General features: G+C 39.0%; 1 protein-coding gene across 3 annotated transcripts; it reads left to right on the top strand.

Annotated features, from left to right (window-relative positions):
* The first annotated feature begins 14,257 nt into the window (after positions 1 to 14,257).
* Positions 14,258 to 64,302, top strand: STAM2 (signal transducing adaptor molecule 2). Of its 3 annotated transcripts, none has more exons than XM_070390374.1 (14): positions 14,258 to 14,592; positions 36,913 to 36,997; positions 38,048 to 38,123; positions 38,236 to 38,334; positions 39,231 to 39,377; positions 41,338 to 41,407; positions 42,013 to 42,199; positions 48,137 to 48,231; positions 50,454 to 50,536; positions 50,671 to 50,758; positions 52,554 to 52,608; positions 56,210 to 56,363; positions 59,053 to 59,222; positions 59,323 to 61,094. In XM_070390374.1, exons 1-14 carry the CDS (start codon positions 14,553 to 14,555, stop codon positions 59,339 to 59,341), a joined length of 1,368 nt encoding a protein of 455 aa, XP_070246475.1. In that variant the 5' UTR covers positions 14,258 to 14,552; the 3' UTR covers positions 59,342 to 61,094. The 3 variants fall into 3 exon arrangements, with proteins under 3 accessions (XP_070246475.1, XP_005894841.1, XP_005894840.1); XM_005894779.2 differs by lacking the exon at positions 59,323 to 61,094 and adding an exon at positions 61,104 to 64,302 and having other exon boundaries at positions 14,265 to 14,592; positions 50,457 to 50,536; XM_005894778.2 differs by lacking the exon at positions 59,323 to 61,094 and adding an exon at positions 61,104 to 64,302 and having other exon boundaries at positions 14,269 to 14,592.
* The last annotated feature ends 7,787 nt before the right edge of the window (positions 64,303 to 72,089 follow it).

Here is a 72,089-nt window from a genome sequence, read left to right as displayed (position 1 = left end):
CTTTTGGGCCAACCCATTATAATGACTACTAAGGTGTCGCTCTTAGCACATTACGGAGGTATTATTTGATATTACTATATCTTTTTTGGTAGCAAAAAAAAGAGTGTTTTTAGGACACCTTGTCTCTATGGTTAATCTAAGATCTATAAAATATCTTTTTAAAAACATGAATATATTTGTGGACAACATGATGAATCCCTGCAACAAATGTGGTTTCTTGTTCTTTATATAAATCTTTGAAATGTCCTTGAATTGACAATTGCCCTTGACTAGAAAGAACAGATTTTGACTAAAGTAAGAACAAGATAAGACTTTTGGGAAAAAGTAACCAAGCTGCATGCACACTGAGTTAGAAGGTATGCATTAATTGTGCCCAAGAAAGGGATAGAATTTTGAGGTTGGTTTTAAGCCATAATTGTGAAGTTGGTTTCCTAAAACTATTGGTTCATGCTCAATATCCTCAAGAATTATTGAAAACCGAAAATGAAAATATAATCCTACCTGATATATCTCTGCTTGGAATATTTCACTTCAAAGACTGCAGTGTTTGTAGAAAGGATAAAAAAAGGGAACCCAAACTTGACAGGAGACAAAGGCAGTTTTATTAAAGAAAAAAATTTCTTCTTTATTTTAGAATAAGAAAGATTTAAAAATATAGGAGCTTAGGAGCATATAATAATAAATTTAGAATAAATTCTGAATACTAAAATTAGGCTGGGCTTTCGAATCTGCCTGCAATGCAGGAGCCACCGGAGATGCAGGTTCAATCCCTAGGTTGGGAAGATCCCGGGAGGAGGGCATGGCAACCCACTGCAGTATTCTTGCCTGGAGAACCCCATGGACACAGGAACCTGGCAGGCGACAGTCCATGGGACTGCAAAGAGTTGGACACTACTGAAATGACTTAGCACGCATGCATTAAAATTAGGTTGCACCCTTTAAAGCTAAAAGAGGTATATCTTAGAATAACTAAAAATGACTACTCCATAGCATGCGTAAACTGTGGCTGTATATTGCCTGAAAAAAATGTTTTAAATTTCAAATGTGTGTTGAGCTTTTATCTGTCTTTTGTGCTCAGTCCAAATAACTGCTCTTCTGACTGTACCTCTGCAGAGATTCATGGAGTTATGGTCATTGTGGGTATAACAAACATGGTTAAATGACTGGCACAAATGAAATTATGTATTAATGAATACTATCTTTACAGTAAAACTAAAATGGGGATAATTTATTGTATTCTCCTGATGAAAAATAAGTAAATAATTTTTAAAAGCATATGCTGGTTTACTGACATTCATTGGCAAAATGAATTCGTCAACAAATACTTTTTATTAAACTCAATGTAGGATGTATACAAATTTGGTTTATTATAATGCGGTATTATTCATATGACTTTTTAAGATAGATAGAAACGGCAATGTTTGATTGGCCAACTGAGTCCCTGAAATTGGTTTCAACATTAGCTTCTGTATTTTGTAGTTAAGGCCAGTCCTGTTGCTAGGAAGTGAAGCAATGCTGCCACCTACTGTGCAGGGCTTGGTAACGACGATGATTAAGGGAAAAATAAATAATTCTCAAAGAGGGGAGACAGAGGAGCCTGGTAGGCTGCAGTCCATGGGGTTGCGAAGAGTCGGACACGACTGAGTGACTTCACTTTCACTTTTCACTTTCATGCATTGGAGAAGGAAATGGCAACCCACTCCAGTGTTCTTGCCTGGAGAATCCCAGGGACGGGGGAGCCTGGTGGACTGCCATCTGTGGGGTCGCACAGAGTCGGACACGACTGAAGCAACTTAGTAGTAGTAGTAGTAGTAGTAGTAGTAGTAGTAGTAGTAGTAAGTGAATTATGAAGTAGAAATTAAGCTAATTTTTGGTGTAATTACATTATGTTGTTGTTTAGTTGCTAAGTCGTGTCTGACTCTTGCGACCTATGGGCTATATCCCACCAGGCTCCTCTGTCTGTGGGATTTCCCAGGCAAGAATGCTGGAGTGGGTTACCATTTCCTTCTTTCCAACCCAGGGATTGAACTGGTGTCTCCTACATTGGCAGGTGGATTATTTACCACTGAGCCACCAGGGAAGCACATAATTACATTATCAGCTCAGTTCAGTTCAGTCTCTCAGTCGTGTCCAACTCTTTGCGACCCCATGAATCGCAGCAGGCCAGGCCTCCCTGTCCATCACAAACTCCCGGAGTTCACTCAGACTCATGTCCATCGAGTCAGTGATGCCATCCAGCCATCTCATCCTCTGTCGTCCCCTTCTCCTCCTGCCCCTAATCCCTCCCAGCATCAGAGTCTTTTCCAATGAATCAACTCTTTGCATGAGGTGGCCAAAGTACTGGAGTTTCAGCTTCAGCATCATTCCCTCCAAAGAAATCCCAGGGCTGATCTCCTTCAGAATGGACTGGTTGGATCTCCTTGCAGTCCAAGGGACTCTCAAGAGTCTTCTCCAACACCACAGTTTAAAAGCATCAATTCTTTGGTGCTCAGCCTTCTTCACAGTCCAACTCTCACATCCATACATGACCACAGGAAAAACCATAGCCTTGACTAGACAGACCTTTGTTGGCAAAGTAATGTCTCTGCTTTTCAATATGCTATCTAGGTTGGTCATAACTTTCCTTCCAAGGAGTAAGCGTCTTTTAATTTCATGGCTGCAATCATCATCTGCAGTGATTTTGGAGCCCCAAAAAATAAAGTCTGACACTGTTTCCACTGTTTCCCCATCTATTTCCCATGAAGTGATGGGACCAGATGCCATGATCTTCGTTTTCTGAATGTTGAGCTTTAAGCCAACTTTTTCACTCTTCACTTTCACTTTCATCAAGAGGCTGTTTAGTTCCTCTTCACTTTCTGCCATAAGGGTGGTATCATCTGTATAGCTGAGGTTATTGATATTTCTCCCGGCAATCTTGATTCCAGCTTGTGTTTCTTCCAGTCCAGCGTTTCTCATGATGTACTCTGCATATAGGTTAAATAAACAGGGTGACAATATACAGCCTTGATGTACTCCTTTTCCTATTTGGAACCAGTCTGTTGTTCCATGTCCAGTTCTAACTGTTGCTTCCTGACCTGCATACAGATTTCTCCTTCAATTGTATTTTCAGTAAACAGGGTTACTGAATAGAATCAACCAATTCTGCTGGGAGTCCTATGAAGCTAGGCCTTGCGGCCATGGGCTTTTAAGATAAACCTCCTCTCAGTATTTTTCTTTAAAAAACATACACATGTGCACACATAGAATTTTGTGAATTCATACATCTTTTTTCCTTCTCCAACCCTTTTAGTTGATCTTTTAAGCATGATCTTTTAGAGTATTCTTTACTTTTTCCATGTTATTTTTTTCTTTTTTTAAGCTTAACAAATTTTTCTGTGACATATTTTTTATTTTTAAATTTATTTATTTATTTATAGTTGAGCCATGTTTTATTTTTCATAAACTGATTTGCAAAATGATTTTTTTCTATACTGTCCATAAATAGTTTCCCGTTTAATTTTGCTAAGGATTCAACCTATCTGATTTGTGAAAGTTTAGCTCAAGATAAAATTTCTCAATTAGAATCAGAAGCATTCCAAACACCAAATTTGTTAGGTTGCTGCTGCTGCTGCTAAGTCACATCAGTCATGTGCGACCCCATAGACGGCAGCCCACCAGGCTCCCCCGTCCCTGGGATTCTCCAGGCAAGAACACTGGAGTGGGTCACCATTTCCTTCTCCAATGCATGAAAGTGAAAAGTGAAAGTGAAAGTGAAGTCCCTGAATCGTGTCCAACCCTCAACGACCCCATGGACTGCAGCCTACCAGGCTCCTCTGTCCATGGGATTTTCCAGGCAAGAGTACTGCAGTGGGGTGCCAGTGCCTTCTATCCTCAAGTAAGCAATTAAAATGTTTTACATAGCCATATACCAAAATACCAATGGTCTATATTCCACCATCACTTGGTATTTCCCTGCTTTTTCCAATGTATTCTCCTCCCTTAATCGATCATTTTCATAAATCACTCTCTCCTTCTGAATATAACTTATTTGAGGGCAGCTTTATATCATTTTCATGCCCCCATCATCAACTCTTGCCTGTGCCACTGGTTTTTGAAAACAGGAGACACCCAACGTTTACTAAATTAAATAGGAAAACTGTAATGTACCTGAAAAAAATGCTTTTAGTCACTGTGCAGGAGTGGGGAGGATAAAGGAACACAAACTTAGAAAAGGTTAAGTATTTTATTGGATATTTGGGCATTTCTTTCAGCCAACTTGGTGGTGGGAACTGGAATGTGAGTGGAATGAGTCCCAGAAGTAAAGGACAAGTAATCAATCAAACACAGAGTTACTCAGCGGCTCAAAGTGTCAGAGAATGCATGGCTTATAAACAACAGAATCTTATTTCTCACAGCTCAGGAGGCTGGAATTCTGACATCAGGGTGCCAGTATGGTCAGGTTCTGGGGAGGGTCTTCTGGGTTTCAGACTTCTGATTTATTATACCCTTGCATGGCACAAAGAGAGTGAGCTAGGCTCTCTGGCCTCCTATTATAATGGCACTAATCTCATTAATGACAGCCACACTCTGTTGATGTAATTACCTGCCAATGGCTCCACCTCCAAATATCATCACATTGGGGGCTAGATTTCAACAGATGAATTTGGAGGAGACATACACAGTTCACAATGCAGTGTTCACATATTTTAAGTAATGGGCATTTAATTGCTGTGAAGGGGCACAGAATCAAAAACCACACAGATCCTTATATTGTGCTCTTATGGAGTTACAACTACTACACAAGCTAGGTGAGGGGAAAATGAAGTGCAGCGTTCGCCATTAGTTCAATAAATGAACCAAGTGAAAGACATGAATTGGGACCAACTAAGGAATGCTTCTTCAGAATGTGGGTGTTGAACTGGGTCTTAAATTTCCAGATATGAAAAATGAAAAGAGGTAAAAGATGAAGATGGGTGAAAGAAAGAAGCATGTATTTTTGGAAAGAGAAGTATCATGAGACATAAATAATACATACAGAAGACACCTCTATTTCCTTCAACTGATTTTCACAATGTTGACTAGTGCTAGCTCTGTCTTAAATACTAGCCACTAGCCACATGTGGCTACTCAGTGTTAATTAGCTAAAATGAAATAAAATTTAAAATTCAGCATCTTTTCAAGAGATCAATAGCCACAGATGCCTAGTGGCTACTGTACTGAACAGTGCAATTATAAAACACATCTATCATTGCAAAAAATTCTTTTGTAAAGGTTGTAAGTGCTACTGACCACATACTATGCAAAAAGCTCTGATGATCCCATTTAATCTTCATAGCAAACTTAAGAAGCATATATTCACAAATAAGAAATCTGAGTTCCTAGAACTTAAGTATTTTCCCAAAGTCACATAGTCAGTGGCAAGGCCATGATTTGAAATTTCCTCTGACTCCAAAAACTGATGCTTTAATCCATGGAAAATAAGGTTTACTGGATAGGGGAAAATTGAGTTATTTACCAGGGACAATGACAGCCCAGAATGAACTTTCTGTGGCAGGTAAAATCCAGAGTTTCTCAAGTAAGGGAACAAAATCATAAAGCTGTTGCTTCTGGAGAATTACATTGGTTTTGGATGCAGGGTTAGGCTAGCCCATGAGATGTCTTGAGAAGAAAAAGGCTCCCACTCTGGGAGAGATGTAGCCTGTGGGTTAAAGACTCAGTTAACAGAGCATGAAGTTCATCCCAGACCCCTCCTCACTCCCCTATAATGGATGCCCTGTCTCAAAGGGAAGAATTAGAAGGCGTGGAGGAAAAGAGAGAGCCTGGGAGAGAACAGAGGTGATGTCAGGGAGAGGGAGCGAGTGGACAGCAACAATTTTTAAGAAAGAAGTGAAACAACTGTGCTTTTAAAAATTGGAAAAATAGAAGCAGAGTTAGAGCTTCTTCAAAGGTTTCTAGTATGTTGGTCCAAAATATCATGCTTGTGACAGAAAAGAGGCAGACAAAAGCCAATTTCCACTTTCTAGTCCAGAATCTAAGGAGCTTAGGAGTTGTCACCCTGGTCCACATAACAGGAAGAAAATCACTGAACTTAAAATCAACAACTCTTCTTAGGTCCATCAGAGAACTGAAGTCACAGGGCAAACTGCTGCCCTAAAGTTGGAAAGACAGGCAGACATAGAGAATCACAACTTAACTAGAGCAGAAGGCCCTGCCACAACCAGTGCTGAGGTAGGAAAACCTGAACTGTAATTGATGAACTGCTGGAGGCTTGCCGCAGACAAGCGTGAGAGTTAAACACTCCAGGAGGACCCAGTAATAGGGAGGCGCCCACATTTTTGTAACCTTTAGCCCTAGGAGCCCTATCAGATTCCCATAATGAAAATCAGAGAAAATCCCCTTTTGCTTCTGACAGAGGGAGGGGAAAAGTAACCATATTGAAGTAAGCTCAAAGCATTCTGTTCTTCTTAAGGAAGTCTGACCTCAAAAGAAACTATTTTACCAGATTCTAACCAACTAAGGGTTTATCAGAGCCTAAGAAAGCTATGACAAACCTAGACAGTGTATTAAAAAGCAGAGACATCATTTTGTCAACAAAGGTCTGTATAATGAAAGCTACAGCTTTTCCAGTAGTCATGTATGGATGTGAGAGTTGGACCATAAAGAAGGCTGAGTGCCGAAGGATTGATGCTTTTGAACTGTAGTCCTGGAGAAGACTCTTGAGAGTCCCTTGGACAACAAGGAAATCAAACCAATCAATCCTAAAGGAAATCAACGCTGAATATTCATTAGAAGGACTGATACTGAAGCTCCAATACTTTGGCCACCTGATGTGAAAAGCTGACTCATTGGAAAAGACCCTGATGCTGGGAAAGATTGAGGACACGAGGAGAACAGGGTGACAGAATGAGATGGTGGATGGCATCGCTGACTCAATGGACATGAGTTTGAGCAAACTCTGGGAGATAGTGAAAGACAGGGAAGCCTGGGATGCTGCAGTCCATGGGGTCGCAAGAGTCGGATATGATTTAGTGACTGAACAACCACCACCACCCACTTGGCAGAAGGGAACCCCCCAGCTCCAGCCCTGCCCCTAGCCTTCCTGTCTCACCTAAGAGAAGAGGTAAACCTGAGAAGCACTCTTTACCTAGTCCCAGCCCAGACACACAAGCTCAGTGAAGACTGAGACTCAATTATAGCACCTTAGAATACATCCCCTCCCCCAACACCTCACCACATCAACAGGGCTCCTGTGATGAGGACTACAAGTGAAAGCTACATATCTCAGATTGTGTTTAAGTCTCTCAGGAACCCAAAGACAACAGGACAGACAAAAACAAGAACACCAGAGGAAATTAAGTCTCTGACACCTACAGCTACAGCAAATGGTAAACACAGCCTAACATTTAGCTAGATAAACAATTGTCAGAACTAGACTCAGATCTGTCAGGGATGTCAGAATTATCACATCAGTAATTTGGATGAACTATGATTAACATGCTAAGGCACTAATGGGAAAAGTGGACAGCATACAAGAACAGGTGAGTAATTTAGGCAGAGAAATGGAAATTCTAAGAAGGAATGAAAAGGAAACACAGAAATCAAATAAAAATGTGAGTGCGTGCTCAGTCATATCTGACTCTCTGCAACTTCATGGACTGTAGCCCATCAGGCTCCTCTATCCATGGGATTGTTCAGGCAAGAATAGCCCACCAACCTTCTCTATCCATGGGATTGTTCAGGCAAGAATACTGGAGCATGTTGCCATTTTCTCCTCCAGAAGACCTTCCCAACCCAGGGAACAAGGCCCCGTCTCCTGCATTGGCAGGATTCTTTACCAGTGAGCCACCTGGGAAGCCCAGAAATCAGACATACTATAATGGAAATGAAGAATGTCTTTAATGTGCTTATAAGTAGACTGGACATGGTCAAAGAATCTGTGAGTTTGAAGAAATGTTTAACATCCGTGCCATGTCTAAGTCTAGTTCTGATGTTGTTCTTCAAACTGTTTTGTTTTGGCTTTTTGTCTTCTAATATGCCTTGTGAATTTTGGTCAAAAGCCAGACATGACATACTGGGTAAAATAAACTGAGAACAGGGCTTTTTCGTGAGGTTTTATGTTTACCTGGCTAGGGGTTAGGTTGTGCTCCACACAAGACTTACTGTATCAGAAACTCTGCAGGAGGCTCCAGAAATCTGTGTTTTTAACAAGCTCTCCAAGTAGTTCTGATGCCAAATGTTGAGAACTACTTCTGTAACTTCACAATTACGAAGATCATGGTAAACTGGATTTGGGTACAGGTAGAAGGGCATGCACTGGCTTCTAACATTTGAAAGAGGTGAAAAGTATGGAAGAAGCTCTAACATTTGAAAGAGGTGAAAAGTATGAAAGAAGCTCTAACATTTGAAAGAGATGAAAAGTATGAAAGTGTCAGTTGCTCAGTCATGTCTGAGGGTTCATGACCCTGTGGAGTGTAGTCCCTGTCCTTGGAATTCTCTAGGAAAGAATTCTCTAGGAATGGGCAGCCATTCCCTTCTCCAGGGGATCTTCCCAACTCATGATTGAACTTGGGTCTCCCACACAGCAGGCAGGTTCTTTATCATCTGAGCCAACAGGGAAGCCCTTGAGAGAGGTGAAGAGAATTATAAAAACTGTGGAACTAGCTGGCTGTTGTTAATTATTGTTACAGTGCTACAGGGAGGAAATGACAAGCTCAGGTTAGGCAGCTCTCTACTCAAGGCACATCATGAAAGCTAGGAATCTTCTATGGAAGCCTTTAGAGAGAGTGTCAGAACCAGCTTGTCTTTGAGAAATATTTGATTCTAAGACTACCGCAGAGAACATACAAGATTAGCCTAGAGCATCTTGTAGCACCAGAAAGTAAAGAAATGCTCAAAAAAAAAAAAAAATAGTGACACATCAGAGGGACATAGAAGTCAGCTGAAGGAGCTCCCAACGACCAAAGCTGGAACACTTTAAGCAAAAACAAACACAACGGCAACAAAACGTATTGCTGGATTATAACCCAAAGTATAAGATAAATATACATGAGTTCATATTGATAGAAACAATTTAATAAATAGGTAAATATGAGAGAGATGAATTTTCCTTATAGGAGAATTCCAATAATGTGCTTATTACAAGTACTCCCCTCTACAGAAGGTGAAGTTTATGGCCTTCACTTTCCCTTGAGGGTGGACTAGACTCTGTGACCTGCTTCCTAAGAACAGAGTAGGGAAAGGGAAAAATATTAACTTTGAAGTGGAGAAACTTGGCAAATGCTGCATTTACCAAGTGCTAAAAGTTGCCATCACCAGACATCATGTACTCATTACAGTAATGTGATGAGGACACTCCGCCTTTGTGATTTTCTTTCCAAAATCCCACAACACTCATCTAAGCATGAGAAAGACATTAGACAAACTTAGATTCAGGGATAGTTTACAGGATATCCGGTCAGCACTTCTCAAGACTGCTAAGGTTGTGAAAAGCAGGGAAAGACCGAGAGACTGTCAAAAATCTGAGGAGACTAGGGGAGGTATGACAACTTACATGAATTGTGAAACTCCTGTTTGCAGAAAAGGGTTAGCCTAGCAGGTCTGAGACTGCAATCCTTAGAAAGGCCTGCTTGTCAGGCCATTATATAAAGTAAATCAACAATAAGGATTTATTGTATAGTGCAAGTAACCATAATCAATATCTTGTCATAAACTATACTAACGGAAAAGAGTCTGAAGCTGTACAACCAAGACTAACACAGTATTGTAAGTCAATTAGAGTTACATTTTTAAAAAGCAACTAGAGATGATCATATTAAGTGAAATAAATCAGAAAAGAAAGGCAAATATTGATATCACTTACACGTGGAGTCTAAAATATGACATAAATGAATCTATGAAACAGAAACAGAATCAGGGACATAGAGAATAGACTGGTAGTTGCCACAGGGGAATAGAGTGGAAGTGGGTTGAATTGAGAGTTTGGGGGTAGCAGATGCAAACTGGTACATATAGAATGGATAAATAGCAAGGTCTATTGTATAGCCAGGGAACTATATTCAATATCCTGTGATAAACCACAAAGAAAAAGACTATGAAAAAGAATGTATGTGTGTGTGTATAAAACTGAGTCACTTTGCTGTACAGCAGTAACCAACATGACATTGTAATTCAACTGTAGTTCAATAAAAAATAAATTTAAAAAAGGGAAAATCCTGCTTGCAAGGTTGACCCTTGATTGGTATCTGGGAACTTAGATTTGGGGAAAGTTGCCACAATATCCCTGATAAGGATGACTCCTGGTGCCTGAAGTGTTTGTACAAACAATATGGTTTATGCTGAACATCTGCTTTCCTTCTGAGAGTCTGGAAGTATGGGTGGGTGTTAGGTAGAAGGTGACTGTGTGACTAGCCCCCAATAAAAAAACCCTGGGCATTGAATTTGCAATGAGCTTACCTGGCAGATGACATTTCACACAAGTTTTGGCTTGATTTAGGCAAGTCCTGTGTGCCGCCCCTGAGAGAGGACTCTTGGAAGCCCATACTCCAGACTTTACCCTATGTACCTTTACCCTTTGCTTATTCTGTTTTATATCCTCTAGTTGTAAAAAAAAAAAAAAAATACAGTCATGAAGGTGACTATATGCTGAATCCTATGAGTCCCAATGAATCATTAAACCTGGTGGTGATGTTGGGGACATCTGGCACACCAGAATTGGATTCTGGAAAAAAAAAAAAAAAAAAGAGGCCATTAATGTAAACGTTGGTAAAATCCCAACAAATCTGGGGTTCAGTTAATAGTAATGAGCTAATGTTAGTTTCTTAGTTTTGACAGATTTACTATGGAAATGTAAGATGTTAACCACAGGAGAAAGGAGCGAGGAATAATGAAACCTCTCTGTACTATCTTTGTAACTTTCTTGTAAATCTAAAATTATTTGAAAATAAAAATTTTATTTCAAAAATACTCAAACCCACAGATTGAACCCGCATCTCCTGCATTGGCAGGCAGGATCTTTATCACTGAGCCACCTGGGATGCAATTGTGAGAGTGTGTTTAGTTGCTCAATTTTGTCCAACTCTGCGACACCATGGGCTGTAGCCTGCCAGGTTTCTCTGTCCATGGGGATGCTCCAGGCAAGAATACTGGAATGGATTGCCATGCTCTCCATCAGCAGATCTTCCCAACCCAGGGATCAAACTGTGGTCTTCCACATTGCAGGCGGATTCTTTTCCAACTGAGCCACCAGGGAGGCCCAATTGTGAGAGTAGCAGAACTTAAAAGAAGGTTGAATTCACGACCCATAGCAGAGTGTAGACTAAAGTCAGGGCCCTGCAGGGGAAAGGATGAGACCCCGAGATCTAGGATGATGGGGATATCTAGGATGAGACCCTGAGATCTAGGATGATGGGGATATCTAGGATGAGACCCTGAGATCTAGGATGATGGGGATATCTGGGTGGATACTCTGTAAACTCTGAGCTGATAGATTACCTCAGTATCCTGGACCCACACAAGTGGTGTGCTTGACCCTTCTAGAGTACAGTGGCTTCCGTAGCCTGAAGACCATGGAGAAGCTCCATCTGAGGAAGATGCCTTCCAAGATGTGAGCTTCCCTTCTCAAGATTTCCCTTTTTGATCCAGAACCAATCAAATCCCTGCTTTCTTTGGTTACCTCAATCCTTATTTTCTGAAGTACTGAAAAGAGGTCATGTTCCTTACTCTTTTGCAAGGGAGGGAAAAAAAAAAAAAGATTTCCCACAACCCCTTTTAGTGTTTCTAGACCAATAACTAGCATCAAGTTTCAAGTGCCTCTCTTCTTCATGGCCTGACTGGGGAAGCACTGACTCTTTTGTAAAATAAAAAGAGTTATTCACCAAATTTGTACTGGCGGAGTTGGAACATACCTGGGGATAGATTTTGTTATGTTCAGAGAAAGTGGTGTGAATTAAAAATATAGATTTGTAGAGTGTAAACCTAAAATAACAGCAACAGTTAACAAAAAACCCTAGACTGAATTCATCTGAAATTGATGAGATTATTTTGTTATCAGGGAGACTAGGGCTCAAAAGAGGTTGTACTACAGAAATTTTGCACACCTGTACTTGTGGACTGCCAATGACATATCTTTTAATTCTTCATTAACTTCATTAGGTGAAGTAACAATGAGCTATCTTTGTATCTCCCTGTTTCTAATACAGGGTCTGGATCTTAGTGACTATTAGGTATTTTTTAAATTGGATTCACCAAGAGACTGGAGTTACTTGGCACAGAAAAGTAAATACCTAGAGATTCTTGAGCATATTTGCTATTAAGATGTGGAAGAGTTAAGGAATCTCTTTAAAATGTGAATACTTTCCAAAGGTGAATTCTCAGCCCTTTGCTCTTATCTCAATACAATCTCCTCTACAACATCTCTTCTTCAAGTACCTCCTAAACTAGCTGTCTGGCCTGCTTCTTAACGTATATCATGCACACTGCAGTCAGGTTAGTATCTGGAAACTTTTTGTGTACTCCTCTGCTGCTCAAAATCTTTAAACAATCGATGATCCAGTGCCTTCAGTGATAAAATTAAAAATTCTTAACTTGCTCCTTAAGGCTCTTTCCTGTTTCCTCTTATGTCTGTCTAGCCTCATTTTCCATTCCAACACTGTCTTAATCCCAAATTCACCTAGAAAATCTCCAGATATATTTTGAACATCCTAGGTTCAATGTTTTTTGAAAATCAGCTTCTCTTCACCTGAAAATGTTTCCTCCTTGTTAACCTCTTTATGATACAAAATGCAACCACTTTTCTGAACTATGCCATGTATAAAGGTTCTCTCATCTTTGTTTCAAATCTTTATACCAGAGGTTGTAAAATGGTTTTGTTTGGCCCGTTGTTAAAATGCTGAAGTCATTTTTAGGATTAAAAAAAATAATCATTGATAAATTGGAAGCTCTGGTAGGGTTCACACTTCAACTAATGGTTTAAGTTTACTGGTAGTTGCCAAGTACTGTTTAGTTGCATTTGAAAGGTATTTATTGAGCTTTATTTGAAAGGTATTTATTAGGTGCTGGACACTGTTTTAAATGCTGGGGATACAGCAGGGAACAAAATCATGGAGTTTATATTCTAAAGAGAGAGAAAACATAGTAAGTAAATTATATATTGTTATTATTGTTTAGTTTCTTGGTCCTTTCCAACTCTGAGACCCCATGGACTATAGCTTGTTAGGCTCCTCTGTTCATATCTCCCAGGATACTGAAGTGAATTGCCATTTCCTCCTCCAGAGGATTTTCCCAACCCAGGGATGGAACCCACATTTCTCCCGTATTCCAGGCGGGTTCTTAACTGCTGAGCCACTGGGGAAGTCCCAAGACATACTAGGGATTTTTTTTATATATTAAGAATTTATTGGCCCTAATATATTATGATATATATTATTTTGAACTGTGGTGTTGGAGAAGACGCTTGAGAGTCCCTTGAACTGCAAGGAGTTCCACCCAGTCCATCCTAAAGGAAATCAGTCCTGAATATTCACTGGAAGGACTGATGCTGAAGTTGAAACTCCAATACTTGACTACCTGACGCCAAGAACTGACTCATTGGAAAAGACCTTGACGCTGGGAAAGACTGAAGGCAGGAGGAGAAAGGGACGACAGAGCAAGAGATGACTGGATGGCATCACCGACTCCAAGGACATGAGTTTGAGTAAACTCCGGGAGTTGGTGATTAAGGGAAGCCTGGAGTGCTGCAGTTCATGGGGTCGCAAAGAGTCGGACACGACTGAGCGACTGATCTAAATTGAGTCCAGCAGTATTCTCATGGCGAGACCACGATGGAAAGCGAAAAGACAGGAGTCGGCACAGAGCCATTGTTACTTCGGCCGCTGCTTCTAGGGTGGTTATTCCCGCGGAGTTTAGGCGCCGGAGGAGAGTGCCACCCTGCAAGCGCCATGGGCGGAACCAAACCCTTCGCCGACTCTCTGCGCTACCAAGGCTCCTTCCGTTTCCAAGGCAACGGGACTGTGACGCGAATGCAGCCGCGGCCCCAAGGTCGTGTGGCACCACAGCTTAGAAAGGAACCAATTTGGAGAGAGCTTGGTCGTCTGAACCCGCAGCCCTAGGCGGAGAAACCCGGACGACCATACCCTCAGAAAAGCGGCCACCTGCAGTGCAACTTCCGGGCCTCTGGCTTCGCCCAGTCCCAGGCGCTACGACTTCCGGCCCCGAAGGTCCCCAGCTCCGTGGCTTGCCCGGGTCCTAGCCATGGACAGGTGGCCGCGGCAGCTGCCTGACCCTTATTGGAACTTCGGACCAGGGCTGCCGCCTCCTCCCCGCGGGCGGCGGACACAGGGGCGCTGAGAAGATGCCAGCGACTGGCGGGACCTCTCCCCGGGAGGAGAGTTGAGGGCGGAGCGCGGACCGGGAGCTGGCCCATCAGGCGGGAGCCGGGCAGATGCGGTGGCGGAAGTGCTGGGACGTGGTCGGGGCCGAGCTAGACGTCTAGAAAGCCGCGGCCGCGGGTCCTCCAGCCCCGAGCAACTGCCGAGCCTCTGCGGGATCGCAGCGAGGAAGGCTCGGGCACCGGCGAGATGCCTCTGTTCACCGCCAACCCTTTCGAGCAAGATGTGGGTAAGTGCTGGGCCCGGCCCTGGGCCGCTGTTTGTTGTGCTAGAAAGTGGGCGGTGGCGACTCTGGGAACTGGAAAGCCTAGGAAAGGGGGCGGCGCCGCCGCTCCGAGGCAGCCAGGATTTTTTTGAGAGGGTGGGCAACCTCGGCGCGTCCCCAGCGGCTTGGGGCGTGTCTCTAGCCCACCTGAGGTTGGGGACCTCGAAAAAGAACCATTCCCCTCGCCAAACTCAGGAATAGGGAGGAGCCTGGGGCTCTCTGGAGACTGCACTAATTGACCGGTGGAGGAGTTGATGACACAAACTTTCAGCTCCCACTAGAGCTGGTTGAGTCTTGTGTCCCCCGGCCCTCCAGTCCCCTGCCTCGTGCTTAGGAAATGGTGCAGCAGACGCTGTTGTGTAGGGCACTCAACACTTAGAGACTTAAACTTGTTCCTGTTCAGTAGAAGGAAGGTGTTTTACCTCGCTTATATCCAGATGCGTCCGAGCCGTGATAGCAACTATTTACGGTAGTTGGAAGTGTTACTCTACCCATGGATGGCGCAAGTGCTATAAGGTGTCTGTCTTACGTTATGAAAAGGAAAACCCCAAGATTTCAAAATAGTCCAAAACAGCTGATATTTTACTTGTTGAGGAGTCTTCAGTGATTATGGAGTGAGAAAAAGATGGACTGGGTATGAGAACTTACTTGTGGCATTAGAAAAGCAGTAACTGAAGCTGACTAAAGTAAATATTGATATTTTTGTAGCAGCAGTTAACTGTAGGTAGAGTTTTAGGATTTACTGTAATGAAATGTATGGCTGAAAATTGCCAGTCATACTGAATATTGCACATCACACAGTATTGCACCTGTTTCATAGTTACAATTTTCTCATTATGGGGAAGGTCTAGAAAGTGCCCTATTTTGGTTTGTGATTCCAAAAGTGCTTGTTCAAAAGTCTAATAAGTATTTTCTATTTCCAGAGAGCTAGACGGTTTTATATATTTTGACCCTTGTAGTTTTCAAGTATATATTTCCATAATTTCATTCAGCTTTTTTTCTTGGTAGTTGAACATTGGTGACTGGTCTAAATCTCGGAAGCATCACATTGAGGCTCACAGCCTCTGCCTTTGGAACACCTAATGATGTCTTCTTCCTTGCAGTTAGACCTACACTTTTTATTGTTGTTGTGAAGACTTTTGTTTTGTCACAGTTTTAAAAAAGAAAAAAGCAAACTAGGATAAGACAAATGATTTTCAAACTTAAAAACTGTGGAACTCTTTAAGGGAGATTTTTCCTGGAAGCCTATTGTTTTCTGATTGAAAACTTCTCTAGTGAAAGTAAGCCTAGTTGCTTTTCTAAACCTCCCCCTCAGTGGCTCCTGAGGTTCCAACATGGTTTAGTAGATCACAGTTCAGTACTGCTGTAGTAAAAGAAGCACTGCTCTTCAGACAAAAAAACAAAACAGAACAAAACCATGTATAGATTATTTAATGGGCAGTGCCATCAGCCAAAGCTTCAGGCACTTATTTGTTAACTTAAGTATGACTGACTGGAAGTCAGTATCCAAAAGACAGTTTAAAAATAAAATAGAAAGCTTGATTGTAAACTTCTTTTAGGCAAGTGGTTGGAATTAATAGAGAAAATGGTATGATTTAGGATTTCAAATTGACTTTATATCTCTATCATAGAAGGAAAATTATATATTGCTCTTTGAAAGCTTAAAGCCTTCTTTAATTTGAAATTAAATTAATATGACACGCAAGTCATTATTTAACTTGAGATGTCCACAGGAATGTTCCTTTGCAATGTCATTGTCCTTTTCACCTGTGCTGTCTTTGATTCAGTCAGATTTTTATTACCATTGTTTCTTTTTTGTCACTGCCTTGTTTACCTTTCATTTAACAAATAGGCATGAGTGGTTACTGTGCACCAGAAATTGTGTTAAGTTCTGGGGACACAAATTTAATAAACAGACTGTGTTCCCTCAAGCAACTCTCTCTCTAATGGTGGATTCATACACATATAAAAAGATAATTGTCAGGACTTCCCTGGTGGATAAGAATCTGCCTGCAATGCAGGAGACACAGGTTTGATCTCTGGTCCAGGAAGGTTCCACATGTGATGGAGAAGCTAATCCTGTGTGCCACAGCTACTGAGCCTGTGCTCTAGAGCCTGCGAGCTGCAACTACTGCAACAAGAGAAGCCAGCACAAATGAGAAGCCCGTGCACCACCAGGAAGCGCAGCCCCCACTCTCCACAGAAAGCCCACAGACAGCAACGAGAGACCAGAGCAGCGAAAAAGAAGTAAAAATTAAAAAATTGTAATACAATGTGAGAAATACAATCCTAGAAATACAGGCAATGCTTTATATTTTCCCTCTATTTACAACAGTTATTTTCCCTGAAAAGAAGACAAGGACCTTCAGGTGTACATTTTATCTGTACAGGCGTTGACAACTAGCCTCTCTCTCTCCCTGCTTTCCTGCTGCTGCTACTGCTGCTAAGTCGCTTCAGTCGTGTCTGACTCTGTGCGATCCCATAGACGGCAGCCCACCAGGCTCCCCCTGTCCCTGGGATTCTCCAGGCAAGAACACTGGAGTGGGTTGCCATTTCCTTCTCCAATGCATGAAGGTGAAAAGTGAAAGTGAAGTCGCTCAGTCGTGCCCGACTCTTAGCGACCCCATGGACTGCAGCCTACCAGGCTCCTCCATCCATGGGATTTTCCAGGCAAGAGTACTGGAGTGGGGTGCCATTGCCTTCTGCCTTCCCCTGCTTTCCTGACAGTACTTAAACCTGCAGGGAGTAACCACCTCTTACCATGTGTATGATATGGTCATTTTATTTTATTTATTTATTTTTTTTTTTTTCTTTTTTTTTTTTTAATTTAATAATTTTAAAACATGTGTTCCCCATGGTCATTTTATAATTAACTGAAAGTTGAAACTACCTTCCTTTGGTTGGTGCAGTCTCATCAGAGGGTGCACAGTCTTTCTGATATCATTCATGTGGAGAAGAAATCCTTTGCTTGAGGCAAAAGGCTGTAGTAAGTCACGATGTCCAAGAAGGCAATCGTGAGTTGATGGTATTTGACTTGTCAGATGGAAGCAGGTCAAAGTCTAGGAGGTAAAAAGCTCTGGCAAGTTCCCATTTTTATCTTGAAGTCAAAACCTATGAATCCTGAAGGATATGCTAGGTATACCATACCTAGCATTAGAGCTCTTTAAATACTTACTGGAATTCTTCTAATCTGGATTTACTGTTTGTTTTGTTGAATAAGATTTCTCTGAAGCTGTGCTGAGAAAATATCCACATGTATCCCTCCGCTGACCCCCACCCTTGAGTCTTCTCTTGAAGGGGGAGTGTAGGTTTCCTGAGGTGGAGCCTGGTTAGGGCAACCTTTTTAGGGGATTCCAAAGAGAAAGTAAAACATGAGGGACACACAGTCAACAATAGCAAGATTTAGTGATAGTGTTAAAAGGACTGATGTCATTTCCTTATATTCTTTATCAATTTTTTCCAGTCTCATGACATTGGTTCCCGAATCATGACTGTTCTGCTCCCTAACTCCAGTTCTTATTTGCATATCTTTTTTTCTCCTTACCCAAGTCAGGCAGTCTTTCTTACCAGTCTCCAACTCTATGCCTTTTACTGTTCACTGATAGATTTTTGCTTTTTCAACAACTCTTGGTATCTCCTTCCTTAAGAGATATACTTAATTGTGTTCCACAAAGCTGAGCTTAAACTCTGCCTCTATAAAAACTTTTCAGACACAGTGGATTGAAGTATGAACTGTATCTATAAGGAGACTTTTTCAAATAAAATTTGAATGTGTGTATTGCTGTCTTTGGCTTGTGTTGTGTTCAAATAACTTGACAGTGAGGTGGCTTACGATTTTCTGCATGGAATTTTTTTCTCCAATGAAATTTTATAAGAAACCCTAATATAAAAATAGATGTTGATAGCTCTCTGATAATACAAATTTACTTTATATGTTTAAATTCATTACATTTATGTAGTTAAGGCAATTCTTCAACACATGGAGTGGTTATAATCTTTGTAAAAAGTTAAAATTAAAAAAATTTTCGATTATAGGTGAGAATGGTAGCCTTAACCATCAGTTTTTTTTTCCCCTATACTTTCTTTTGCTCACGTGGTACCAAAAATCTAGTTATAAATTATAATTGATATATTTTGTAATTTTTTAAACAATAAGATATTTTTAGCATAAAGCATAGAATATAATGTAAACTTCTATTCCTGTCTATCACCTCTGTCGAATCCTAACATTTGTCACACTTTATTGTTTTCTTTGGAGAAGGCAATGGCGACCCACTCCACTACTCTTGCCTTGAAAATCCCATGGACGGAGGAGCCTGGTAGGCTGCAGTCCAGGGGGTCGTAAAGAGTCGGACACGACTGAGCGACTTCACTTTCACTTTTCACTTTCATGCATTGGAGAAGGAAATGGCAACCCCCTCCAGTGTTCTTGTCTGGAGAATCCCAGGGACGGCAGAGCCTGGTGGGCTGCCGTCTATGGGGTCGCACAGAGTCAGACACAACTGAAACGACTTAGCAGCATTGTTTTCTTAGGAAAACATTCAAGATACAATGGGAATTATTACCTGTATTTAATAACTACTTGACACTATTCTTTTTCCTGTCTTCTTACAGTAAACACTCTCTAAAAAGATTAAAAAAAACTATGTTATATACTAAACATGTAAATATATGTATTGTTTTACATGTTTTTAAACTTCATAAAAAAATACTCTTTGTAGTCATTTTCAACTTGTCATTTAGCACTTTTGGGAGAGTTATGCATATTGATGTTTGTAGCACTAGTTCATTAATTTTAAAAGCTGTGTAATAGTCCACGTTTTTTAACTCATTATCCTATTAATGAACATGAAGTTTTTTGCAGTTTTTTTTGCTGTTACAGACAACACTGCAGTGAGAATTCTTATCCATGTTTTCTTGTTCATAAGAGTGAGAGATTCTACATGGATTGTATCTTGAAGAGGAATCCTTTATTAAAAATGTATATAGTGCAAAGTTGCAAAATTTTAAATAATACTGGATTGTTCTTTCATGTATTTTGTGGAACATTTTACTCCCACCAGCAGTGGAAGTCAAGCCTCTGTTCCATATTCTCGATTAACACTGGGTATTGTCATAATTTAAAATTTATGCCAATTTGATGGGTATGAAATAGGGCATTGTTTTCATTTCAGTTACATTGCAATTGAACATCTTTTCATGTTTTTTGGTGAGTCGGTTTTCTGTTTGTAAAAATTGGGCTTCCCCGGTGACTCAGCAGTAAAGAATCCACCTGCAATGCAGGAGCCACAGAAGATAGGGTTCGATCCCTGGGTCAGGAAGATCCCTGGAGGAGGGCAGTATTCTTGTCTGGAGAATTCCATGGACAGAGAAGCCTGGCAGGCTACCGTCCATAGGATCTCAAAGAATTGGACATGACTGAAGTGACTTAGCTCACATACATGTCTGCTCATTACTTTCATATACTTATTCTGTTAGATTATTTTCTTACTGAGTTTTAGCATTCCACATGCATCCTCTACTAATCTTTCATTGTTTACATGAATTGCAAATATATATCCCAGTCTGGCGCTTCTTTTTGTTTCTGATACCCTTTACTGTTAAAAAAAAAAAAAAGTTTTTATTTAGTAATACTGTCTTTCTCCCTTGGTTTTATTTTTTTGTTGTTGTTCTAGAAAGGCTTTCTCTCTTCTCTTGAGTCTATAAGAATGTTGTCATGTTTTCTTCTGGAAGTTTTATTGGAGTTTTGATTTTTGTACTTAGGTCTTTAATCCATCTGGACTTGGTCTTTATGTAAGCTCTAAGGAGGGATCTGATGGGATAGTCAATTCACAATAGACAGTAATCAATTGTTTAATCACCATTGTTGAACAGTCTATCCTTCCCCTATTAGTTTGGTGCACTTTCTCCTACATAGTAAATCCCTTCCCCTGCATGAGGCCTGCATCTGTGCTTTCTGTTCACTGTTCTCTTTATCCTGTACCAATACCACATTCTATTCCTATGTCAGTGGCTTTTATAGGTGTGGGTCAGGGTCAGGCCTGTGTCTTGTTTTTCTTCATTTTGCTAGTCATATCTGTTTTGGGCCTTTTTTTCTTCCGTTTGGGTTTATTAGATTAGTAAAATCATAAAAGGAAATTTATGTTCTTTTAAGATTTGAGAAGACATTGTAGTTTATAGTTTACTTATTTATAGTTTAAGTGGCCACAGGACTGGAAAAGGTCACTTTTGATTCCAGTCCCAAAGAAAGGCAATGCCAAAGAATGCTCAAACTACCGCACAATTGCACTCATCTCACACGCTAGTAAAGTAGTGTTCAGAATTCTCCAAGCCAGGCTTCAGCAATACGTGAACCGTGAACTTCCAGATGTTCAAGCTGGTTTTAGAAAGGGCAGAGGAACCAGAGATCAAATTGTCAACATCTGCTGGATCATTGAAAAAGCAAGAGAATTCTAGAAAAACGTCTATTTCTGCTTTATTGACTATGCCAAAGCCTTTGACTGCACGGATCACAATAAACTGGAAAATTCTGAAAGAGATGGGAATACCGGGCTACCTGACCAGCTCTTGAGAAACCTGTATACAGGTCAGGAAGCAGCAGTTAGAACTGGACATGGAACAACAGACAGGTTCCAAACAGGAAAAGGAGTACATCAAGGCTGTATATTGTCCCCCTGCTTATTTAACTTATATGCAGAGTACATCAGGAGAGACGCTGGGCTGGATGAAGCACAAGCTGGGATCAAGATTGCTGGGAGAAATATCAATAACCTCAGATATGCAGATGACACCACCCTTATGGCAGAAAGTGAAGAAGAACTAAAGAGCCTCTTGATGAAAGTGAAAGAAGAGAGTGAAAAAGTTGGCTTAAAGCTCAACATTCAGAAAACGAAGATCATGGTGTTCGGTCCCATCACTTCATGGCAAATAGATGGGAAACAGTGGAAACAGTGGCTGACTTTATTTTTCTGGGCTCCAGGATCACTGCGGATGGTGATTGCAGCCAGGAAATTAAATGACACTTGCTCCTTGGAAGGAAAGTTATGACCAACCTAGACAGCATATTAAAAAGCAGAGACATTACTTTGCCATCGAAGGTCCGTCTAGTCAAGGCTATGATTTTTCCAGTAGTCATGTATGAATGTGAGAGTTGAACTATAAAGAAAGCTGAGCACCGAAGAATTAATGGTTTTGAACTGTGGTGTTGGAGAAGACTCTTGAGAGTCCCTTGGACTGCAAGGAGATCCAACCAGTCCATCCTAAAGGAGATTAGTCCTGGGTGTTCATTGGAGGGACTGATGTTGAAGCTGAAACTCCAATACTTTGGCCACCTGATACGAAGAGCTGACTCATTTGAAAAGACCCTGATGCTGGGAAAGCTTGAGGGCAGGCAGAGACAGGGACGGCAGAGGATGAGATGGTTGGATGGCATCACCGACACAATGGACATGGGTTTGGATGGACTCTGGGAGTTGGTGATGGACAGGGAGGCCTGATGTGCTGCGGTTCATGGGGTTCCAAAGAGTTGGACACGACTGAACAACTGAACTAAACTGTAGTTTATTCTTGGTTTATATGAACTGATGATATTAATAGCTAATAATACACTTTTTTGTTTCCTGATACTAATAGTTAGTTCTAAGCTTACTTAGATTTATAGTTGACCCTTGAACGACTCAGGGGGTTAGGGTTGTCGACCCCCTTGCACAGTTAAAACTCCATGTATTAACTTTTGACTCCCCCCGAAAACTTAACTACTAATAACCTACTGTTGACAGGAAGCCTTACTGATAACACAGTCTATTAATATATTTTTGATGTTATACGTATATCTACATATATCTTACGCATTCGTGACACACCTTTTTCTTAATCTTTAAAATATTTCTAGGCTTCCCAATTTGTCTTCAATTTTTTTCACATTGTTATAAATGTCTAAAAATTTTTTATAGTTATTAGAAAAGTTACATGGATATGTGCAGTTCAAACCCATGTTATTCAGTGGTCAATTTTAAAGTTAAGAGGGCAAGAGGAGGATTTTTCTACAGGTAAATATACAACATACTACAACTTAACACAGAGGGTTGAGAGGAAAGAATTTTTTTAACATTATTGCCTTATTTGTCTGTAACTTGTTAGTGACTGTTTGCATTTAGTATAGGGATTGAACCTAAGAAGGTCAGTGTGACAGATATCAAGACTTTGCCCCCTGAAAACTATTGACATTTTGAAGCTGCCACCTACTTAGTTTTAGCTCATATTGCTTCATTTTCATGTCAAAATTTTGCCAGTACATAGTGGTGTAGTTTTGAGAATTTTAGCCATTCTAATGGCATCTCATTGTGGCTTTAATATGTATTTATGTGCTTGATCTTTAGTACAGTCACTAAATTAATATTCTCTTTTTTGAAATACCTATTTAAGTTTTTCATCCATTTTTCTTTTCACTTAATTTTCACAACTCCTCTTTTAAACATGGCTGCTGCTGCTGCCGTCGCTTCAGTCATGTCCGACTTTGTGCGACCCCATAGACGGCAGCCCACCAGGCTCCCCCGTCCCTGGGATTCTCCAGGCAAGAACACTGGAGTGGGTTGCCATTTCCTTCTCCAATGCATGAAAGTGAAAGTGAAGTCGCTCATTTGTGTCCGACTCTAGTGACCCCATGGACTGCAGCCTACCAGGGAGCCATTCTAATTTCCATTTTACAGATGAGAACATGGTTTCAGATTTCAGTCAGAGCTGAGGGGAACTACCTAGAAGCCTTAAGCTAGTGTATAAGTTTCAGAGCTGGGAATAGAGAAGGTGAATCTTCAGTGTTTAATGGGTGATGTGTGTGTTCCACATGTGCCCAGTGATTTCCTCAGTCTGCAGAGGACAAGTAATCATCAGCCCAACCTAACTGCTTTTCATTCTCCATCGCTGGTGTTTTGGCAAGTTAGTGGCTACTTTTGGAGATTCATTTTTCCTTTTCCCCATCTATTAGTGTCTTCCACATGAAACTTTCTAGTAAGTCTGTTGAAATGGAAATTATACTTACTACATTTATACTTCTGCCCTGTTGCCTAATGTCAGAGTGTTTGTAGAAATGAGCATAACTGTTCTGTGGAGTTGGGAGTGAGGTATGAGAAAATATGGTCCACTGGAGAAGGGAATGGCAAACCACTTCAGTATTACTGCCTTGAGAACCCCATGAATGGTATAAAAAGGCAAAAAGATAGGACAGTGTAGATGAACTCTCCAGGTGGGTAGATGCCCAGTATGCTACTGGAGATCAGTGGAGAAATAACTCCAGAAAGAATGAAGGGACGGAGCCAAAGCAAAAACAACACCCAGTTGTGGATATGACTGGTGATAGATGCAAGGTCCGATGCTGTAAAAAACAATAGTGCATAAGAACCTAGAATGTTAGGTCCATGAATCAAGGCAAATTCAGTTCAGTTCAGTTCAGTTGGTCAGTCGTGTCCGACTCTTTGCAACCCCATGAATCGCAGCACGCCAGGCCTCCCTGTCCATCACCAACTCCCAGAGTTCACTCAAACTCACGTCCATTGAGTTGGTGATGCCATCCAGCCATCTCATCCTCTGTCCCCTTTTCCTCCTGCCCCCAATCCCTCCCAGCATCAGAGTCTTTTCCAATGAGTCAACTCTTCGCATGAGGTGGCCAAAGTACTGGAGTTTCAGCTTTAGCATCATTCCTTCCAAAGAACACCCGGGGCTGATCTCATTTAGAATGGACTCGTTGGATCTCCTTGCAGTCCAAGGGACTCTCAAGAGTCTTCTCCAACACCACAGTTCAAAAGCATCAATTCTTCGGCGCTCAGCTTTATTCACAGTCCAACTCTCACATCCATACGTGACCACTGGAAAAACCAAAGCCTTGACTAGATGGACGTTTGTTGGCAAAGTAATGTCTCTGCTTTTGAATATGCTCTCTAGGTTGGTCATAACTTTCCTTCAAGGAGTAAGCGTCTTTTAATTTCATGGCTGCAGTCACCATCTGCAGTGATTTTGGAGCCCCCAAAAATAAAGTCTGACGCTGTTTCCACTGTTTCCTCATCTATTTCCCATGAAGTGATGGGACCAGATGCCATGATCTTAGTTTTCTGAATGTTGACCTTTAAGCCAACTTTTTCACTCTCCTCTTTCACTTTCATCAAGAGGCTTTTTAGTTCCTCTTCACTTTCTGCCATAAGGGTGGTGTCATCTGCATATCTGAGGTTATTGATATTTCTCCCAGCAATCTTGATTCCAGCTTGTGCTTCTTCCAGCCCAGTGTTTCTCGTGATGTACTCTGCATATAAGTTAAATAAGCAGGGTGACAGTATACAGCCTTGACTTACTCCTTTTCCTATTTGGAACCAGTCTGTTGTTCCATGTCCAGTTCTAACTGTTGCTTCCTGACCTGCATATAAGTTTCTCAAGAGGCAGGTCAGGTGGTCTAGTATTCCCACCTCTTTCAGAATTTTCCACAGTTTCTTGTGATCCACACAGTCCAAGGCTTTGGCATAGTCGATAAAGCAGAAATAGATGTTCTTCTGGAACTCTCTTGCTCTTTCGATGATCCAGCACATGTTGGCAATTTGGAAGTGGTCAAACAGGAGATGGCAAGAGTGAACATCAACATTCTAGGAATCAGCGAGCTAAAATGGACTGCAATGGGTGAATTTAACTCAGATGATCGTTATATCTACTACTGTGGGCAGGAATCCCTTAGAAGAAATGGAGTAGCCATCATAGTCAACAAGAGTCCAAAATGCAATACTTGGATACAATCTCAAAAATGACAGAATGATCTCTGTTCATTTTCCAAGGGAAACCATTCAGTATCACGATAATCCACGTCTATGCCCCAATGAGTAACGCTGATGAAGCTGAAGTTGAACGGTTCTATGAAGACCTACAAAACCTTTTAGAACTAACACCCAAAAAAGATGTCCTTTTCATTATAGGAGACTGGAATGCAAAAGTAGGAAGTCAGAAAACACCTGGTGTAACAGGCAAATTTGGCCTTGGAGTACAGAATGAAGTAGGGCAAAGGCTAATAGAACAAGAGAACGCACTGGTCATAGCCAAGAGAACTACTGCCAAGAGAACGCACTGGTCATAGCAAACACCCTCTTCCAACAACACAAGAGAAGACTCTACACATGGATGTCACCAGATGGCCAACACCGAAATCAGACTGATTATATTCTTTGCAGCCAAAGATGGAAAAGCTCTGTATAGTCAGCAAAAACAAGACCAGGAGCGGACTGTGGCTCAGATCATGAACTCCTTATTGCCAAATTCAGACTTAAATTGAAGAAAGTGGGGAAAACCACTAGACCATTCAGGTGTGACCTAAATCAAATCCCTTATGATTAGACAGTGGAAGTGACAAATAGATTTAAGGGACTAGATCTGATAGAGTGCCTGATGAACTATGGATAGAGGTTTGTGACATTGTACAGGAGACAGGGATCAAGACCATCCCCAGGAAAAAGCAATGCAAAAAAGCAAAATGGCTGTCTGAGGGGGCCTTACAAATAACTGTGAAAAGAAGAGAAGTGAAAAGCAAAGGAGAGAAGGAAAGTACACCCATTTGAATACAGAGTTCAAAAACTAACAAGGAGAGATAAGAAAGCCTTTCTCAGTGATCAATGCAAAGAAATAGAGGAAAACAATAGAATGGGAAAGTCTAGACCTCTCTTCAAGATAGTTAGAAATACTAAGGGGACGTTTCATGCAAAGTTGCACTCTATAAAGGACAGATGGTATGGACCTAACAAAAGCAGAAGATATTAAGAAGAGCTGGCAAGAATACACAGATGAACTGTCCAAAAAAGATCTTCACGACCCAGATCATCACGATGGTGTGATCACTCACCTAGAGCCAGACATGCTGGAATGTGAAGTCAAGTGGGCCTTAGGAAGCATCACTACGAATAAAGCTATTGGAGGTGATGGAATTCCAGTTGAGCTATTTCAAATCCTAAAAGATGATGCTGTGAAAGTGCTGCACTCAATATGCCAGCAAATTTGGAAAACTCAGCAGTGGCCACAGGACTGGAAAAAGTCAGTTTTCATTCCAGTTTCAAAGAAAGTCAATGCCAAAGAATGCTCAAACTACCGCAGAATTGCACTCATCTCACACGCTAGTAAGGTAATGCTCAAAATTCTCCAAGCCAGGCTTCAACAGTACGTGAACTGTGAACTTACATATGTTCAAGCTCGTTTTAGAAAAGGCAGAGGAACCAGAGATCAAATTGCCAACATCTGCTGGATCATTGAAAAAGCAAGAGAGTACCAGAAAAATATCTATTTCTACTTTATTGACTATGCCAAAACCTTTGACTGTGTGGATCACAAGAAACTTTGGAAAATTCTGAAAGAGATGGGAATATCAGACCACCTGACCTGCCTCTTGAGAAATCTATGTGCAGGTCAGGAAGCAACAGTTAGAACTGGACATGGAACAACAGACTGGTTCCAAATTGAGAAAGGAATACATCAAGGCTGTATATTGTCATCCTGCTATTTAACTTATATGCAGAGTACATCATGAGAAACACTGGGCTGCATGAAGCACAAGCTGGAATCATGATTGCTGGGAGAAATGTCAATAACTTCAGATATGCAGATGACACCACCTTCATGGCAGAAAGCAAAGAACTAAAAAGCCTCTTGATGAAAGTGAAAGAGGAGAGTGAAAAAGTTGGCTTAAAGCTCAGCATTCAGAAAACTAAGATCATGGTGTTCGGCCCCATCACTTCATGGCAAATAGATGGGGAAACAGTGGCAGACTTTTTTTTCTGGGCTCCAAAATCACTGCAGATGATGACTGCAGCCATGAAGTTAAATGACACTTGTTCCTTGGAAGGAAAGTTATGCCTGGCATGCTTGTTCCCTGGGGTCGCAAAGAGTTGGACACAACTGCGCGGCTGAACTGAACTGATGGTTTTCAGCAAACCGTATAACAGAGGGTATCTTGGGAGTGTCACATAAGAAGAAAGTGAACTTGTAGGGAGGTAAAGCCTGCCCTATACCTTTTACCTTTTTAATAAATTACAATATTAGAAGGCAGTATATGATTTTTTTATTTTTTTCTTTCTTCCTGTCTCCCCAACTCGCTAAACTTTTCCTAGTCTCCCCACAAATGTTGGCATGACACGTGAAATGAGAAAAGAGTAGCAGTCACTCTTCTGTATTCCACCAGAGCAAGAATTTCAAATGTATATATTGTTTTACTAGATGATGTAGTAAATGAAGTTAAGCATGATATTCTATCTGATCCTTTGCTTATAAAGCAGAGTTGATCTAGCATTTTTATTATTCAGTATGTTTAAAATGTTCCTACATAGAGAAACTGACAACTGACTTGTTAAAAGAGTTAATTTAGCCATTTTGAACAAAAATTGCTGCCAAGAGGCAGTTTAATAGAAAATATACCCTGAGCCACATTGCCTTGATTGGAATCTTTTTACTGTTTACTAGCTGTATGATCTTTGCTAGTTACTTTTCTGTATCTCAGTTTCCTTATGTATTAAATGGGAAATCTTCTTTGGTTTCAACGTAAATAGTTGAGCATATGTAAAATGCTCTGGAACTGTCACTTGTGGTTGTTTTTTAATTATTGCCTGTCATTCATTACTCAGAGCTGTAAGTAGGTTTTTCTTTTAGGAGATAAGTAGTGTATTAAAGTAGAATTTATATTACAGCTTTCCCCATAGTAAACTGTATCAACAAAAATTTTCCCCAAACAAATCAAAACATTAAATGAGGAGAATTAAAAGATAAAAATGTATGCTAAACCCAAGCACTCCAAAATGCTGAGTTTATGGTGGTTGTCATTGGAGTCAGAAAAGCAGGTGAAATATTTATCATCTTATCAGTGTGATGTATTTGGCATTTAAATATTTTAATCTAAATTTAACTTAACTAGAATTCTAGAGCAAACTAGAATCTAGTGTGGTCTACTAATGTAATAGCAAGTATATTTTATTTTAATAGTGTAAATATGTAGGATTTGCAAGCTAGAAAAAATTGGCTGTCCTGTATTTTCAAATAGTTATTTAGTATGTAATGAATTGGTGTAAAGAGAGAACATTTTTATGTCTTTAGTAAAAGCCTCAGCTGTGGTTTCCTGTTAGATACCAAAAAGAATTCTACTTATTCATTTGCTTTCCATTTTCTAGTTATTTCTGCTTTTGGAAAACAAATTTTTTTTCAATTTTTCACAGTTCTCCTCCTGTAATTTTAAGGTATAAAAATAATTGTTTTTTAAAATAAATACATAAAAAGCAACTTTTCCATTAAGGCCTAATAAGCATTGCTTTAGTCATGTCCTGAGATACATGCAGTATCCTAATTATAATAGTGTTTTATATTTCCTTCATTATAGTCTTAATTGTCTGTATATTGTGATTGTTAATGTCCATGTGATGGGGTGTAGTGTTGGTCTAATACAAACATATTGCCTTCAGAGAGCACACTGAGTATATTGTCCTAGATTATCCTAGGTGTTGGTAGTTTTGTGCACATTTGAAGGAGTATTGAAACTGTGCTTTAATGTACAAGTAGTCTTCATTTGACATGATTCCAGTGTGCATGCATTTAGTTACCGTGTGTTGGTTAACTAGTTTTCTTTGTGAGATAGGTCTGTTTTGATATTACTATATTCTAGGATGCCTTTACTCCTAAGGTGTGATAGCCTTTTTGGAGGTTTCAATTGATAGCCTAAAATATGGTCCTCTCTACTCTAGTTGGCTGGGGTACTAGTCTGCTTGGGCTGCCATAGCCAAATAACGTAGACCACGTAGCTAAGCAACAGAAATCTGTCTTCTCACATTTCTGGTGACTGGAAGTCCAAAATCAAGCTCCCAGCAGGGTTGGTGTCTAATGAGGGCTCGCCCCTGGGGTTGCAGATGGTTGTCTTCTCACTGTGTCCTCACCTGACCTCATTTTTGTGCATGTGAGAAAAGACAGGGAGCTCTCTGGTGTCTCTTCTTTTGAGGACACTAATCCTCTTGGGTCAGGGCTTCAACCTTATGACCTTATTTCACCTTAATTACTTCTTTAGAGTCTGGTCTCCAGCTCCAGCAGTGCTGGGTAGGGCTTCATGGTATGAATTTTGTGGGGACACAGACACTCAGTCCATAGCAGGTAGGAACTTGTAAAGACTCCTTGCATTGTGCAGCCTTCCAGTCTAATAGCAGGTGATCTGTGCTAGACCTCATAGAACCTCACCCAGAGTGTGTGGGAGTGTGGGTGTATACAGCATAGCCCTTGACCAACAAGGACCCACGATTAAATCCCTATGCTCAGAAATCTGGCCTCTGTCTCCTAGGTGCCTTATTTGGGCTGTTTCTACTTGTGTTTTGGGCTTCCCTGATAGCTCAGTTGGTAAAGAATCCACCTGCAATGCAGGAGACCCTGGTTCGATTCCTGGGTCAGGAAGATCTGCTGGAGAAGAATACCCACTCCAGTATTCTTGGGCTTCCCTTGTGGCTTGGCTGGTAAAGAAGCCACATGCAATGCGGGAGACCTGGGTTTAATCCCTGGGTTGGGAAGATCCCCTGGAGAAGAGAAAGACTACCCACTCCAGTATTCTGACCTAGAGAATTCCATGTATAGTCCATGGGGTCGAAAAGAGTCAGACACGACTGAGCGGCTTTCACTACTTGTGTTGGGACAAGAAAGTATGCCCAGGTAGAACACTAGGGCCATGGTGAGGCTTACTTCATATTTCCCTTCTTTCAGAAACCTCAGATGTGCACTGCTTGTTGTTCACTTCCTGACCACAGTTGCCTCATATATTTTGGCCTGTTTTATTCTTGTTTTCAGCCCCATGGTGGCTCAGATGGTAAAAAATCTACCTGCAATGCAAGAGACCAGGTTCCACCCCTGGGTCGGGAAGATCCCCTAGAGAAGGGAATGGCAACCCACTCCAGTCTTCTTGCCTGGAGAATCCCGTGGACAGAGGAGCCTAGTGGACTACAGTCTCCCTGGTTGCAGAGAGTTGGACGGAGTGACTAATAACATGCTTGTTTTCAATAGAGTAGCAAGTCTGGTACCAGATGTTCTGCCATGGTTGAAAGCAGACCAGTCGTGAGTTTTTATTTTCAAACATAGTAGGAAGAGCTTTAAAGATCTCTTTGAGGCATGCTTATTTTATATAATTTTTTTTTTTTTATTACTGATGGAACCTATTTTCTTAAAAGTTTTACGGGTTAGACTTGAATCCTTTTTAATGCTGTGTGTTGAACATTATGGGCTGTGTAGAGGGTGAGTCTTTTGTTCCTTATAGGTATTGATGGACTGATTCTTTATGATATTCTTAGAATCTTTCTGAAGTATTTCACGGTGTATTTGAAGCTCTCCATATACAATCATAACCTGGTGATGGAATGTTATGACTTACACCCACCAAACCCTGGAAATTTAGAATTTAGGCCCCAGGAGGGCTCTTTTAACTCTCCCCCGCTCTATGTATTTGACATAGGATAATGTGAGATAGGGCCCCAACACTGGGCATGGTGACATGCTATAAAAGAATGGTTCCTTAATTATAATATTTAAGATTTTTCCTGGAGTTTAAAATACTTTTAAGCGCATAATTTAACTGTTATTTCCTTCACTTGAAAAATGAAATACTTTTTGGCAGGCCATTATAAAGTCTTTAGATTTTATACTTTTTAAAAAGGGTAATTGTGAGTCCTATATTTGTAGAAAGTAAACTATGCTGGATAGAGTATTTAAATTAGGATTTTTCCATTTTCTATAAAAGATCAAGTAAAAAAAATTCTGTTGAGATATTTTTGAAATTGTTGGAAGGGTTTTGAGGGGATATCAAAGAGGCTTCACACACAATTATGTATCACATAGCCAGAAGTGAAAAAACAGTCATTAAAAATTGAGTTCTAGCAGGAATAGGTAGGTTATTGGATGATCTAAAAATCAGTTGTGGAGGAGCGGGGCGTGAGTGGATGTTGAGTGTATTGGTACTGATATACATGTATGCTGACAAAATTTGGTAATTGATGGTGCTGGCTTCTCAGATCAAAGAAGAAAGGATAGATTCTTAGATCCCCACTTCACCCCATGTGCCAGATGAAATTCCAGAAAGACTAAGAATTTACCTGTAAAAGATAAATAATATATATATTTATATATAAAGAAAAAATATATTGGGGGAATATTTAATCTCAGGTAGTTGTAACACTGCCAAATGACATTAAAAAAAAAAATAATAACCTATCTGTGCAGCAAGAACAAAACCCCATCCATTATAGGCAGAGAGAAAATTTGACCATGAAGCTGGCAAGTTGTAATATATGTGATTTGCTCTTCAGACTCAAGATAAATATATATCACTGTACTAGAAGTCCTTTGCCTCCTTCTGGAGGCATTCCTTTCCCCATTCACCCTGGCTGTGTTTTTAGATGGACTCCTAGAGGTATTGGTATTGTCATTCCTCTTTAGTAAACAAGCGGAGAAGGGAACCTCCCTTTAAAGCTCCCTGGTGCTGTTGCCTTTTGTTGCCACTTGGTGTTGCTATTGAAGCTTGATTCTGTGGAGCCCCTAGTATTGCTCAGCTATGAGGCTCTTAATGGTCCAGAAGCTTGCACAGACTTCACTGGGGCCACATGGGGCTTCTTAAGGCTATTAGAGTTCATTTACTCAGAAGCTCTGCTGTTGTTTCCCCCTTTAGAGTCATTGTACCAGGGTTATAGGGTATGAAGGAGCAACCAGCACCATTCATTCATTCATTCAACAAATAATTACTTAGCACCCGCTGTGTGCACTGGATACTGTTTTATTTATTTTAAGTAATAATAGTGAACAAAACAAAGCAAAAACTTCCTGCCACTTGGAGTCTACATTCTTTCTGAGGGTTGGGTGGAGGGAGAAGAGTGGTGGCAGAGAGAGATGATGGGGTTAAGTGTTAATGCTGTGACACATCTGCAGAAACTTCTCTGCACACAGTTCTGATCTCTTTTAATTATTTTGCTATTTATTCTATGTGGGACATCAATATGAGTGATTCCAGTAAGTGTAATAAAGAAGAGAGGCTGAGTACTTGATGGATTTAAATTTACAGTTCACTGATGACTTCTCGCTAGCTTATATAGGCACTTTGTGGCCACGCTGTATGTAGTGGTGCATCATGCAGCTATTAAAAACGGTGGTGGTGGTTGTTCAGTTGCCAAGTTGCGTCTGACTCTTTGCAACCCCCTGGACTACAGCACATCAAGCTTCTCTGTCCCTCACCATCTCCTGGAGTTTGCCCAAATTCATGTCCTTTGAATCCATGATGCCATCCAACCATCTCATCCTCTGTCATCCTCTTTTCCTTCTGCCTTCAATCTTTCCCAGCATCCGGGTCTTTTCAAATGAGTTGGCTCTTCGCATCTGGTGGCCAAAGTATTGGAGTTTAAACATCAGTCCTTCCAATGAATATTCAGGGTTGATTTCCTTTAGGATGACTGGTTTGATCTCCTTGCAGTCCAAGGGACTCTCAAGAGTCTTTTCCAGCACTACAGTTCGGAAAGCATCAATTCTTCAGTGCTCAACTTTCTTTATGGTCCAACTCTCACATCCATACATGACTACTGGGAAGACCATAGCCTTTACTATATGGTATAGACATGTATTTATGAACATGAAGAGATGATTATGTTAAGTGGAAAGGCACCTTAGGAAGTAATATATTTAGGATGATCACATTGTTGAAAAGTACTTTTTCTCTACCCCTGAGGTCTCCTTCCTGAGCAGGGAGTTCTGTTAGTTTCACCCAAGTCTGCCTCCACTTCGTTATTTACTCCATCCCTGGTATAATGACTTGAGTACACGTGCATGCTGAGTCACTTCAGTCATGCGACCCTATAGATTATAGCTTACCCGATTCCTCTGTCCATGGGATTCTCCAGGCAAGAATACTGGAGTGGGATACCATACCCTCCTCGGATCTTCCCGACCTAGGGATCAAACCCACATCTCTTATGTCTTTGGTATAATGACTTATCTGATTGTAAATTTGAGAGTAATTGACCCTCCTGGTGCCTGTTGTCAATGTAAGAGCTGTCTGGTCTTTTTACAGCCATGAATTGATTTCTTCTTGGAATAATTGTGCAGGTGCTCAACCCTGCAGGGAGAGGTCTGCTCTGTCTTTTGCTAACACGTCCATCTCTGGGGCTCACTGCTACCAAGCCCATTTGTCCAACACACCTAAAGCTTCTATTAGGAAAGACAGTGATATTTTATTTTTTGTTTTGTTTCTTGTTCATAACTTTGGCAGGGAAGTGGTTATCAGTTTTTGGATGCTCTCTTTTATTTAGTTTTATACATATTTTCCCCCATATACATGCTAGAAAAAGGTCTGGGTAAATATGCATCATAGTTTTCCAAGAGGTTCGTAGAACTAGGAGATTTCCCCCCCCCCCTTTTTTTTTTCTGTCTGTACTTTTGAATTAACTGGGATTATTAGATGTGTTTGAGAAATAGTTAAACATTTTCAACCTCTGAAAAATACAGCCTGGCCTGACTTTCCCTGTAAAAGAACTAGTCATCTTTCTACCAGGGAAGAAGCTAGACTTGAGTGATAAGTTTCTACCTGTAGAGCTTGATGCTTGAGTCTACAACTTATGATAGGCAAAAATATATTACTAAAATCTCTAACTTAACATTTCACCATCAGAATAATTGCCTTTATCCTTAAATTTACAAGTTTTCAGTTTTTTGTATCCCTTAACTACTCTTCTGGATATAGATGAATTTACTTCTTTTGTCTTTTAACCTTCCTACTACCTTTGTAAGTACTTAATCTACTATCTTCACTGTACATTTGCCTTTGCCAGTGAGATTTTTCATTTCAAAATGTTTGTATTTCTAGTTTTGATGTTTGCTGCTTAAAGCTTTAACATTTCTCGTAAAGACAGTTTCAGTTCAGTTCAGTCACTCAGTCGTGTCCGGCTCTTTGCGACCCCATGGACTGCAGCACGCCAGGCCTCCCTATCCATCACCAACTCCCAGAGTCTACCCAAACTCATGTCCATTGAGTTGGTGATGCCATCCAACCATCTCATCCTTTGTCGTCCCCTTCTCCGCCTGCCCTCAATCTTTCCCAGCATCAGGGTCTTTTCAAATGAGTCAGCTCTTTGAATCAGGTGGCCAAAGTATTGGAGTTTCAGCTTCAACACTAGTCCTTCCAATGAACACCGAGGACTGATCTCCTTTAGGATGGACTGGTTGGATCTCCTTGCAGTCCAACGGACTCTCAAGAGTCTTCTCCAACACCACAGTTCAAAAGCATCAGTTCTTCAGCACTCAGCTCTCTTTACAGTCCAACTCACATCCATACATGGCTACTGGAAAAACCATAGCCTTGACTAGATGGACCTTTATGGGCAAAGTAATGTCTCTGCTGGACTGGAAGAAACATAAGCTGGAATCGAGATTGCTGGGAGAAATATCAATAACCTCAGATATGCAGATGACACCACCCTCATGGCAGACAGTGAAGAGGAACTAAAAAGCCTCTTGATGAAAGTGAAAGTGGAGAGTGAAAAAGTTGGCTTAAAGCTCAACATTCAGAAAACTAAGATCATGGCATCTGGCCCCATCACTTCATGGGAAATAGATGGGGAAACAGTGTCAGACTTTATTTTTCTGCACTCCAAAATCACTGCAGATGGTGACTGCAGCCATGAAATTAAAAGACGCTTACTCCTTGGAAGGAAAGTTATGACCAACCTAGATAGCATATTCAGAAGCAGAGACATTACTTTGCCAACAAAGGTTCATCTAGTCAAGGCTGTGGTTTTTTCTGTGGTCATGTATGGATATGAAAGTTGGACTGGGAAGAAGGCTGAGTGCTGAAGAATTGATGCTTTTGAACTGTGGTGTTGGAGAAGACTCTTGAGAGTCCCTTGGACTGCAAGGAGATCCAACCAGTCCATTCTGAAGGAGATCAGCCCTGGGATTTCTTTGGAAGGAATGATGCTAAAGCTGAAACTCCAGTACTTTGGCCACCTCATGCGAAGAGTTGACTCATTGGAAAAGATTCTGATGCTGGGAGGGACTGGGGGCAAGAGGAGAATGGGACAACAGAGGATGAGATGGCTGGATGGCATCACTGACTCGATGGACGTGAGTCTGAGTGAACTCCGGGAGTTGGTGATGGACAGGGAGGCCTGGCGTGCTGCGATTCATGGGGTCGCGAAGAGTCGGACATGACTGAGCGACTGATCTGATCTGATCTGATCTGAATGTCTCTGCTTTTTAATAGGTTGGCCTTAACTTTCCTTCCAAGGAACAAGCATCTTTTAATTTCATGACTGAAGTCACCATCTGTAGTGATTTTGGAGCCCCCAAAAATAAAAGTCTGCCACTGTTTCCCCATCTATTTCCCATGAGGTGATGGGACCGAACACCATGATCTTCGTTTTCTGAATGTTGAGCTTTAAGCCAACTTTTTCACTCTCCTCTTTCACTTTCATCAAGAAGCTCTTTAGTTCTTTGCTTTCTGCCATGAGGGTGGTGTCATCTGCATATCTGAAGTTATTGATATTTCTCCCGGCAATCTTGATTCCATCTTGTGCTTCATCCTGTCCAGCGTTTCTCATGATGTACTCTGCATATAAGTTAAATAAGGGTGAGAATGTACAGCCTTGATGTACTCCTTTTCCTATTTGGAAGCAGTCTGTTGTTCCATGTCCAGTTCTAACTGTTGCTTCTTGACCTGCATACAGATTTCTCAAGAGGCAGGTCAGGTGGTCTGATATTCCCATCTCTTTCAGAATTTTCCCCAGTTTCTTGTGATCCACACAGTCCAAGGCTTTGGCATGGTCAATAAAGCAGAAATAGATGTTTTTCTGGTACTCGCTTGCTTTTTCAATGATCCAGCAGATGTTGGCAATTGGATCTCTGGTTCCTCTGCCCTTTCTAAAACCAGCTTGAACATCTGGAAGTTCACGGTTCATGTATTAATGATGCTAAACTCTTTTAGCTTTTGCTTGTTTATGAAACTCTATCTCCTTCAAATCTGAGTGATATCTTTGCTGGGTAGAGTGTTTGTTTTTGTGTTTTTTCAGGTGGGTGGAGTATTCTTGTTTGTAGCTTTTTCTCCTTTCATCAGTTTGAAAATATTACGCCATATTCTTCTGGTCTGCAGAGTTTCTGCCAAAATATCAGCTAATGGTCTTATAGGAGTTCCCTTGTGTGTAATTGGTTTCTTTTCTCTGGATACTTTTATGTCTTTCCTGGCATGTAAGACATCCTAATTTTTTGTATGTTTATCTCTTATAGAAAAGGCTACAAATGAGTACAACACTACAGAAGATTGGAGTCTTATTATGGACATATGTGACAAAGTTGGAAGCACTCCTAACGGGTAAGATGGCCAGTCATGCCCAGTGAATGTCTAGGAGCTTAATAATCTGTATCTCTTTTCCTGATATAATTCTGGAAGGAAATGGGATTTTTACTGTTTCCTTTTGGGAGTAAAAGTAAAGACATGCTACTGGCTGAATTTATGTGGTTAATCTTATTCTGAAAGAACAAACAGAAAAGAATTAACTGAAAACTTGAAATATTGAAGTGTATAATTAAAGCCTTGATACAGGGAATTCCCTGGTGGTCCAGTGCTTAGGACACTGTGCTTTCACTGCTGGGGGTCCAGGTTCAATCCCTGGTCGGGGAACTAAGATCTCAGAAGACTCAAGGTACAGCTCAAAAAAAAATATATATATATATATAATGCCTTGATTCAATAGGGACAGATGTTAACAATGAATAGACTTAATTATTTAGGGCATTCTCCTGTGACTTAGACATGTTATTAATGAAGTAGATAAATATAACAATATATAATATATTGAAAAGATCTTTCAGTAATGAATAGATAAATGCAATAAATCATGATGAAAAAGTGAATATAAATAATAGTGCTTTGAGGATGGAATGGGGCCATTAACCTGATTATACATTAGAGGTTTAGAAGACTGATGAAAGCATTTGTTTTAATGTTCCAGCTTTTTGAAGTTTATTCATGCATGGTTATACTTAAATCATATGAGACTATGTATCTTGCTAGTTTTTTTCCCCACAAGATAAGAATTTGCTGTCTGAAAGCTGTCTTAAATGTAAAGATAATTTTTATGATACTGTTCTCTTGTGTTGACTGACCTTTTTGAAATGATTTGACTTTTGATTTTGGGATACACAACCTTTGCAGTAAGCATTTTTTCCCCTCTACAAGTCTATGAGCAAAAGGTGTAAGATCATTTGATAGATTTATTCCCTTAATGAAGTAAAGTTTGCAGGTGTACATATAAGGTATTGTATGACCAAATAGCTTTTAAAGTTACTTGGTTGTAGAATACCTTATGTATTTAATGCTTGAATTGAAATTCTGAATACTTAACTTTCTTCATTTTTTTAGAGCAAAAGATTGCCTAAAAGCCATAATGAAAAGGGTAAATCATAAAGTTCCTCATGTTGCTCTGCAGGCATTAACTGTAAGTGAAAGTCATGTTATTATTTGGCCCAAATTTTAAATGTGTTTGTTTCAGTAAGTTAAGTAAAATTACATCTCAACATTTGTATATTGATTTTTATTTTAATTAATAGCTTCTTGGGGCTTGTGTGGCAAACTGTGGAAAGATATTTCATTTAGAAGTGTGTTCCCGTGATTTTGCAACAGAAGTACGTGCTGTGATAAAAAATAAGGTAAATTTTAAAAAGAAAAGAAGTTTGAGTCATTAAAAAATACATATGCTGTGTTATTTTAACTGTGTTATAGCATTAGTAGAGTTGTAAGTGAAATCCTTTTAGATAAATTTGAAACGAAACAAACTTTCTGTTCTAAAATTTGTTGTTTGCATTTGTAGCACCAAAAACTGTTTTCCTCCCTAAAGCATATATATAAGTGATAAAGCTGATCTTTATTGAGGATTAGCAGCCACTGCTTTAAGCATTTTATGTATGCTATCTTGTTTAATGCTCTTAGCAACTCTTGGAAGTTAGATTCCCAGGTAATTCTTATTTTATAGATGGGGAAACTAAGACTTAAGAGTAACTTGTCTAAGATTATGCAGCTAATAAGTGGCATAGCTGAAGTTCAGATGTAAGTGTCTGTGATACCAGCATCCAAACTAACCATCATTCTGTCCTGATTCCCATTAGAGATGGTGAGCAAAGGAGGCCTTTGTTTTAGAGAACAGGGTGGAGAGGGCCTTTGTGATGGGGTTGTTATTGGTTTATTTGTAATAGAAACTCTGATTCACTATGTTCATGCTATTAGTGACAGAAATCTCAGAATTTTACTTTAGTTGATATAAAAAGTTTAATCTAATATTGAGAATATTAGGAAAACATGAAATAATCTATGAATATGACAGATTCATTGTCATTGTATAAGACATAAACATTAATGTTCAAAACAGGTGATTTTCCAAGAGACAAGTATATATTAAAATAGGTATTTATCAAGTGCTCATCTAAACTAAGATATGCTGGACTTTTGTGGATATTCATAAAACTAGAGAATTTTGGTGGTAATTCTCTTTGTTAAATAATTCAAGTGCTTATTTTAACTATTTTATTCTTTTCCTTTTCTTTAAAAGGCTCATCCTAAAGTATGTGAAAAACTGAAATCTTTAATGGTAGAATGGTCAGAAGAATTTCAGAAGGACCCTCAGTTTAGTCTAATATCTGCAACTATTAAATCTATGAAAGAAGAAGGAATTACTTTTCCTCCATCAGGTTCTCAGGTAAGAGATTCATTCAGACTCATGGATGACCCTATACTATAGTATTTTGAAGGTATATACCTTATTTCAAAGCTGGCAAGGTCTATCTTAGTCATTACTCACCTCCACTCTATATGAGTTTGTCTAGTGTAGTGCCTGTAATTGTCGAGTGAATTCTACACATGAGAACTTTGAGAAGTGAGTCATCCATAAATAATCTGTTTAATGTGACTCTGAATCTAGAGTCATGCAAAAGGCATAGATGTGTGAGAGAGCCCTTATGTTCAAGGTATTTATAGTCAATTGAAAGGGTAGCTTTATATATGTGAAAAATAACTGATTATAAGTGACAAAGATGGATGAGGGGTGCAAAAGTTAGATGCCAAGAAGAGGTAACTGTAGACTGGGATGGTGAAGAAGTTGAAGAGTAGAATTTTTAGGCTGGAATGTAATTCAGTATGTAAGGGGAGTAAAGAGGTTGTCAAGGGAGGAATGACATGAATCATTTCATGGACTTGAGAAAGCTCGAGGCCTGTCTGCTGAAGAGGGAACATGCCTGGAGTATGCTGTAGTTTACGTATAAAATGGGTTGTCCTGTAAGGCTAGAAGTTTATTTGAGGACACAGGGACAGCGTTTGCAGGACCGGGGTGGAGGCAGGGATAATGATTCCCAGAGTCTGTGGTGTATTTTGGGTCTGTGGGGGAAAAACACTGTATCTTGGGTTCTGCTCTCAGTGTCTCTTGTTTTCTCAGGATATGGGCTAGGCAAAGAAACTAAGAGAACTGTGTATTTTTTCAATTTTAGACCATAGACTGAAGACACAAAAAGAACCTTTTCAGTTGATCAGATCTATGGGTTCAAAGTAGAATGTAGTGAGGTGGATGAGCTAGAATGTGTTACAGAGAGTGAAATAAATCAGAAAGAGAAAAACAAGTGTCATGTATTAGCCCATATAAATGGAATCGAGAAAAATGGTACTGATGAACGTATGTGAAGGGCAGGAATAGAGTTGCAGACATGGAGAATGGACTGGTGGGCACTGGGGCAACACAGGGTGGTACAAATTGAGAGAGTAACATTGACATATATGTACTGTTATGTGTAACATAAGTAGCTGGCAGGAAGCAGCTGTATGTAGCACAGGGAGCTCAGCTTCAGTGCTCTGTGATGAAGCAGATGGGTGGGATGGGGGATGGGGTAGGAAGGAGGCTTAAGAGGGAGGGGATATATGTATACTTATAGCTGATTCACATTGTCATAAACAGCAGAAGCTAACACAACATTGTAAAGCAGTTATCCTCCAATTAAAAATAAATTTAAAAATAAAAGTCTTAAAAGTAATAAAAAGCCAGCTTTTCCTTGCTCTGTCCTTTCTGCAAGTCATTCTCAAAAATCTGTGTTGATGATTCGGAAAAAACTGGTTGATGGTTCGGAACCCTGGACATCTCTGTCTTCCATGCCCTTAAGTTTAAGCATGACTTTCCTTAGTCCTCTGCTATGTCTGAAGAGTCACCACCATTCAAACACAATGAGTAGTGAAGGGGGTTAACAGGAGCTGCCCCTGTTGTTTGTGTCCCGCCTCTGCTCTTCTTCTTTATCCTGGCTTCTTGGTACTTCTGTGCAGCGTATCACCTCTCACTGAATTGGAGGCTTTGGACCACCGAGATCAGGAAGTGCAGTCAGGAAAGATGTATATTTAAGTACTTTTCTTTATGCCAGGTTCTGTGTCAGATACTAAGATTGATGCAAAATGTAAACCAGTTCATGCCCTTTGTGATTTTTTTCATGTTTTCTTGAAAATTCTGATGTTCTGTTTTAGTATTTGAAAACAACTACTTAAAATTATCATAAAGACCTTCACTTTTAAGTCAAACTCATTAGTTACATTAGTTGTTTTTTTTAATTAGCATGTGCAAGTAATTATAGAGCTTGTGTTTTCTTTGAAAAGGTAGTTGTGTTCATTTTACTTATACATTACAGACTGTCTCAGCTGCTGCCAAAAACGGTACATCATCGAACAAAAACAAAGAAGATGAAGATATAGCTAAAGGTAAAGAATCAAGCACATGTAGTTTAGTATTGCTGATCTTTGCAGAATGATTTATTGGAATAAAAATTAAAATAAAACTGAGTTTACTTGTAGTATTTTACCTCAAATCTAAAAATCAGTGGAGTCTGAAAACGTAAGAGAAACAACTGACATGATATAAGGTTAATTGAATTCATAATCCTTGCAAGTATTGGTTTTTAGTGTCCTACCTTTGAAGAGATTACATTTCACCTTTTCTTTAATGCCAAAGTTATGAGTCAAGCACAGAAATATGTTCATGACTTGTTCTATATGGAAAGCTACCCATATTATAATGTCACAATCTGTTTGCTGTAAAAATAATAGCTGCTGTATATGACAGACTGTGATATTAAGGAATGAGCAAAAACTTTATTTTCAAAAATGTCATAGTTGTCTGCCCTGTCCCCTTTTGCCCCCACCCCCAGCCTACAAAAGCTAATTGTTTAGTATTTAACTGGACAAATAACATTCACTTGATTTATTCTTATTAAATAGTATATTATGTAATATTTCTTTTTAAACTCTTAAAAAATCAGAGTTAATACTGTCTGTCTTGTTTTTTGCATTTTAATTTTTCAAACTAGCTATTGAATTATCATTGCAAGAGCAGAAGCAGCAGCACACAGAAACAAAATCCTTATATCCATCTGCAGAAATTCAGTCAAATAATAAAGTTGCAAGGAAAGTGAGAGCTTTATATGATTTTGAAGCTGTTGAGGACAATGAACTCACTTTTAAACATGGTGAAATTATTATTGTTTTGGATGACAGGTATGTTTTAAATGTTTCTGGAATATTTTGAAGTTATTCAGTATCATATCCTTAATTTAGAATGCTGAATATTCAGCTTTTGACTTTGGTGTATTTAAATCATACTAGAACCTTTTCTGCCTTAATTATTTCTTTCTAAAATTAGGGTAGTTTGAGTTTCTTACTCTTTCATTAAATTTGGTAATAAAGTGTTCTTTGTATCTTGGGTTAAAAATGTATTGAATAATATTGTTTATTATCACAATTGAGACGCAGAAATATTCAGTCATTTGGATGTATTTACATTGAGAATTGTATATACCAAAATTACTGGCAAAAAAAAAAAAACAACTTTAGGAAGAAATATAGCAGTAATACCTTTGATCAGCTCAGCTAAAAACTATGCTCAGCTCCTCCCCAGTTGTTAATCTGCTACTGCCTCTCCCTCACAATTTCTCTATCACTTATACTTGTAATAAAGAATAGATTTGTCTTTACTGAGACTAATTCTACTTTAGTTTGCTTTTAAAAGAAATTGATGAAATTTAGCAAGAGTGAGACCTAACAACTCGTTACTAACAGATTGCAAATGTATTTGGTATCCATTATAAATAACTTAGTAAGGATACATTAGTGTATTTTTAAATGGGTAGAAACCCAAAATGGTTTTACTTTGCTGCAGTAAATATTTATTGGGAAAATACTATATGAATATGCTGTGTTTATTTATAATAAAGAATGAGGAAATAGTTCTTTTCTTCATAAAACCTAGAATAAAGGAAGGGAGTTAAGATTACTTTACAAGTAAATATGTGGTATGGAGATTGTGAATGCCATAAAAGGTAATGTTGGGGTCCAGAAAAAAGCGGAGTCACACCTGGTACACACCTCTAGGAAAAAAGGCTTATCCAGTGGGTTCACTTTGGGTGAACTTTGATCTTACAGAACAGGAAAATGAAGGTCTCTTACACAGTCAAGATAACATTATGTTTACTTAGAAAATAATCATTTTTTTTTTCTTAAAGAGTCTTTTTTGTTTTTCTTTTTTAAATAATCATGTGGACCAGAGCACATGATCCCTGAAGGAGAATAAATAGATGTGAAGGTGAAGGGTTAATATGGGGTCTGAATGCTGACAGTCTGAAATGTCAGGCTTCTGGGTGTAAAATGTTTATAGAAGAACTTAAGTTTACACTTCTGATACTTTTATACAAGCATAAAATGAAGGACATTTATAAAATAAATGTAAGAAAAACTACAAAATGAGCATTATTTTTATGTAATGAGAAAATTTTCCAGTGTAAGTTACTGCTCACAAGGTAAATAACAGTACTGATCAGTGGCACAGCTGCTTCCTCATTTTCTTCAGCAAGTCTGTTCTGCTCACTGCTCTGATAACTCAGTTTTCTTCCGATTGTTTCTTATGTGGTTGTCGTGACTCCTGCATACATACCATATCCCTTGATGTCATTTGATGTTCATGTGGCATTATGTTATCTGTATGGTCTGCAGGCTTGCAGTATGTAAAGGGTTACGTCATTGTGAAGCCATGTGTCTTTTCGTTGATGTCTAGTTAAAGCACAAATCCATTAAATAACTTAGACTCATATGAAACTATTTTCAGTTAAGGCTTATCCTTGCAAAAGAGAATGTTTTTTTCTGTTGTAAACTACTAAGAGAATTCAACATGAATATGATGGAATATGTAGGTTGATTAAATGTCATTTTGATGTTGCTGCTGCTGCTGCTGCTGCTGCTAAGTCACTTCAGTCGTGTCCGACTCTGTGCGACCCCATAGACGGCAGCCCACCAGGCTCCCCCGTCCCTGGGATTCTCCAGGCAAGAACACTGGAGTGGGTTGCCATTTCCTTCTCCACATTTTGATGTTAGGAAACCCCAATCTTAAAACTGCCATAGATGTGCTCATCAACACACATAAGTAAAATGATCTCATTCTAGGAGATTGGTTATTACTGGCAAGATTTTAAACACAAATGCACACTTGGGTACTAAAGTTAAATGGCCGTCTTGCATTAAAAAAGAGGTCATCTGGATGATCCAGAATATGACTATATCCATTGTTTTTATATTCTGTTGAAATTAAAAGTACAAAATTTAAAACTTCACATATAGAACTTTAAGTCCCTTGAAAATATATCATTCTCAGACTTCAGTTTAAGAAATACTCAGCTGATAGACAGGTGCAGATTCCTTATTAACAGAGTATACCAAAAAATGTCATTCTTAGTGCTCCCAAATATTATAAAGGATCTAGAAATAAATAGGAGAAGGCAATGGCAGCCCACTCCAGTACTCTTGCCTGGAAAATCCCATGGATGGAGTCGGACACGACTGAGCGACTTCACTTTCACTTTTCACTTTCATGCACTGGAGAAGGAAATGGCAACCCACTCGTGTTCTTGCTTGGAGAATCCCAGGGACGGCGGAGCCTGGTAGGCTGCCATCTCTGGGGTCGCGCAGAGTCGGACACGACTGACGTGACTTAGCAGCAGCAGGAATAAATAAACCTAACAAAGACACTTAAGGACTTCATGGAAAAAAATTATAAATCCTTTGAAAGATATAAAATAATATATATATTTATATATCTATAAATGGAGTGAGATGTCATTTATGCTGAAGAAACCTTAATATTGTAAAGATTACTTTTTCTAATATTAATACATAAACAGTTCATTCTGTCATTAACAGCTCAATAAGACTTTTTTCCAGAGAACTTGGAAACATTTTTATTTTGACATTAATATGGAAATATGAAGGTCTACAATAACACAGAGAAGGTACTTTTCCTGTCATGTATCAAGGCATATTAAGAGGTTATAATAAATATAGTCTATTGCAACAGGATGGAATCCAGAAATAAGCTTATGAACAGATAGCAGCTTGCTGTTTGAAAGATAGACTATCATAAATCAGTAGGAAAAATGATGTACTATTAAATAGATTTTGCTGGGATGAATTGACTTTCTATGCAGTATAAATAAAATTTGATTCAGCTTCACACAGTACATAAAATTTCATTCCAAATAAAGACCTAAATGTGGAAGAGTGCTGTAAAGGAAAATGTGAAACTATTAGGCAAATATAAAGGAGAATAGATTGAGGAATTCAAGGTATTTGCATAATACAGACAAACAAATGCTCTTCAGATATGTACAGAACTCCTACATATTCATGAAAAGAGACGAATGACCCAGTGGAAAAAGAAAAATGGACAGAAGATATGAACAAGCAGTCTAGGGAAGAGCCAGTCTGGATGCTCAGAAGTGCAAATGGGCACAGCAGTAAGAGATGATTTCTCCTGTGCAATCCAAGTGCTGCCTGGACAGTTAATACATGGGAGCAAAAATGACATTCTCACATGCTGCTGAGGGAAAGGAGGTTGGTGAATTGCCACAGCCACTTCAGGGAACATTTGACAGCATTAGTGAAATGGAAAATGCTTAGGTTCTGTGGCCCAGCAAGCCTGTCTCTGTGCACATGCCTAGAGAATTGTTGCATGTGTGCCCTAAAATCTAGAATCATTATTACCCCAGCCTTTATAAGGGTGAGAGAAAAGACTGGAAATAACCTAAATGTCTGCCTGCATGGGGATGAGTACATCAGATATGCCATATCTGTGTGATGGATCTTTAAAAGGGATTAATAAAATCTGAAAGAATTAACCTATAAAATTTAAAAGATATATAATGATTAACATTTATGTTAGGTTGGCGCGAACGTAATTGTGGTTTTGGACCATCAATTTTAAATCATTATAGCTAAGCTCGAACATATCTTCATTAATCAAAATAGGAACCTTTTCAATCAACACATTTTTGCCAACAAGAAATAAGTTTACTTATTCCTGTAGTATAAAAATCTGTGCTCCAGATCAATCCTAAAGGGTTCTACTCTACAGCATTGTGTCTAGGATTATGGTCTGTACTGTGCACTTAAAATTTGCTGTGAAGGGAGATCTTACATTGTGTTATCACCAAAAATTAATAAATAGAGATGGGTGGAGAAAGTTTTAGGAGGTAATGGATATATTTATTGTATAACCTGTGGTGATGATGTTCAGATGCATACTAATTTGCAAATCCATCAAGTTGTACGGTAAATAGGTACAGCTCTTTGTATGTAAAAACTTTAAGAAAGTGGTTTCGAAAAATTAAAAAAAAAAAAATCCGTTCTTCGGGATTTGACTCTTGGAAAGCATTTTCTGCCTCAGGCTGGTTTGTGGAATCATTTTCCCTGCAAAAAGTTGTTGAGATGCTCAAAGAAGTAGTCAGTTGGTGAGAGGTCAGGTGAATATGGCGAATGAGGTAAAATTTTGTAGCCTAATTTGTTCAACTTCTGAAGCATTGGTTGTGCAATATGTGGTCAGGCATTGTCGTGGAGAAGATTTGGGCCCTTTCTGTTGACCAAAGATGGCTGTAAACATTGCAGTTTTCAGTGCATCTCATCGATTTGCTTAGCATACTTCTCAGATCAATGGTTTCACCAGGGTTCAGAAAGCTGTAGTGGATCACAGTGGCAGCAGACTACCAAACAGTGACTGTGACCTTTCTTGGTGCAAGTCTGGCTTTGGGAAGTGCTTTGGACCTTCTTAGCAGTCCAACCACTGAGCTAGTCGTCACCAGTGGTCTTATAAAATCTACTTTTCATTGCATGTCACGATGTGATCAAGAAATGGTTTGTTGTTGTGGCGTAGAATAAGAGAAGATGATACTTCATAATGACGATTTATTTGATTTGTGGTCGGCTCATGAGGCACCCACTTACCGAGGTTTTTCACCTTTCCAATTGGCTTCAAATGCCAAATGACCGACCATAGCACGATCGACGTTGAGTTCTTTGGTGACTTCTAGTGGTTGTAAGAGGATCAGCTTTGATGATGTTGTTACCTTCCGATGGCTGGCCACTGTGCTCCTCCTCTTCAAAGCTCTTGTCTCCTTTGCAGAACTTGAACCACTTGAACCACTGCACTGTCCATTCATTAGCAGTTCCTGGGCCAAATGTGTTGTTGATGTTGTGAGTTGTCCTTGCTGCTTTACTTTTGAACTCAAATAAGAAAACCACTCCAATTTGCTTTTTTGTCTAACATCATTTCCCTAGTCTAAAATAAATATAAACAAGTAATAAGTCATTAGCAAAAAAATATAAAGCAAGAAATGTGCATTAAAATGGTGTATAACATAACCATATTTATTTAAGAACACTCCAATATCAAATGGCAAAGTTCAACAATGCAAAACTGCAATTACTTTTGTACCAACTTAATATCTATAGAGTTGGCTATACATATCTATATATATCTATATCTGTATGCTCTATAGATAAATATAGAGTTTATAGATATAGTGAATGAATAACAAATATATCTGAAGGGAGGTGACGTATCAACTTGGTGGTGGTATGAAGGATGGATGTGAGTTTGGGATTTGGAGGTGTTGATAAAGGAAACTTCAGTGTTATCTGTAATGTTTTGTTTTGTTTTTTTTAAAGTACAGAATCAAATATGACCAGTTGTTGATAGGTTCTGAATTTAAGTATGAGAATATAGATGTTTATTTTATTTGTACTTTTTTATATCTCTTATTAAGTTTACTTCCCTGGTGGCTCAGATGGTAAAGAATCTGCCTGCAATGCAGGAGACCCAGGTTCTTTCCCTAGGTTGGGAAGATCCTCTGGAGAAGTCATGGCTACCCACTCCAGTACTCTTGCCTGGAGAATTCCATGGACAGAGGAGCCTGAAGGGCTATAGTCCATGGGGCCACAAAGAGTAGGACATGACTGAGCAACTAACACACAAGTTTAAGAAGAACTACTTTTAAATATAGTGGGATTTGAACTAGTATTTTCAAAGTAGACTAAATTTAATTTTTATTTTAATTACTCTTGACACTAATGAAATATAGAGTAACAAATGGCATTTTTGTACTGTATTTTCAGTGATGCTAATTGGTGGAAAGGAGAAAATCACAGAGGAATTGGACTCTTCCCATCTAATTTTGTAACATGTAATTTAAACATAGAATCAGAGGCAGGTAAGTTAAATCTATGGAAAGGTTAAATCTATTGAAGTTTTCTGTTTGAATTTTATGATTTGGTTTGAAGTATAAAGTAGATTGGCATTTAATTCTTATTTTCAATAATTTATTCATGGATAATACAGTTTAACCTACTTCTTCCCAAATTAAGGGGTTAACTTATCCCAGGTCAATTCCAAATTAGAGTTATTTCCTTATCATTATATTTTAAATCCTTTGAGAGTTAATGTGCATAGGTACATATAAGGCATAAAGTAAGCTATGCTTGACCATGTAAATATTTACATCAGTTTAATTATGGTTTAAGAGGCTATTTGCATTTGTCTAGTACAAAAAATGTTTTATTCATCATTGAAGCGCAGTATCAAAGCAGGCAGGTTGGGGGATCCATTGACAAGTGCTGAGTGTGATTACAGGGGTTAGGAGTACTCCTAAATTGTAGATTTTTCCTTACATTGATTTGGTCCCGGGGAACTCAGAACAATAACAAAGTAATGTAATCAAGACAGTAGGTTCCTAGTTCACATCTTCTGAACTTCCCTCAGTTTTGCAGCCACAGACAGTTCTACACAGCTGCTGCCAACCATGCCAAGAAAGCGTCCATTTGTTAGGCAGGCAGGGAGTTGGGGGGTAGGGTGGTGGTGCTGAGTGTGCAGAACAACTGGTAATAATACTAATGATGGTGAGGGTCAAAAATAAAATTGCTCAGTGGTGTTTAAGCACTCGTTTATCAGCTGTTGTGCAAAGTCCTTTGCTTGCACTATTTCATTTAATCTTCTTAAGTCTGTGAAATAGGTACTTTTGCTATCCCATTTTATAGATAAGAAAACTGAGGCTGAGGTTATTTGGCTAGTAGGTGGTAGAGCCAGGATTCTAAAGTCGGGTACTCTGCCATTAGAATGTACTTGTACTGACATAGCTGCTGAACATACTGCTTCTAATCTTTATCGTTCTAGAGAACTTAAATTGAAAGCTGTACAGCGTGTGTAGCATCATCTTTGTGTAGACTGAATGATGCATTCAGTTAAAATTGAGAGAGATGAATACTGAGTACTCTGCCACTCAATACTTCTTTTGCCTCCATTCTGACTCTTAAGTTGATATGAACATTGGAGACACTAGGTTTAATAGCTTGATAGACCATGCTCAGGGAATGCCGTAGAATTCACTATAGGCTGGAGAAATTGAGCTTCTATTTTTAAAAGTAAAAAATACCCTGGATTTTCAGTAAATCCTCGTGTTATGCTAAGCTCTGCTTCTTAGGGCATACTTGAAAGTTAACTAAATATTTGAAATAACTGTTGGGACTTAAAACTTCTTTGGTTATATAGTTTTTGATTATAATTTTTTTTAAATTTTATTTTATTTTTAAACTTTACATAATTGTATTAGTTTTGCCAAATATCAAAATGAATCCATACAGGTATACATGTGTTCCCCATCCTGAACCCTCTTTCCTCCTCCCTCCCCATACCATCCCTCTGGGTCGTCCCAGTGCACTAGCCCCAAGTATCCAGTATCGTGCATCGAACCTGGACTGGCAACTCGTTTCTAATTCAAATTTACTTATTAAAATATAGTACATTGTGGCAGTTCTCCAGTGAGCATTTAAATAATTTTCTATATATATGTATATATATTTTTTAAAGTTATTTTTCAACCTTCTCTTTTCTAAGAAAAGTTTTTGTTTTGTGTTACTGTAACTATTATCAGGTTGAAATCAGGTCTCTTTAAATTTTTTTACATGTAGAAAATAATTTTTTATAGCAGGAAAGAGTGTAGTTCATAGATTTAACTCTGAAATTAGCTAATTAGATAATACTCTACTCTCATATATATATTTTCACCTTAGCAATAACACTCAGTTTTAGAAAGGTGCCTGTAATGACAGCTCCCGTTAATATTGCTTACTTGTTCCACTAGAATGTAAGTTATATCAGGGTAAGGATTCCTGTTTGTTTTATTCACTAGTGTATTTTCAATGCCTCGAACAATGCTTATCATATAGTAAGGGCTAAATAGATAGTTGTGGCATGAATCAATGACCATATGTAATAACGTATATTGATTACAAAATGTTATGATTATATTGATTATGAAATGTTGTTATTTAGAGTTTCCTTTTTTTTTCTTATGAATAATCACAGGCTATTTATAAATTAATGACTAAACTACCAAGGTGAATACTGAGGAACTTAAAGTTTACTTTGTTTCCATAGCAGCTGTGGACAAATTGAATATAATTGATGATGAGGAGGAGGAAATTAAGAAATCAGAGCCTGAGCCTGTTTATATAGATGAGGTAGAGTCATTCTTTTGTTTAATGGTTAAACTGTCAAGACTTTTAAAATGTGTTATTCTTGAGAATGCTTGAAAATAAATTTTTATAATCATTGAAATTAAAACTCTTCGTAAGGTGTCCTGTTACTTTTTTAGGATAAGATGGATAGAGCCCTGCAGGTACTGCAGAGTATAGATCCAACAGATTCAAAACCAGATTCTCAAGACCTCTTGGACTTAGAAGGTACTAAGTGAATATTAGGGATTACCTTAATGTCATTTAATGTTTTAGCAATTTATAATGTCTTAAATTTTTTCTGCCTTGGGTTGCTTCCAGAGATTAGAAATCTTTGGTAGGAGGTAGACTAGTGTAGTAAAATAGTAAACATATGACTTGGAAGATGTTACAACCTTCCTATCCTGTTCATTGGGGAAGTCTTTACTTTTCTGTAAGCCCACTCATGAAATTTGCAGTTCAGAGAAGGACAGAATTAGAAATAGCATCATAAAGTAACTGAGCAAAATGTTGGAAATTCTTATTCCTCTTCTAATTCTCTTGTATCAGAATTTTAAAGGTCAAAATTATACATGATCTATGTTTACTTTGTAATGTAGGGGTATTTGATACATGCTGATTTGTCTTTTTACTCTCTAAGAAATTTGAAGCAATTAAAATAGATGTTTTTGTGCCTTTTTAAAAAATCCATTGGGAGAAAAATCTCTGGGATAAATGTTTTAGTTCAGTTCAGTCGCTCAGTTGTGTCTGACTCTTTGCCACCCCATGAACTGCAGCACACCAGGCTTCCCTGTCAATCACCAACTCCTGGAGCTTACTCAGACTCATGTCCATCGAGTCGGTGATGCCATCCAACCATCTCATCCTCTGTTGTCCCCTTCTCCCACCTTCAATCTTGCCCAGCATCAGGGTCTTTCAAATGAGTCAGTTCTTCTCATCAGGTGGCCAAAGTATTGGAGTTGCAGCTTCAAAATCAATCCTTCCAATGAATATTCAGGACTGATTTCCTTTTGGATGGACTGGTTAGATCTCCTTGCAGTCCAAGAGACTCTCAAGAGTCTTCTCCAACACTACAGTTCAAAAGCATCAGTTCTTTGGTGCTCAGCTCTCTTTATAGTCCAACTCTCACATCCATACATGACCACTGGAAAAACCACAGCTTTGACTAGATGGACCTTTGTTGGCAAAGTAATGTCTCTGCTTTTTAATATACTGTCTAGGTTGGTCATAGCTTTTCTTCCAAGGAGCAACCATCTTTTAATTTAATGGCTGCTGTCACCATCTGAAGTGATTTTGGAGTTCCCCAAAATAGTCTTTCACTGTTTCCATTGTTTCACCATCTATTTGCCATGATGTGATTGGACTGGATGCCATGATCTTAGTTTTCTGAATGTTGAGTTTTAAGCCAACTTTTTCACTCTCTTTCATTTTCGTCAAGAGGCTTTTTAGTTCTTCTTTGCTTTCTGCCATGAGGGTGGTGTCATCTGCATATCTGAGGTTATTGATATTTCTCCCAGAAGTCTTGTATAAATGTTATTAAATTTTTCATAGAAGAAAATCTGGTTATGAATATAGAATATTGTGCTACTGTATCAATGTTTACATTTGGAGATATAAAACTGTTATTTTGAAATGGTTTAAATAAATGAAAATTTTTCATATCTAATCTGTATATAATTATTTTATATATTGTGACAAGTTCATTTTATTGTAACTAATAATAGTATTCTAAGTATTTTTAAGGTTTTTGAGATAACTCCAAATTTCAGTCTATAAAGTAGTACTTTGGAAGAACATGGTGGGATTTCTGTTCTGATTTTTACTTTGCCTTGGTCACATGATATTAATATTAGTGCTGAATAGTATTACTGTTGGGTCTATTGCAGTCCTTTCTCTAGCATAACTTAATTCTCTTTATATTTTACATGGTGTTACATATTGGTGCTCTGTTGTTAAAAATTGTTGAAATTGACTTAAACTGGTTTTTTAGTTTCAAGATTTTTAAATATTTTTGTGTTTACAGATATCTGCCAACAGATGGGTCCAATGATAGATGAAAAACTTGAAGAGATTGATAGGTGAGATTCTTCATGCAGGAAATGACAAGTATAGTTTTCTTACATTGACTTGTTTTGGCAGAACTTTAAGCTAGAAAGTTTTTGTGGAACTGTTCAGTCTTTTGAAATTGTTTCTATTTCTAAAAACCCTTACAGACTAATAGAATGGTACTTCTGATTTCGGTAATAGCTTTTTTCATGGCAGTGTATTATATGTAGAATGATGGACTCCTATTTTCATTTTTGTACTTGGGCTGGAGTTGAGGGATAATGAATAATGAAGAGTAAATTTGAACAGAGCACAAAATAGAACAGGAATCATAGGCAAGCACTGTTTTATTATATAATGCAAAGTAGTATTTTTTGAAGTAGTATATAATGAAAAGTATTAAAACTTTACAGTGAAATTTCTTTTTTTACTCTAAATCCGATTTACACACCTTCTCTTCTCATATTTCTTCCTTGTATTTCTGTATTTCTATTGTCCTTTTGATTTCATTATCCCATCGAGTCTTACTCTTCCTTAGAGATAGCAGCCCTGAAGGTCAGACTGTCAGGGTTTTGAGCTTTTAACTTAGTTTTGCCCCTTCTCTTATTCCTCAGAGCTTTATATCTTAAGTCAGAGGGGGCATCCATGGTGAATGGCAGACAAGGAAGAAGGCTTTAGTGTCCCACCATCATCCCTTTCTAATATCTGTTTACTGAACTTGGGTATAAAACAGCATAGGAAGAACAGGAGCTACTTTGCTTCTTATCTGCCTTTACCAGAGAAAAGTAGTAGCAAGGTTTTTTCTAGTCACTGAGGATTATAATCTTTGTTCCCTAGGACTTTTTTTTTTTTTTTTTAAATAAAGTTGTTGTATTTTCTATAGAAATGAAAAGTAAATCCCTGTCTCAGTGAATGAAATTATGGTGTCAATTTCATCATATTTTTTGGTCTTATTTTGGAGAAAGCATGGAGTATCTACTGTTAATTTGTTATTTTGGTTTCAATGCAGGTATGTTAATGGTTAGTGAATAATCAAATGGAAAAGATTAAAAAGAGGGCTTCCCTGGTCGCTCAGTGCTAAAGAACCTGCTTGTTAATGCGCAAGACACAGTTTGATTCCAGGTCTGGGAAGATCCCATGTGCCACGGCACAACTGAGCCTGTGCACCACAACTCCTGAGCCTGTGCTCTAAAGCTAGGGAACTGTAACTGCTGAGCCCACATGCTGCAGCTGCTGAAGCCTGAACCCTCTTGAGCCTGTGCTCAGAAACGAGAGAAGCCGCCATAATGAGGAGCTGGCGCACCGCAGCTAGCCCCCATTCATCACAACTAGAGAAAAGCCTGCCCACATAGTAGCGAGGACCCAGCGCAGCCAATTAAATACATAAATAAAATAATTTTTTTTAAAAGATTAAAAAGAAAATAGTATTATCTTAGGTGTGGCTAGGGCTGCAATTATTATAAACCTTTCTAAAGACTAAAAATAGTTCGTATCTTTTAACTCAGCAATTAAGCAACTCAGTTTAAGTCTGTATCTTAAACTCAGTAAAAAAACTTTACCATCAGAATATTAAATTTTAGCTTTCATTTCTGTCATTGTACAGAATGAAATTTTGTAGCATTTATCCTACTAGGAAATTATATTGGGTAAACATGTAAATTGACTTCAAAGAAAGGTGTAGATAGAGTTATTGAAGAAATATCCATAGCCTGAGCTTAACTGTGTTTCAGGCTGTATTAATGTTCTTTCCTACTGCCTTCCAAAAACCATTTTTTACCACCTATGTCAAAGTGCCTTTTCTACCACCTTTTCACTCTTCCCTTGTGTACCCTTCTTGTTTCTTTCAATTGCCTTGATTTACACTGTCCCACTGACCTGACTTGGTCTTCCTTTTTTGCTTGACCTTTCCATCTTTCCTGGGATACCAGCTTAAGTCCCGGCTTCTCCATAAAGCCTTGATAATCACATTAATTCCCTCCTCTAAACTCTTCGGTCCCCTGCCTATTTCACTGAACTTTGCATTCCGTTATGTGCTATCTTATATCATTTGCTATTTTTCAGGCCTTGTCTTCCTAACAGACTACAGTCTTTCTGAAGGAGAGAATGATACTTTTGCCTAATTTCTCTATCCCAGGATAGTGTCAGGCACAGTTTAGTAAAAATTTGTTAGCTGCTTTGGGATTGTGTCTCAAATCCTTGAAGATGATCTCAAGTGTGCATTCAACCTGCCCTTCAGTGTTCTTCTGGTGTTTCATTAGTATAATACTGGCTTATATGGACTCTGGTTCTTAGAGCCTATGGTTCTTAGAGCCTGTGGTTCCTAGTGACACATCTGTTAGCATGGACGCTCATTTCTGAAACTTCCAGTGCAATTTACAACCAATATTTCTGAAGTAGAGTTCAGCCTTCTTGTTACAGTCACACATGCAAGAGAGCAAACAGCACTTTTTGTTTCAGACATAACAGTCTCTGATAGAGGAAAGGTGATAAGTCCTGGTAGGACTCAGTCCAGGTCATATATTGGGTAGACCTATGTCTGGCTGCTTGCTTTGCTTCTTGTCTCTTGAGTCTCTCTGTGTATATATTTTAAAAGCTACATTAATAAACAGATTTGTGGGTGCTTTAGGCCAGATTAAGTGGCCATTTCACTTTTATGAACTTTACAACAACTCCCTTGTTGTACAGGGAGTTCTTTATTACCCCAGAATGATAGCAGAACTGTACCAAGTTGAAAGGACTGGCTTTGCAATTTCCTGGGCAGATTTGAAGATGCAAACTTGAAAATATTATTTTGACCTATATTCACTCACTTTCAAAATAAACCAATGAACAAGCTGTAGAGACTAGTTTATGTATACATTTTTTAAATTTGCATTTTCAAAGATAATTATTAATTTTTTTTAGTTGAGCCTTTCATGGTATAAGCAAATAAAAATGTGTCATTTTGTTTGTGAATGTGCTTATATCTCAGTCATATTGTATCTCACACCTGGCTCTGGGCCTTGCCTGAGTACTTTCTTTTTCTACTAAGATTTTTAATTAAGACTTGGACTCTTCCTAAATTCAAAAATTACTTGTTTGAAATTGAATTTTTAACAGAAACCTGTAACATAAGAAAAAAAATTCTCCTAGCACCAAAATTATAAATTGGTTGCATTTTATGAGTTGTGGAAAGGAATTGCCCTAGTATTATGAAGTTATATCAGCCTAGTCATTACATGAAATAAATAATTCCTCCTCCTGTTTTCCCTGTTTGAATATTCTTTCATAGTAGAATTTTTAAAATATGAATAGAAAATGTAAATTTTAAAAAATAATTTATGTTGCCAAGTGAAAAATGAAGTTGCTCAGTCATGTCCGACTCTGCAACTCCAGGACTGTTGCTTACCAGGCTCCTCAGGTGACAGTCCATGGAGTTTTTCAGGCAAGAGTACTGGAGTGGGTTGCCATTTCTTTCTCCAGGGGATCTTCCCGACCCAGGGATTGAACCCGGGTCTCCCGCATTGTAGGCAGACGCTTTACCATCTGAGCCACAGGGAAGCCCTTCTTTTTAGTAGTCTCGTATGCTGCTAAAAATATGCTTAAATGCTTAAAAACTTTGAAAAGTATTAAAGAGCTTTTCTTCTATATCAGGAAGCATTCAGAATTGTCTGAATTGAATGTAAAAGTCTTAGAAGCTCTGGAACTTTATAATAAGTTGATGAATGAAGCGCCAGTATATGCAGTCTATTCAAAGATCCACCATCCAGCACATTACCCAACTTCATCAGCTGGAGTTCCAATTCAGGTGAGCATATCTTTTGAGAACATTTTTCAAAATTTAGAAAAAGTTTTAAATTAAAAACAAGCATAGTATTAAAATTTCTATGGTGCATGAATAACATTATAAAATCCATCTTCATCAGAAAAATGTTGGATAAACAGTTAAGTGTTCACCAGGACAATTAGACACTCATATTTCACAGATATATTTTAGTTCATTTATAACATAATTAAGAGACCATTAAATATATGAGTGGAGTTCTGTTCTTCATAAGGTTTTGTAAGTATAAATCCTTTAATTTAGGACATTCCTGGCATGTCAGGAGTCTTCCAGATGTGGTACTGATGCTGTTCCTGTTGCTCAGCAAGCAAAATCTAACATTTATTTTAAATTTCTGTTAAGATTTCTTTAACTTCTATGATGATTAAAAAGGCCTAAAGAACGTATTTTGTTCTCAGATCATGCTTTGTATTTTCTCAGATGTATGGCTTACACTGTTAAAAATCCACACATGATGAGAATATGATGCAGATCTATACATACAGGTTCCATGAGCCTTTCATGAACATCTTTTCCAGGGCTTTTTACACCTTTTCTGTGCTTCCCAGCTGAAGTGAATATTTATATTTGTCAGTATCCGGTATTCTAAAGCCTTTTTCAAATTTCAGCCAGTTAGCAGTTGAATTCAGAATGAGCTTGGATGAACAAATTTCATGTTAATGTATGAAAACTGGTATGTAAAGGAGTGTGTGAAGGAGACACCAAGGAGAAACAGAATGTGGATGCATAATCTAGGTACTTGACACAACATACTTGTTAAGTAAAAAAAGAATAGTTACTATGGTAACTGTCACATCAGACAAGATGCATTTATCAAATATGCTGTTCCCTGAACTTCTGAAAATGATGAGAGTCATTACATGTGAGGGTAGAAAGGACTTCTAGGTGCAAAAGACAGCTGGAGTTTATTCAATATTGCTTCTGTTTATCTGCTGCTGCTGTGGACATGAAACAAAACAAAATGCGCCATTGTGTTATAGGACTAGATGTTGGATTTACTGCTTTGTGTGTCTGAAAAGGGTCCTTCCTGTGTCCTTCCTGTGTCAGTTTATGTTTAGTTGCATACTGTTTACAATCCGTGTTTCACTAAGCACAACTTATTTCCTTTAAAAAGTTAGCATTCTGTCTAGTTTGATTCGTCATAGGATGTTATCTGTATTATTCGTGCATAATAACATTTGAAATATTTAAAGTTCCTATTCTAATTTGAAAAAGAAAAGTTCATACTAGAAAAAGTTAGAGTAACACACCATTAGCTGCATCTGTGAAGGCCATTCAGGAATCCTAACGTGCAGAAGAGGTCCACTCCCACCATCTAAGCCTGTTGTCAATGGGCTGTGTGTGTCTGCTAAGGAGGTAGTATGATTTTTTTTTTCCTTTTTAAAGTTTTGGCTGCACTGCACATCTTAGTTCCCAACCAAGGATCAGACCCATGCCTTCAGCAATGAAAATATGGAGTCCTAACCACTGGAAAGAAAGTGAAAGTCGCTCAGTCATGTCCAACTCTTTACAACCCCATGGACTATACAGTCCATGGAATTCTTCAGGCCAGAATACTGGAGTGGGTAACTTTTCCCTTCTCCAGGGGATCTTCCCAACCCAGGGATCGAACCCAGGTCTCCCACGCTGCAGGTGGATTCTTTACCAGCTGAGCCACCAGGGAAGCCCAAGAATACTGGAGTGGGTAGTCTATCCCATCTCCAGAAGATCTTCCTGACCCAGGAATTGGACTGGGGTCTCCTGCATTGCAGGCAGATTCTTTACTAACTGGGCTCTCAGGGAAGCCCCCTAACCATTGGACTGCCAGGGAATTCCCATGATTATAGTTGTCAATGTAGTAGTTGATTTGGCATTTCCAGAATTCTGTATTTTCATGTTATTGGTCTTTGCTTTAAAAATAGCTTAGTTTAAAATTGGAGTGATGATAGTTACTAAATGATACTTGTTAAACATGCAGTTATTTTGAATGTTGTATTTTGTAAGCAGGTTGTAGAGCCTGTCCTGAAAGAGATGTTACCCTGGAAATTAAGTAGGGCACACATACATATAAATATCCAAAGAGACATAGACCATGTTGCTAGTTCTTGAGGGCACATCTCCTTTACCCAGAATTCTTCTCTCCTTTTGTCCTATCTGTCCTGCAGGAAGGATGAAGGAGGCATTGCCAGAGAGGGCCTGCACCCTGCCTTGATACCACTTATCCTTCAACTTATTCTTTTAAGTTTCATTCTTAAGAAGTTGAATAAGGCACCCTGAGATAGGGGTGAAGGTCATCTCTCTCACGGTGACTTGAAGTGATACTGTGCTGACTTCAAGGGAGTATATAGTCTTCTGTGGCTTGACAGCAAGACATGTTACCTAGTAATAGACAGCCTAGGTGAATTCCAACCTGTTGCTTAAAAATACACCACCTCCCTTCCTTTCATCCCACTGCAAAATAAAAGAATGAGCAAGTAAATCATAAACTTCCATGGATTTGGCACTGTGATGTGGAAGCGCTCCACATTTTATACCAGTGTGGACAGATTGGTGAAATCAGATTGCTCTCCAAAGAACTATAACATTTTATTTCATTTAAGTCTTTTAAAGTTTTAATGTATTGCTAGGCAGTAGTTTGGGAAATCTGAGTCAACCTTTTCTCCTTGGTTAACAGACATACCCAGTTCAACCACATGGTGGAAACTATATGGGTCAAAGTATTCACCAAGTCACTGTTGCCCAAAGCTACAGCCTAGGACCAGATCAGATTGGTCCACTGAGATCTCTGCCTCCAACTGTGAATTCCTCAGTGACAACACAGCCTGCTCAAACTCCGTACTTAAGGTAAGTTTTGGGGAGCTATGTTAATTTTGTAATTACATACATTAAATTTTCACAGATGTTCAGAATGAGAGTAATTAGACCCTTTTCTTTATAATAATAGTGCCCTCTTTTGCTGTTGAGATGAAGTTATAGAAGTGCTCATTCAAGATCCCATGAAATAGGAATGCTGCTGTCTTAGCTTTGCTACCCATACTGAGATGGTGCCCAGACCTGGATTATAGTCTGGGTCCCTGGGAAAAAAATACAGCTAACTTGGAGAAGAAAATGGCAAGCCACTCCAGTACTCTTGCCTGGAAAATCCCACGGACAGAGGAGGCTGGTAATCTACAGTCCATGGGGCCACAAAGAGTCAGACATGACTGAGTGACTTCACTTTCACTTTCACTTCCCTTATAGAAGCCAAGCCAATGATATACTTAGCACGGTGCTATAATTAGTAGTCTCAGTGAAGACGGAAGTGGCAACCCACTCCAGTATTCCTGCCTGGGAAATCCCATGGACAGAGGAGCCTGGCGGGCCCATAGGGTCGCAAAAGAGGCGACATGACTGAGTGACTGAACGACAACAACAAAGTAGTCTCAGACATATTTTAGGAGTGTGTATTCCTAAAAAGCAAAAACCTTTGCCGCTTGACTCTTAAAAGAAGTATGTTTCAGCTGTGGAATTTGTCGTCTGATTTTTTTATATTCTTCACTTCTATTCTGAAAACCATGTTTGAATCTTGCCTTCTGTTAACTTTGCTTAACACAAAATGTCTGTTTAGTAGTCATATGTAATGATCTCGAAAATCTCTTCCCACTCTTAAATTCCATGAGTATAAATTTTAGATATTATCTGGTCATTAAATAAATCTGTTCATACTGGTATTTAACTCAGTTAAAATGTAAAAATTTTGTTATCCTGGGTGACATTAGGAATTACAGAGAGAAAAACTATAGAGGAGTATAGACATTAATCCTCCTGTATTGAAGCAGTATATTTGGTGCAATTAAAAATTATAGCCACTGGGGAAGCCCCCTTTAAAAGTTACATTATGTTGGGACTTCATTGTGGTCCAGTGGTTGAGAATCCGCCTTCCAATGCAGGTGACATGAGTTCGATTCCTGGTTGCGGAACTAAGATCCCACATGCCGCGGGGCAGCTTAGCCCGTGTGCCACAACTAAGGCTTGATGCAGCCAAAAAAGTAAATAAATAATAAATAAAATAAAAGCTACACTATAGTAATATAGGAACAAATAGGTGTACCTGCAGTTTGGTGTGATTTTCAACTTAGTAGGAATTTGGGATTTTTTTGTTTTGTTTTTGCAGAGTGTTAATATAGTCTGTTGAGGGTAGATTCAGGTCCTGTGTGGATTCCACATTCTCCCTGCTTGTGTTATTTTTATGTAGGCATTCAGGTTAAGCTACCAGGGGCAGCTTGGAAAGGGCGCTACCAGAGGACAGTGTGAAGAGTGGGTAAGGAAACACGGTCTCCGCTGTGCTGACTGAGAGAAGGGGACAGTGGAAGACGGGCCAAAGGGTACTTGGGCTGGGGTTCTGCTCTCAGCACAGCTGGTCAAGAACACCAGGGGCAGAAACAACCTGCATCTCTCAGAAGATTTCCAAATGTTTTCCATGAGAGATTTTGGGGAAAACAAAATTAGATAGGCCTTACAATCCTATATTTTATTTTACTTGGAGTACTTCCTTCTTCCCAAATATGAAAATTACATTAACAGTGTTGGATAGCTGGAGTGGTTAAATCATAATCAGAATAGTAGAGCTATATAAACTTAGAAATATGGAAAAGACATTTTTATTTTGTCACAGCGATTGATCTCCAACCGTAACCCAGACAATGCAAAGTAAATATGGTTTTCTTTTTAAAATTTTGTTTGCAGCACTGGACAAGACACTATTTCCAGTCCTACTTACATGAACCAGAACTCTAACCTTCAATCAGCTCCTGGTGCAGCTGCTTACACACAGCAGATGGGGATGTCTGTGGATATGTCATCTTACCAGAACGCTACTTCCAACTTGCCGCAGTTGGCAGGCTTTCCGGTGGCAGTTCCAGCTCATTCAGTTGCACAGCAGCAAACAAATTACCATCAACAGCAGCCTCTCCTTTAAAATCAAACCAAACATTTTCTTGAAAGCCTTCATAAGTGTACTACTCAACCCTTGTGATTATAATCTGAAAATACTAAAAGAAGGAAAAAAAAATTTTCTCAACTGAAAAGACCCATGAATAAATAAAGCACAAAAACCTGTCTTTCTTTTTATGCTATAAAAAGTTCTTTTCAAGTTCCAGCTTGTTTGAAGTCAGACTTTTGATCAGAGGCCGCTTCAAGTTGCTTCCCGTTAGTTTTTTCTTACTTTCAAATCTCTCTACACAAATCTGGACAAACAAACAAATAGCCTTATGACACTAAACAACAAGAGATAGGAGTGTAGGAGTGTATAAGGAAAGCAGCATTTACCCCTAAATTGTCATGGTAATTGGGAAAGCACTGAAACCTTTAAGTACTTTCTGTCTGCTCTTTTTTTTCAGTTTCCCACATACCATTGTTTAAAAAGGCGAACATGTTTTTGTGCAAGCATTTAGCTTCCCTGCGTATTTCCTTTGTTTCCTTAAATTGCAGTTGTGTTTGCAGTACTGTCAGTTTTGCTCTCGGTGATGTGCTGAGTAATAATTAGCATAGAATTGTCTACGGAAGGAAGAGCACTTTGGGAGGAACAGAAATGTTTTCTGTTATTATTAGTGAAGACCATGTAAATGCAGGTGTGTGTTAAAGTGTTTAGCCAGTTCTCCAGTCATGCCAACAGTGGGTTGAGGGATGCCCCATGAAACATTTCCATTCCCTGGGGAAAAAATAGAAAACATTTTTTCCTACAAGGGTCCTTAGCATTTAGAATTGTCACTTAACAACCTTTTCAAGTGGTTTTGGCCAGCATCTAATGAAGATATAAGGTCCATTTGGTTTTTTTTTTTTTTTTTGGTTGGTCGGTTGGTTTTGTTTTTCTGCAGCATGGTGTGCAGAGACACTGCATTTCCTTTTTACAGACTGTGTGAATTTGAGCTATGAGACATTCCTAATAACTTGATGCAGTGTATACCAGGTGTGAATAATGTGTGTTTTTACTGATGTGTTGTTTTTTTAAAAGGTGATTTGAGTACCAATGGTATGCCAGACTGTTGACAATTTTGGCCATTGCTTTCAGAAGTAATCTTGAGCTTGTGGAATAATAACAGGCAGTGGATTTATAGGGAAGCCATCAAGACAGTTTTCCTGAAGCCTATGTTCTAGGTGAGTGTGAGGTGCTAATATATTCCACGTACTTTGGGAGTTAGGTAGTAAACCAATAGGGATTGTTTTCTTTCCTAAGAATTTGCACCACTACTGCATCATCTACCAACCTTTTAGACAGCACAAAATGTGAATACATATGCTTACAGATTCATGGTATTTCAACTGGGAGAAACAATGGATGTAAAGTTAAGTTTTTAAAAATTTAACTAGCAGGAATTCCCTGGCTCTCCAGTGGTTATGACTTGGCCCTGTTACCACTGGGGTCCATATTCAAACTAAGATGCACCAAGCTGCAAAAATAAATAAACTTGCATGGAAGCAAGATTTCTATATTGTTTTTTAAAGAAAGCCCTTAATCTTTCTACTAAGAATCCATTTGAAGATAGTGCTCTGGAAATATTTGTCATTTCTGTATTTATAGAAATTCCATTATAAATATGTTCCTTTTTCAAAGAAACTATATTCTGGGAAAAAACAGTCTTCTATATACTACTTGGTCTACATTTAAAGGGAAAAACAAGCAGAATTTGAAAAACCCAGTTTCTGTCATTGTTTTATTTCAGATATAAGTAACTGGAAAGAAACTTTTAACCTTTGATGTCTGTTTTCTGTTTTTTATCCAGTATTTTCCTTCCATGTGAATTCAGTTATATACTTGTAAGAAATTCTAAAATAGCACCTTACTTTTTTGGAAATGAATCTTCTATAAAGAAAACAAAACAGAAAAAACATTTTCAAAACCTCTTGATAATAATTAACATTTGCATAATATATGAAAAATCTTACATTTTCCTCCCAAACAATATTTAATAGTTATTTTAATGTTTGTGTAAATAATTTATGTATAATTGTGATCTGAGTTGTAAAAGCTTGATTCTGTGTAAGTCTTTGAATTACAATAAATACTGCACACCCACTAATTTGGGTTCTGCCATTTTTAAGTTCAACTAATGTAGTTTTGAAATGATATAACATGAAACATGTATATAGTGTATATTGGCATTTATCTGTGAAATTTTATATATATGGAAGTTTCTTCTCCCTTTTAAATTAAAAATAATTTTATTTTTGCCATACTGTAGCGAATTTTGTGTTACAGGTTGTTGATAGTATAAAAATGTTATTAAATCTGTGTACTGAGATGATATTTTTGGTGTTAATAAGAAAAACAGGGTTATTTTTCTTTCTTTTTCATGATCTTATGGATGTGTTTAAGACCTGTTTATAATTAAATGTTTTCTGCCAAAAGAATTGTCTAACATCAGATTTCTACATTAGTTTCATACTTACTATTTTATATAAAAAATAAAAATAACTTCTACTTTTTCATATGGAAATCTTGGTACATTAGAAAGAATTCCTGACAATTTATAATACAATTTTCACAAATGTAGGAAAAAATCTACCCTAGATCTTAAACTATATTGAGTGAGATATGTTCTTACACTTTGAAAAATACATGCTGTACCAACATTGTCTTGTAATTAGGTAACTTGTTTATAAAATTACTTAAACATTAAATAATTATAATACTTATCAATTAACAATTGATACCTGACTACATAACAGATATCACTGTATATTTTGAAGACAGTTACAAAGTTTCACCGTCCAAATTTTTTTAAAATTGATTTTAGATGTTAAAAATTATGGTTTAGGAATTTTAAAAGAAGGTTCTTAGTAAAAATTGTGCCGAGGCCCCTGACTTCTGGGAGAGGATTTATTGTCATTTTGATGAGAAAGCTGAAGTTATTTTTGTAAGTAATAAATTATAAATACTATAGCACCAATCTGTCATACTTTGTTTCTGTCAAAAGGCATTTTTCTTATTTACTTACATCAGTTTTAGTAAGTAGAGGACTCAGTTCTAGGGATTTGATTTAGTTTCTTTTGAAGATTAAAGATTTATTTTTTAAATAAAGTTCTCCACAGAAGATTGGTTCTAATCTTACCAAGCAAATTAAAATTTGCATTTTGAAAAAACCTTACTGTGTCAAAAAGAGAAATTAGGTTGCTTACATAGAGTAGTGGGATGAATGAAAGTGAAGTCGCTCAGTCGTGTCTGACTCTTTGTGAACCCGTGAATTGTAGCCTACCAGGCTCCTCCATCCGTGGGATTTTCCAGGCAAGAATACTGGAGTGGTTTGCCATTTCTTTCTCCAGGGGATCTTCCCAACCCAGGGATCGAACCTAGGTCTCCCACATTGTAGGCAGACGCTTTACTGTCTGATCCACCACAGAAATTCCCACATGGCTCAGTCGGTAAAGTATCTGCCTGCAATGTGGGAGACCTGGGTTCAGTTTCTGGGTCAGGAAGTTCCTTTTGGGATAAACAGTGTCCTCCCAAAATTCATGCTCCTCTAGAATGTCAGAATGTGAACTCAACTGGAAAAAATCAGCAGATATAATTAGTTAAGGATCTCAAGGTGAGATCACTCTGGATTTAGCATGGGCTCTAAATCCCATGACAGTGCCCTTATGAGAAGAGAAGACACAGAGACACAGCCAGCAAGTTATGAAGATGGAGGCAGAGATGGGAATTAATCTACCACAAGTCAAGGACTGCCTGAGGCCACCAGAACAGGAGGAAGCAAGGACAGATTCTTCCCTAAGAGACTTCAGAAGGAACATGGCCCTTGATTTCAAATTTCTAGCCTCTAAAACTCACAAGAAATCAATACTTTAAGCCACTCTGTTTGAGGTACTTTGTTATGGCAGCACTAGGAAACAAATGAACTTGGATAAAAGTCTATGGTGAAATCTGAATACCGGGCATTCCAGACTTTTACAAGACTGGTTAAAATTGTCACAAGAGTTCTGAGACAAGTAAGTCCAGCTGCTAGACTTTTATTATCTTTTTCAAACTATAATGAAATTGTATGGATAAATGAAGCTACTGCTACTGCTAAGTCGCTTCAGTTGTGTCCAACTCTGTGCGACCTCATAGACGGCAGCCACCAGGCTCCCCTGTGTCTGGGATTCTCCAGGCAAGAACACTGGAGTGGGTTGCCATTTCCTTCTCCAATGCATGAAAGTGAAAAGTGAAAGTGAAGTTGCTCAGTCATGTCCGACTCTTAGCACCCCCATGGACTGCAGCCTACCAGGCTCCTCTGTCCATGGGATTTTCTAGGCAAAAGTACTGGAGTGGGGTGCCATCGCTTTCTCCGAAATGAAGCTAAGACCCCTGATAATCCCATTTTTAGTGATTAAAAAAATCTGCATTTCAATAATTGATTTCTTCCTGCCAGAGCTTATGCAATTACTATTCGCTCTTTTAGTGGGTATTGAACAAAAGGAGAAATGTTCAAGGCAAGCAGAGGGACAGAAGAAGAAACCAGAAAACTGGGTATTCTCCAGAAAGGCTACTGAAGAATGGAATTATGTTTTTATTTTATACCATAAAATAAAGGAAAAGACTTTCCAATACTTTTACAGCAGGTCAACGACCTCTACTAATTATATGTAGTCTAGGGAGCCATCTTTAAAAAAAATGAAGTGAAATCATGTAACATAAAATTAGCCATTTTGAAATGAACAGTGGCATTTTAGTACCATTTACCATCTCCCCAAATTAGTCTTTTTGTTGTCTTGTTTTTCCACTCAGCAGGAAGTTGTTGAGGTACATCTCCACATATAACGTAGTAAATGAGGTTCATATACCACAGGTTGATTTATCCATTCATCTGTTGATGGGTACTTGGGCTGTTTCCACCTCTTTGCTATTGTGAATAGTGCTGCTATGAATGTGTATGTACATATTATTTGAATACCAATTTCCAGTTCTTTTATATCTATATATTAGGGTGTAACTACTGGGTCATATGTAATTTTATATTTAATATTCTCAGGAACTGTCAAACTTTCATGCTGCCACCAACAATGCTTGAGGGTTCTGATTTCTCTACATTCTCACCAATGCTTATTTCCTATTTTAAAAAATTGTAGTCATTCTGATGGATGTGAAGTGGTGCCTCATTGTGGTTTCTATTTGTGTTTCCCTAATGGGTATTGAGCATCTTTTCATGTGCTTGGCCACTGTGTATCTGTTTTGGAAAAATATCTGTGAGCCTTCTGCTCATTTTTTAAATTGGATTGTTTGTCATTGAGTTGTAAGAGTGCTTGATATATTATGGATACTAGACACATGGATCTAGTTTCTTCCATTCTGTAGGTTGTCTTTTTATTTTCTTGATGATGTTCTTTGATGCATGAAGGTTTTTAATTTTGATGGAGTCCATTTATTTACAATTTCTTTTGTTGCTTGTGCTTTTGATGTCATATCTAAGAGTTCATTACTAAATCCAAGGTCATGAAGATTTTCTCCTGTTCTCAGAGTTTTATGGTTTTAGCTCTTGAAAGTAGGTCATTGATCCATTTTGATTTAATTTTTGTGCATAGTGTGAGGTAGGACTCCAACTTCTTTCTTTTGCATATGGGCATCCAGTTGTCCCAACACCATTTGTTGAAGAGACGGTTCTTTCACCACCTACTTTTTGACACTGCTATAGCATACGCTAATGGTAGTCAGTTCTAGAACCTAAGTCCTCTAGCTTCAGTGCATCAACTGCATAGCTGTATAGTTTGCAGTTCTAAAAGGTGATAGCCTTGTCCTCATCTGGTGACTTCTGTCACATACCTAAAAGGGGAGTCAGTGCTAGCTTGTCAGGATATCATTCCTGGTGGTCAACAGATTAGCCCATGAACAGACAGATATGTTGGGTGGCAATGTAGAGATTTGCCTTTAGCTATCATGTAAGTTTTTTTTCTTCCAAGTAACTTCAGACAAGCGTTGTGAAAAGTACATTGTCTAAATTTAAAAAATGGGACCTAGAACCCAAGACAAAAGTAGGTTTTAGCGTTTCTTTCCTAGGAAACCGTTCCCCAGAGATTTTCACCTACATGTCTGGTCAGTACTGTGTCAAGAGGCTACCCTTAACAGCAAGTGAGTCTGGGAAAGTGAGTATTTTGCTTTCAGCCTCTATATAGAGAAGCCAGGGGAGGAGATGATTGGGAATAAATGTAGGAGTGAGCCATTCTATAGTACCTGACACAGAGACAGACCTGTGCACATATGTTTACAACCTGGTATTACTATTTGCCTGGTAAATAGACTCAGACTCGGATCACTCTGTTCCTGCCCAATGACAGCTTATTTGCTGTCAAATAAGCTCTTGTTAAGATTCTCTAAGTATACCATAGTTTTTAGTCAATAAAGGCTAGAATTAGCATAGTGACCGGAGAAGGCGATGGCACTCCACTCCAGTACTCTTGCCTGGAAAATCCCGTGGACTGAGGAGCCTGGTAGGCTGCAGTCCATGGGGTCGCTGAGTCGGACACGACTGAGCGACTTACCTTTCACTTTTCACTTTCATGCATTGGAGAAGGAAATGGCAACCCACTCCAGTGTTCTTGCCTGGAGAATCCCAGGGACGGGGGCCTGGTGGGCTGCCGTCTATGGGGTCACACAGAGTCGGACACGACTGAAGTGACTTAGCAGCAGCAGCAGCAGCAGTATAGTTACATCTGACTTGATCATTAAAACTGGGACTTTTTTTTAACCTCAGGAGAGACCAAGAAGGTCCTGGAAGTCTATAGAGATGGGGATTAAAGTTTTAAGTTGCTCCTGTCATTTCTATTTTGAAACAGATGAAGAAATTAAAGGTTTATTAACATTCATTAACTAATTCATATAATAACATAGGTACTACATGCTGCGGATGCTAAGAACTGAACTTCCAAGGTTGCGTTGTGCTTGTGGCTTTGCCGTGCACTAACTGGTTGTATAACATCAGATGTTGCACTTGGACTTGACGAAAAACTTCTCGTATACATTGTCATTGAATTCGCATAACACTTGTTAGGTAGGCAAAGAGGTGACATAATCCTCACAAGGTCACACAGTTACGTGGCCAAAGTTGCGATTATGACCTGGTCTGTCTGAGGCCCATGCCTGTGCCTTTTCCCACTACACTGGTGTGACGGTTACCTAGGAATGATTTGTATATTCAGGCTGTTAGCTAGTATCTTATAACAGCTTCCTTTCCCACAAGTCACTGAGACAGGTCCCAGAGGGCTCACATGGGGTAAAATGCCTTCAGATGTGAGTGTGCTCATGTAAGGAACAGCATGCAAGTGGCTGGATCTGTTTAACATGTATATTCTGGTACAGTTAGCTCAGTCACACGGGGGATGATGAGACCAGATCTTGATGCAAATAGCCTGGCTCTGAGATCCTGACAGTGCTCTGTGTTTTCTGAATAGAAAAGAGTGAAATTCAAGGAATTGCTCTGAGGAAGACAGCAGGTGACAGCTAATTGAGATTGATTTGAAGTAGGAGAACCAGTTCTGAGTTGAAATCTGGGGCCCAGCATCCACATATACAGGTTAGTTTCTCCAAGGACCAAAGCTGCTGAGAAAAAATCATCCAACCTGAGCTTGGAGTCCTGTCACATACTCAGTGAGGGACCAACTTAGGAGTCATGTACTAGTTACGGTCTTTATGACCTCACCCTTGGCAGCCCTTCTAACGTCTTCCACTTTCTCATATACATGCTAGATTTCTACATTAGCTCAAAATTCCTCAGGTGCTAATATTGCTTTGCGTGTGTGTGTGTGTGTGTGTGTGTGTGTGTGTGCCTGCCTGTGTTTGGCCCTGTTGTTTTTCTCTGCCTGAAACGCTTTTGATCACCTAATAAATTGTCTTTGTGTCAGCCCAAATTCTTATTCTGATTCTGGCTCCTAGACCCTGCTGCACGTCTGCGGGGAGCATCTTGTAACTCCGTAATAGTTGACACATTGCATTGGAATGATCTGTGTGTGATACGGATCTGTCTTTAGGTCAGATACTACAGCTTGACTCATTCAACATCCAATTTCCAACCATCTCATTAATATTCCTCCATATGGAAATCAGCAAACAAGGTAATGATGTTTGCCTTCCCAAATTCCTTTGGGAATCAGCCATGGGTGACCCAATGACATAGGCTTCAGTCAATGAAATATAGGTCAGAGTTCCTTGGATGGGCTTTCTAAGATGAAAGACAATTTTAAAAGAAAGGGCTTTTGGCTCTTCCCCCTTCTGGCTTAGAAGGCAAATGCAATGTCAAGAGATAAAGCAACCATATTGTGACCATGAGGAATAAAGTTATGAGGGCTCAGAAAAGTTTAAAGATGCCTGATTCTTTGTTTGCACCTTTGAGAGATACACCAGTTCTAAACTATCTTCCTCTGGAATTCTTGTGTTGGAAAAAAAATCTGTCATTACCCCTATTTGTCTAGGTTTCTGTTGGTAGGGCTTTGCTATTTGTATCTGAAAATATTCTTACCTTCACTAGATCTACAAAATCTTTCAGAACTTGGAGTTCTGTTTTACTCAGTGGTGTATTCTCAGGACCTAGCAGAGGCATATAAAATATTTTTGGAATGAAGAATAAAAATTGATTTAGCAGAGAGCTGCATAGCACCTCACAGTGCCTGGCATTCAAAAAATATGTGTTTTCTTCATCTTTTTTTTTTACTCTTGTACTTGTTTATTGTAATCATTCCACTTTAACATGTGTGAAATCAGGATGTATTTTATTTTCCAGTGGATGAGCATGTATATTGTAGGACTTAATTTTCTTCCCTTAAAGCTATTCTACCAGTGATGTATCTTAAACTCCAAGTTATCTTAGAATCCAGGGACTATTCCATTTTAACTATCAAGAGACAAAAGGCCCTGTCATTGTCAATATGGTCAGTAGCTCTTGAAAAAATCGTAGTGTCTCCAGTGCTTAGCAAATAATACTCATGGATGCCTTCCAGGACAGCATGTTCATTTCTCTACTTTGAGCCCAGGGGTTGCAGCAGAGCAGAAGCCCAGTGAATATTTCCTTATGACTCATGGCAGATGACAGTACATCACAGACCTTGCTACGGACTGGAGAAGGAGTGAGTGGTTATGCAGAACAATAAACAAAGGAGTCACCTAGAAGATGGAAAGGTCATGGTCGGGATTTCCCTGGTGGTCGAATGGTTACGCATCCACCTTCCAATTCAGGGGAGGCGAATTCAACCCCTAGCCTGGGAACTAAGATCTCACGTGCTGTGAGGCAACTAAGCCCACGTGCTGCAACCACTGAGCCCGTGTGCCACAACTAGAGAGGAGTCTGCACTCCACAGCTAGAAAAGGCAAGGAGTGTGCGTGGGGCAACTAACACCTGACGCGGCCAAATATTTCTAAAAAGAAAGGTTACGGGTAATTTGAGCAGGTGATATTAACAAGAGACGCAGCACGAGGATATGGAGATTAAGGAAAAAGAAAATTCTACGTAACGGGCCTGACAATACTGGATATTCCACTTCCAAGTTATCCTTCAGGTGGAGGGTTGTATTGTTTGTAGGTTTTTGCTTTCCCCCTTTCCTGGAAGAGGCTTGTACGTATCTGCCCATGCTCTTGACTTCTGGATTAGTATGTTTCCATGCAGTGAAATGGTTGCATGTTGTGTATTAGCCAATGGGATGTAAGCAGGTGCAACAAATGCCCACATCTAAGCAGAAGCTTAAAGAGGCATCTCAAAATTCCTGTAGCCCTCTGGTTTCTACTCTTTTCAGAGCTAGTACATCTCAGATTGGGGCTGCTTCTTTAGCCTGGGCCTGGGAATAGGAAGACAAGCAGAGACAAGCCATCTGCTGGACCAGAAACGTGGGATCCATGGTATTGTGTTCCACTAAGATTTGGGTCTTCCCTGTTGGTCCAGTGGTTAGGAATCCGCCAGTCAATGCAGGAGACACACGTTCAATCCCTGGTCTGGGAGGATTCCACACACCTTTGGAGCAACTAAGCCCAGGCACCACAACTACTGAGCCTGCGGTCTAGAGCCAATGAGCCACAACTACTGAAACCCCTGCACCTAGAGCCCGAGCTCCACAACAAAGATCAGCCCCCACTCGCTGCAACTAGAGAAAGGCCACGCACAGCAACGAAGACCCAGCGCAGCTAAAGATGAATAGATAAATGTGTTACTAAAGCAAAGATGACAAATAGGACTGGTAAAAAAAAATAAAAAATTAAATCAGCTAATAGTTAGCATCTCAATGACTTCCCTGGTGGCTCAGACGGTAAAAGTGTCTGCCTACAATGAGGGAGACCCAGGTTCTATGCCTGGGTCGGGAAGATCCCCTGGAGAAGGAAATGGCAACCCACTCCAGTACTCTTGCCTGGAAAATCCCATGGACAGAGGAGCATGGTAAGCTACAGTCCATGTGGTCGCAAAGGGTCCGACATGACTGAGCAACTTCACTACACTACACTACTAGCATCTCAATATAATTCCCCACTTTATCTTCCCAGGTGGCACAGTGGTAAAGAATCCACCTTCCAAGCAGGAAATGCAGAGACACACAGGTTTGATCCCTGGATCAAGAAGCTCCCCTGGAGAAGGAAATGGCAACGCACTCCAGTATTCTTGCCTGGAAAATTCCATGGTCAGAAGAGCCAGGTGGGCTCCAGTCCATGAGATGGCAAAGAGTCGGACACAACTGAGCAACTGTGCACATACAAGATATGTGAGTCATCTTCACAGTAATTATACT

The sequence above is a fragment of the Bos mutus genome, chromosome 2 (genome assembly GCF_027580195.1).
Source record: "Bos mutus isolate GX-2022 chromosome 2, NWIPB_WYAK_1.1, whole genome shotgun sequence".
NCBI lineage: Eukaryota > Metazoa > Chordata > Mammalia > Artiodactyla > Bovidae > Bos > Bos mutus.
This window is presented reverse-complemented; position numbering and strand designations above follow the sequence as displayed.

Coding starts and splice junctions, on each gene's coding strand:
- STAM2 (XM_005894778.2), top strand. CDS start 14,553: ATGCCTCTGTTCACCGCCAACCCTTTCGAGCAAGATGTGG. Junction 36,998..38,047: donor GTTGGAAGCACTCCTAACGG/GTAAGATGGCCA, acceptor TCATTTTTTTAG/AGCAAAAGATTGCCTAAAAG. Junction 56,364..59,052: donor CAGCTGGAGTTCCAATTCAG/GTGAGCATATCT, acceptor CTTGGTTAACAG/ACATACCCAGTTCAACCACA.